At 38.1% G+C, this 72089-nt stretch overlaps 1 protein-coding gene across 1 annotated transcript; it reads right to left on the reverse strand.

Annotated features, from left to right (window-relative positions):
* Positions 1-12235: 12235 nt before the first annotated feature.
* LOC145978722 (uncharacterized) lies at positions 12236-42432 on the reverse strand. Its single transcript, XM_083111529.1, has 3 exons — positions 42367-42432; positions 16296-27959; positions 12236-13388 (listed from the first exon to the last, which is right to left on the reverse strand). Exons 1-3 carry the CDS (start codon positions 42379-42381, stop codon positions 13083-13085), a joined length of 11985 nt encoding a protein of 3994 aa, XP_082967655.1. The 5' UTR covers positions 42382-42432; the 3' UTR covers positions 12236-13082.
* Positions 42433-72089: the final 29657 nt, after the last annotated feature.

The raw sequence follows: 72089 nt of genomic DNA on the forward strand, positions 1-72089 counted from the left end.
GCCCTCTCCTCCAGATAAAAGGTAGTATCCTAAATGGGTACTGGCGTTGCTCCGATGTATTGGAATCCTGGACTTTCTCGTTATTAACATCAAACATTTTACAATACGTCAAGAATGCACAATTTCCGAGAAACCTGACATCCATTATCAATAATAATTTATAGCAAACTATTCAGCAAAGCTAAAAATAAATTATCATTGTCGCGTCCGTCCATAGTCTTTGGCAAGTACCAATATTTCAGAAATTGCTGTAATTTTAGAAGCAACATTTAGAAGACTAGTTACTATAATTGAAGACCTAAGAAATATTAATTTAATGCAACTCGAATCATCTCCACTGTCTCGTCCACATGTCTACCAGGGGCGTACTAACACCAGAAACTGGGTCCTGCCTAATGATTATATTGTGGGCTCTCTCAAACTCAAACTATTAAGAAAATACGAGAAAAATCATATGGAGCAGTGGTTATGAAATTTGTAGAAATGTATCATTAGAGAATATCAACCAGAAATCGGCAACGAATGTGCATAAGCAACTTAACTAAACGCTTGGATACTTACGAATAACATCAGATCCCGTTCCGAGCACACCACTGATCACTTCGTAGCATAACATCTATTAGAATTTTATTATTTTAACTTCCCCTATAAAATCTACTTTTATTCTACTTAAGTTTACAATACAATAGCTGGTTGCTTGTCTCAGATGTTTAAAAATAGATGAAAATAGGAAAAAGTATGAGCATTCATCCCCTCCATAGCGCAGAATCTGGGAATCAAGATGCATTGGAAATTATTCGAAGACATGTAGTTAATTCTTCATTCTATGCTGCCAGAAGCCAATGGTTAGGACAGCACGCATCTCTTGTCTAAGGATATGGAGGAAATACACTCTCGGAGGCAATGACTACACTGTATCAGAAGATCTGGAGAGAAGAGAAATTACTAGTAGAATGGAAAAGAACATTATTATACCACTGTATGAGAACGGAGACTCAACTAACTGTGAGAACTATTGTGCAATATGTCTGTCCACCGTGGCACTTAAGGTGTACTCAAGAATATTGGAAGTAAGGCTAATAAAAGATATAGAAAAGGATATTGAAGAAGAACAGGCTGCTTTTCGTTCTGGGAGACAAACACAAGTTTACGTATATCCTATCCGAACAATATGTGATAAATACTTAGAAAAAGGAGAAAATATGAACTTAACATTTTTAGATCTAAAGGCTGCTTTTGACTCTGTACACAGAGAAGAAATATGGACAATATTAGAGAAAAGAAAAATCCCTGGAAAACTCATTCGAGTAATAAAATCAATATATAAAAGGGTAGAAGTAATAGTAAGATTGGATGGAAAAATGTCAGACACATTTAAGATGGAGAAAGGAGTGAAACAGGAGATAGCTTGAGCCCGCTACTCTTTATAGTATAAAGATATGCAAAAGAAGAACAGCAAGAACAAAAGTGGGTAATTGGAATATGAGACCGATACATTGCCAAGCATTAGTATATGCAGATGACATAATTCTAATAGCAGATACAGAGAACAAACTACAGGAGGCGGTTACACATTGGGCAGAAGTGCTAAAGGCTAAAATAATGCCCGTAAATGCAAATAAGAGCAAGGCGATGCAAATAGGAAGAACGGAAGAGGTACTAGAAAGAATACACATAATATGCGATGGAATAGAACTGAAGCAGACAGAAAGATACGAGTACCTAGGAACAATCATAAACTAGACAGGAAGAATAGAAGAGGAAGTGATGAATAGAGTAAGGCAATCCAACAATGCATACTACCAAATAAGGCAGACCATTTTTGGAAAAAGGGAAATTAACACCAAAACTAAACTATAAGTGTATAAATCAGTAGTGGAACCAATTCTACTACCTAGGTATACGGAAGTGAAAGCTGGCCTGTAAGAGATAAAGAAGTAAGACAAATAACGACAGTTGAGATGAAATGCTTCCGTAGAATAGTAAAACGAGAAAAGATAGAGTATGTAATGAAAGAATCAGAGAAGAATTAAATCAGAAGCCAATAGAAGAAGAACCGACACAAAGACAATTAAAATGGCGGACATGTGGTAAGAATGGACGAAGATAGAAAAGCAAAAGAATTTATGGAAGCTACAACAGAGGGAAGGAGAACAAGAGGTAGACCCCGGAAGACATTCAAAAAAGGAATGGAAGAAATAGGACAAAATAAAGGAAAGTTAATAAGAGAATTGAAGAGGATAGCAAAGGAACGGGAGAGATGGAAGGAGTGAATAGAGGGCAACCCCGATGCTATGAGGCAAAATGGGAAAGAGGAAGAAGAGGAAGAAGGAAGTTATTCGAAGTCATGTAGTTAATTCTTCATTCTATGCTGCCAGAAGCCAATGGTTAGGGCAGCATGCACCTGTTGTCTAAGAGAATGAATAGATCGCTTTAACATACCGATATCTAAAAAAATATCGACATGTTGAAATAATGATACATCTATAATAGCTGTTTACATATCTGTATATATTTAAAGATAAGTGCCTTAGATCCCTGTCATAATTAGGCTACATTTAACATAGTTATAAAATAAAAATTCTTCTTTCTTATCATCAGGTTGAACTCCTTCTTTCTTCATGGTGTATTTGAAGTTAAATTATGTTTAGGTTAAGAGAGCTGTATTTTCCTTATTTTTCATGTCTTTCTTGCCAGTTTTGGCTAATCGTAACCATGAGATGAATAATGATTAGATGAAATTGATGAAAGGACATTCACAAAGAAACACGAATGCCCAGCCCAGGACTTAAACCGGGAATGACAAGACGAAGAGACGAATGCACAACACACTCGGTCACTGAGATTGCTTAACGTTAGATAGAGGCTATAGATAGATATCACATTTCAAAATCTAAAAGGTTGCAAAAGATCATGCGAAAAATATTTGACCCATGGCCTCGCGCAGAGAATTTTTCAGGTGGGGGAGTCAAAATCGGAAAGTTGTGTCCTTAACTTAGATACATTGACATCATGTTATCAGAAGAAGGAAGGAGAATTTTAGAAGAAAGAGATATGAAAGAAGCGATAGAAAATGAGAGAAAAAGAGAAAGAGACAGAGAGAATAGGAAAGACAAGAGAAACATAGGTCAGAGACAGTTAAAGAAAGAGAAATAAAAAAGCGACGCACACAAGCACACACACATACATACATAACACCACATAAAGAGAGGGGGAGTGAGAGAAAAGTGAAATACAGGAGCGAGGAAAGCCTACAGAGAAAGGAAAGAGAAATAGAGACGCAGCAGAGAGAGAGAGAGAGAGAGAGGTATGAAAGCTAAGGAAAGGGAAATAAATAAAAAAGAGAGAAAAAGAAAGAAGAGGAATAAGAGAAGATCGATAGAGAGAAAGAATAAAAAAGAAACAAGGAAAATGGGAGGAAAAAACATATGCAAATAAATAATCAAGAAGGGAGGAAGTAAACACGATCGAAGAGGTACTAAAGCTGAGGAAAGCAGATCGAAAACTGTAAAGAAGATACTAGGAAAGAAGCAGACAAGGAGTTACACATGAAAGGGATGGAGGAAGAAGAACTAGGCAATTTTCCTTACCCAAGGGGGTTAAGTGACCCGCCCTTGCCCTCCCTCCCCCCCTTAATTTGACCACATGAAGCCTCAAAAGGAATTATATCTGCATGCTACAGCAATCGAAATCAGTAGATTGCTCAGTAAGTACCACACAAACTGCAGTTCTCTCAGTAGTTGCAGCTTCAACCATTTTTCTGCTTGCCCTTTGCGAGAAATCTCTACATGCACTGTACCGTATTGTGAGAGTTTATGCGTGCTTGGATGCAGAAGACACGGGGGAGATGGCTGTAATGAAATTCGCATATCTTTCTACTTAACACAATCCTTATCCTTCAATTAAAATTCCCCTGCGTTGGCTTCATGAGTAATTAAAAGTTCTTCTTTTCGCACCTTGGCGTTCCCTTACTAATTAATGCATATCTTTACAAGCCTGGTCTGTTTGCTATAACCTCGAAGCCTTTGCACCTGTCTGCACTCCTTTGCGATTCTCACAGGAATGCAATGTTGAAAATCTTCGCAAAGATTCCTGATGAACAAGGTGTAGGAATGCATTATTACATAGTTTACATGCCAAACGAGTTGGGTGCTCACACAATTAAGGTGGCGGTCTCGTATTCTGGTTCACATCTGACAGGATTTCCTCTGTTTAACTGAGGGAGCTTTCAGATCAAAGCTATAAGCTATAAGAGGCGACAAGTGTCGCTTGGAAACGAACGAACCTATGTACTAAGTGCAATCTTCCGAATTCAAGCCGCACGGTAAGCTGCATGTGTCGCTCGGTCTAAGCCGTTTTCTTAATATCAGCCCCGTATGGTTCGCTGCACTATTTGACACTCGGTGTTGTGCAGGTGTATTCTAATCGGGACTGGACCTACAGTTTAAAGTGGGATCCGAACCACTATGTGCTTCCACCGGGAATCGAACCCGGGACACCTTGATTACACGGCGACGACGATACCACTGCGCCATCGGGGAAGCCCCTGGCTGGTGCAAGGAAATGATGTTCAATCAAGTAGGCGATAAGCGGTGTTCAAGTTCAAAATATTCAACAAATGCCTATCTGCTGCTTTAAACGTTCATTTGATTGGTTAGCACGCACCACGTGACCATACACCACACACTAGAACGTAGTTCAAACGGTGCAGACACCAAATACACTACTTGACACCAAATGAACGAAGTAGAAAAGTCGGTGTTGTACCGTGTACCCAAATAGACGCGTGAATGCAAAACGTCCAGCGATCTAGACGGGGCTATCGTGTCGCCTCGGTCTGTTGAGAGCGCATGTTCTGTGCTCATAGATTGAAAATGCTCGTGTTGCCTACTGCTTGTCGTTTCGATTCGAAACCACGTGTCGCTTGTAGCTGTCTAAGTCAACTCAGGCAAATACTGGAATGGCACCCTTAACGAAGGGTACCATCTTTCCCTCTCCTGTAAGAATATACTGTGTAAAATTATCAACTAAGGATTACTAATATATATAAACAAATTACAGTGACTCCCCATCTCTTCTGTCTGCCATGTAATCAGAGAATCTTAACTTTAATTTCTAGATAAAAAGAACTTGGACTCACCGCCGTGGATGAATTGTCAAGCCTGTCGAACCTTCGCTAAGATAAGAATTATATCAGATTATTCCAAGCCCAGTACTACGCATACTAGGGCCTCCCAGAGAGTGTGGTGTCATTTTGTATTCAAAATCTCCAAGTTAGATTCCCAATGGAGTCCGCCCCAGTGAAAGATGTCTGTTCCATCAACCATTTATCCTCATCGTCACGATTAGCCCAACGGATAGAAAAGCCACGAAAAGTAACCGACATAGAAAGATTTCCAGTGAAAGTATGTAGTAATTAGAGTCCTGATTAGCCTATCTGTGCACAAACTGGCCTTTAAACAAACATCGAAACGTTTTGATTAAACGGGCTATTACAGATTTTACACGAAATACGTTAGTGGCTATTTTGCGATTTGCATGGTAGAATTCACAAAGAATATTGTATAGCTAAATGTAATATGCGTTATATACGTTCGCACTCAAAGTTTGAGAATTTTTTTCTCATAATTTATTGAACTTGTCAAAGTAATGAATACATACATACATTTGTTAACTATATCTTAAAATACACAAAAAATAATTATTTTACTTCGCTTTTGTACCACTTTTGGCTAATTTGCGAAGATGGAAATGAGTGATGATATGATGAAATTGATGAATGGACACACACAAACATCCATGCCCAGGCCGGAATTCGAACCCGGGACCCCTGGCGTCGTAGCGCGATGTGCTAACTACTCCGCCACGGGGACCGGTTGATTTCAATAGAAGCAGACAACAGACGTTCTGTAGCCGCATTTCTGCACGTCTCAGTGGGCCATGTGCTTAAAAGGTATTGTTGACAAACTCACACCGAGGACTGTAACAGTGGCACTGCTCTAAACTTAACATAAACTCGTTCTTGAAGGCCAAACCAATCCCTACGGGCAAGCTTGCCAACACATCCAGATGCAAGCCTTATTAGCTTATTTTTAAAGTATGAGTGCGTGGACTTTTCGAACGCACTGTATAATTTGTGAACGTTGAAAGATATTGAGTTATTCCAGAATGTCATAAATGTATGGGAATCATTTTTAATCGTGCGTAATAGTCCGGTGACCTTTTCTTCCTAAATGCACATTTTCCGTCCCATCTTGAACAGAAAACCAGCTACTTTTCACGTTCGAAAGAAAGCATGTGACATTTGGAAGCTTTAATTTCAGATATATATGTATATTTGCCATTTTGAAAGTGGTTTCCATATTTACCTATAATTTCAATTCGGTTCGTTCTTTATTATATGGAAAGTAGTGTATTTTTCACTTTGATTCATTCATAACAATATTAATACTATTAAATGAAAAAAAATATGAGTAGGTATATATGAATAACTATTATGTACAATGAATTTATCTGCATTTTTAAATTATTTAAGATGCATTCTTAACGGCATTAATTAATATTAAATGAAAAACTCTTGTTAATAGATAAATAGGATTAATTATTACGTACAATAAATATAAATTCATCTAAATTAAGTAACATCTGTCAGTAGCTTAAGTATCTTTTGCTCCAAAAATACAGTTACTGTATTTGCCGGCGTATAAGACTCATTTTTTCCCTTTCAAAATAGGTCTGAAAAACAGGGTGCGTCTTATACGCCGATGCTCAGTTTTTAATTTCCGGTACTTTCAATTCTGATTTAGATGAGGTTTCAAGCGACTCTTAATTTAACTCTGGAGAGGAATATGTGGGTTTGACGAAAAAGATTTTTTTTTCCTAGTTAGATTAGGTAAGTTATTTGTTGAAAGTACACCTACGTATTCCTTTATATTTGAAATACTGAAAAAATAATTATAATATTCAGTGATGAAGCTTTTCCCTCAAACACGGCTAATCCGAAGTAATGAAAGCGTTGAAAAAAATAGGTATACTCACATACAATTTTAAGACCTAACCATCGCAATTGTGTCATAGAAATGTATTTATTATTACTATAATTACTATTATTATTATTTTACTTAAGGGTTTTGCTTTGTACCGAAGGTGTATGTATATCTTTGATATGATAAAAAAAACTGTAATACAATTGAATTGAAAATGTCCAATATCTCGTCAGTAATATATGATGTGCACATCCTTACAATAACAAGTGCCACCTCGGTGGCCGAACGCGTTGAATTGTAGATAGACTTTCGATCTCGCCACCGAAGTTCCCGGGTTTAAATCCCGACATGGGTATGGGTGTTATTTGTGAGTGTGCCTTCATCAACTTCATCTAATCGTGGCATTTTTTTTTTTTTAGCAAAACGTGAAGTCGTGTATGAATATACGTACCTGGACAATGCAAAGGTATCAAATATGATAGTTAAGAATAGATGGGATGGTGGTCATGCATAATTTGAAAGAATGACGAGAACACCGACTTGAAGCATGAAACTGTGATGCGATGTTGCAATATACGAAAGCCGGTATTTGTAGGGTTCATAGTTTTTAATGAGATCCTAACGAATAGCACGTAATTGATAGAAGTTGTTCGGATAACTTGGGAAAAACGGTATGAGATCAGAAGGGAAACCAAGATATGGAACTCCAATATTAAGATGATTGATTTGAAAGAAATTGGTGAGGATGGTCAAGGGTGTGAAGCTATGGGTAGTTCAATATAAAAGTTTCCATATGCTGTAAAAAAAATATTTTTAAGATACATTAGAAAACTATACATACATGTGTAGGAGGATCCTTCCTCACTTCTCCACATAATCCCCATAGAGATGCAGGCATTTGTCCCACCGTTGCACCAATTTGTCCATTCCCTTTGCAAGAAAATCAGGACTCTGGCTATTGAGCACTATTCTCACATTCCGCTTCACTTCTTCATCTGTTTCGAAACGGTAACCTTGCAATTCAGACTTTAACACCGGAAAAAGATGGAAATCACTCGGCGCAAAATCGGGGCTGTATGGAGGGTGGGGCAGCCAGCCGTTCCCAGCCCAATTCTTCAATTTTGTGTAGTGTTTGCACTGCTGAGTGGGGGCGAGCGTTATCGTCAAGAAGAATGACACCAGCGGACAGGAGACCTGGTCGCTTATGTCGAATTGCGTTTTTCAGTTTATCCAATGTTTGACAATAACGGTCAGCATTAATTGTTCTTCCTCGTTTCAAAAAGTCCATAAGCAGAACACCCTTAGCATCCATGCTTCTGAACTCCTTATGACGCGAGCTCGCGTTTTCCGAACAAGCATTTACTTCTCGCCCTTGAGCGCATGCGCCTTCACGTCTGATAACGAATCGATTGTTGTTCCTTGTAGACGAAGGATGGCGCTTGTCAACTATGTGCTTCTTTTTAATGGCATTGGTTTATACAACATTTTATAGCACAGGGAAACGTATATATTGAACTTCCCTAGTACTATCAGGAATTCAAGAGTTAGTTTGTGTCCCGTGCACACTGACACCCTCCGAGTTTATGTTAAGAAAGCACAGGTTTGTAAACATGTAGTTAAGACATATGGGTAGGAGGGAGTGTGGACACACACACATTCACAATCTCTGCCATTTGTGGAAGTTTTGTGATCAGCACCACCTTCCGACCTCTTTTATCCCACAGGTTTGCTCCAGGTACCATTTATTTAGAGGTCTAGTGAACCCCAGAGACATTGATGAAAAAAATTTCACCTCAGACGACTCATGGACTGCACCACAGCAACCTTTCTTATATTCAATACATTTATCTGTTTCAACAATTATTTTCTTACATCCCCCCGTCAAAGCAAATAGTTTGGTTCAAACACTGATGCTTAGTTCAAATGATGTGTGAGGCCGACCTTCGTGGCGGAATGGTTACCACAGCGACCTACGACGCCAAGGGACCCGGCTTCAAATCCGATATGAGTGGTCCTTGTGAATGTCCCTTCATTAATTTCATCACATCATCTCTCATCTTCAGATTAGCCGAAAGATTAAAGTCAAGACGCACACTGGTTCAAGACTGGTTCGAATTCCACTTTGAACTGAAGGTTCAGTCACGATTACCCTATTAGTGCATAAAGTGGACCTCGTACAACAACAATTCAAACATAAAAGATCAAACATAAAGGAAGGCCCATATCCTTACTGGGACTCGCACCCACAACCTTCGAGATTGTGACCATTCAGCTGGAAACATGCAAGTGAATGTCTCATTGTTGACATAAATGAAGCAAGGGTTGTGCAGAATGTTGCTTCAAGCGCGGTTCAGCTGCGAATCTGTCCCTGAAAGTTTAACGAGGTCCCATCTCCAGAATGGCTGCCGTGCAAGCACTCGATGCGAAAGATCGGAATCTATGAAGCCCACTGTTGAGAGATCAAAGCCAATTCGAAGAGCATTAAGCTCTCCATGCGGCTGAGGCACTAAAACTCAAACGCACACAGGGCACTTCCGCCCCTGGTTCGGTTCGCTTTGTAGTGACTCCTCGGCGTCTTCTACTATTCACGTTTCGCTGCCTTTCCCAAGATCTCGGCTTCTTCCGGCTGACAGCCACTTCCTCTGTTCTCTCTGTCCCTGTCTTGCTGTCTCTCGCTCCCATTCGCACACTCTCCCTCTCCCTCTCCCGCTCCTTCTCTCTCTCTCTCCCAACAGTTCTCTCCTTTTCTCTATCGCTCACATATTGTTCTCTCTTCCACTATTTCTCCATCTTACACATACACACATTTTCTCTTTCTTACTCTCTCTGTCTATATCTCACACACACGCTATTCTCCTTCACTAATCACAAACATGAGATTTCTGTCTCCTACTATTTCACTTTCTCTCTCTCTCTCTCCTTTCATCTCTCTTCGTCCATCACCTTCTCTCTCTCTCTCTCTGTCTCTTACACTTTCTCTCCCACTCTCTGTTACACACACACATACACACTGTATACCTCCCCCTCTCTTTCGCATGCACATTACTTCTCTTTCCCTCTCCCTACTCTCTCTGTCTCTCTCTTTCTCCCTCAAACATACACAGTGGTGCAGAAACTGGAGATACAGGATTACATTGTAACGTTACGAAACCGTTACGAAATTTTCTCATTACCTTTTCCATCATTTTAACCTCGTCGTACATGATTTTTTATATTTTTTTAAAATTTTACGCCGATTTTCTGGCATTTTTTGTTAATCGTGACGATGTTGATGGGACATTCACGAAGAAGAACGATGCCCAGACAGGGACTAGAATCATTGATCTTTGGTGGCAAGATCAAAGTGAGAAACCGAGCCCCACGGAGCCATTTGTTAGATGACTAATGAAAGTGTGAATTTTCTTGAAAGAATTTAAGTTGAAATTCCGTCACCCACAATGAAAATAAAATAGCATCACTAAATATTATTATCCTATTACACAATCAACATTCAAAGAATGTAATGCTATGGGTATAATACAATACATAGCTACATTCCTAGGACCTTTCTTTAGGGGGGGGGGAGTATGGCAACATTTTTAGCATTAAGTCATATTTTAGTATTTCTATCTGCATTCGTCGTTCTTCCTTTTCGCGATACCTAGGTTAAAGGGTATGTGGTTATCCTCATCAAACTCCCTGAGCACACAACTGTATGGTTTTCTCTGATTATGATGATGTCCCTATTGTACTGATAAGCTTGTAGTTCTCAGATTTAGCAAAGGCACAGATATTTTGGCGCCTGAGTATCTAGTTCTACATGATCTGACCAATATTTATGTTTTCTGATTTAATATCATGGTGAAATGTCTAATGATATTTTCCTTTCTTTTAGTACACAGCTGGTACGTACATTAACCACACGGAATCTTTTAATACGAAATAGGCTTGTTACTCTGAGAACATTCCTGGAGGTACTTGTAAGTATACTATTTATAAATAAAGTGTAGCATTCATATTGCATGCTGCATTTATATTAGGTTCTGAAGGAACGGCATATTGTAGAGTTTCTTTTTCTTTAAATATATGTTTCAAATTAGTTAATTTAAGTAGCTTTAGTTGTAAAGCAAATTCGCATGGTCTTTTAAAGCAGTAACAGGGTAACATCTTAAGGCAATACGTTGTATATTTTGAGACACAATTTTCAAAAGTCTGCACAGAAAAAAAAAAATTTGTTTGAATTAACCAAAGATAATGCTGGGCACAAAAATGCATCGTAGATTTTACTAAAGTTGTTGAATTATTATTATTATTATATCTAAATTATTTAGTAATTCTAAACGGATGAGCCTGATTGGGTCAGAATTACTAAACAAATTGGTATTGGTGATTGAACAATCATTTATTTGTTGCTTGTTTTAAGAAAAATTGTCTGTTTATTTCAAACATTTTCTTCAGTGTAGCGATCTGTACCTTGATCCAGAAATGAATTGAGTAATTTAAATATAGAAAATCTTTGTTTGGAATAACCAATAGGTATATAAAAAAAATAATTGCTCAACAGAACCAAATCCGTTTAGTAACCGTGCACATTTGTTTATTATGTAAACAATTTGAGTAAAATAACCAAGTTTAGTTAAGGCTACCAAATTATTTGTTTATGATTACCAAAACGCTTAACCAAACTTGTTTTGTTAATTCAAACAAATCAGTTTTTTTGTGCAATATTTCTAAAATTTAAGTGGCTGACACAACATCCTTTTCAAAGGTAAGGAATGTTTTGTGTTTTGTGGGGATAGCGTACCCCTTCCCGGTTGTTATCTAGCTTTCTAGACCTAGTCCGTTACTTACTTTCACATAAATTGCCTTCCCGCTTGTCCTTACAACACTGAGGCAATGCTGAAATATTGGCTTCCTGATAGGGGTTCGGACCTGGAACCATTTGCACCAAAGTCAGGAGCGCTTACCATCTGACAATGCGGGAGCCAGTTAAATTTTACCTTTCAGTTAAAATGATATCACCAGTGCGCTTGTTACGGTGTTCTAAATATAACCGTTTTATTACTTGGCCAGTCGGTGTATTATTACTCGAATTTTTCAATCGTTTTAATGTTCGTATTTATTAATAAACACAAACTGTACAAAGATGTCATCAGTTTTTACCTGTGTTATTAATTACCTGAACATTTAGAAATTGTCAATGACGTTCAAAATATAAATGTTATTAATAAATAATTTGAACAAGCAAGAAAAGAAAAATGTGGGTTTAATTTAGAAAAATAAATACACACATACATCCATGTATCTGCAGAGGAACATACACTCGTATACAGAGGAAACAATGTGACAATATATTGTGTTTATACATACTTGGCTACAATCTTGTGAACATTTATTAATTCCTTTTTTGATTAGCGTAAATATAATCATTTGTAGCACTCATTTGCGAAATATCTTTCTCGAATATTTGGTCTTCAATTGTCAGCATTTTTGTGAAATTGTCTCTCTTAACTCACGTTAAAATAGTAGCCTTAAATTAAATATGCGTGTCCTGCACAGATATTGTTAATTTGTCAATTAATGTTTTCGTCGAAAACAAAACCATGCCTTACTTTGTAACTTACACTTTTAGTGATGTATATTGAACACATGAAAAGTCTCGATACAGTCTTGTAATATAAGTTAATGGAATCTCAACATTCTAAGTCATTATTGCGATTCAACAACAAAACGTTGACTCAAATCTAGTGATTATATTTGCGTGTGTAATCAGTAGATTTCTATGAATGTTTTATTAACATTTCAAGTGAAAATTTCTTCCGTTATTACAAAGTTTGTTATAAATACACTTGTTTTCTCTTCAGACTGGATGAGTACAACTAAAATGTAACCTCATCAGTTTGGTTTGTGTGTTTTCAGTTCTTAAAAGCAACAGTCTAGTTATACTTTTTGAACTCTTGCCTAAATTATAACGGACTAGTTCGTGGTACTGAACATAATTGTTCTCTCTCTACATCAACAGCAATTGTTAATACTCTCAACCTACACAGCCAAATCGCTGTTGACATTCACACGTTGCTTCAGTCTCTTAGAAACTCTGTGGCACAGAGTAGCGCTTCAACTCTTTCCTGGAGGCTTCTTTCGCACCCTGACAATCCTCATCTCCCCATGCGAGAGATCCTTGTAGGTGACAGTTGCGTTGTAACCGTGCTTCCCGTCGGCTTTGTAACGCACGATCTGGAGCCTGGAGTCTGGAAGAACGACTCTGTACTCTCCAGTGATGACTCCGCCATTGCTGGCCACGTCATGAGAATAGTCAGTCCCTGATAGGTCATCTCTTACTGAATAGGTGCTCCGAAATGGCCCTGGGGTGATCTCGTCTTCGCTTTCTGTACTGTCGACCGTGGAACTGTCGACGCGACGCTGAAAAAGATTAAATATTCGTATTCAAAATATAGTGCATAATCAACTACTGAAAAGTTATGAAAATATTTTACACAAATGTTTGGAAATTGCAACGTACTATCAGAACAGTTAATAAAATTGTAGAGTTTTTAATATTATTGAATACTTTCAATGAAAATATATTTGGTATACAATTAATATATCAATCCAATTCACTTGTTCAATTATATTAGAAAATTATACTCTCAGGGTTCATGTTTCGCGTAATAATTATATATTTGTTCAGTTGATAATTTCAAATATATTTATTTTAATTTATGAACAGCATATTCGTGGCTGTTACATTATATCTGATAAAGAATCATTGAAGACATATTTGTGACGCCTCCGAACGATCTGACTTCAAATGCCAATCACAGCATATGTGCTTCATGTTCCATTGTGTTAGTTCTCTCATTTATTTCATTTATTCATCAAGATTCACCAAACAGATCCTAATGTTTTGTATTGTTATGAGTTTTCCATTAAAGAATGGTTACATGATGATTGCTATGAAGTGTTAAAAAAAAGCATTCTATCTGACTTAAAGTTATACTACACACGGACAAGCACAGTTTTTTCAGTTAGGCGGTTTAATTTGTAAACATTTAAATGCCAGGGAGGTTCCTCAGTATGGAGATCTCCAGTCAAATATCAAGTATACCAGCCGACTTCTGTGGTGGAGTGGTTAGCACGTCACTCTACGATGCCAGGGGTCTCCGGTTCGAATCCCGGCCTGGGCATGGATGTTTGTGAGATCCCATTCATCATATCATCACCATCTTAGCAAATTAGCCAAAAGTGGCACAGAAAGCGAAGTAAAATAAAGCAAATCAATCAAGTAAGTATCCCACAGACAGAAGGTTAAAGAGAGTGGAAGCGTTAAAAGGAAAGATAGAGATTAGACATAAATAAAGCAATAAAACAGAAGAAGAAAGAAAGGAGCAAAGGAAGCAAGAGAAGAAAAGAAAGGAACAGAGAAGAGAGAAATAAATTATGAAATAGATAAATACCTAAGTGTAGATGGAGAAACAGCTCAAGGAAGAGAGAGAAACAGATACACATAAGAAGAAAAAAGGAAAACAGAAAGAAAAAGAGAAGGAAAGGAAAAGAAAGATGGATGGAAGAAAGAGAAACATAGAAACACAAAGAGAAAGAAAGAAATTCGAAATTCTCTAGTGGCGTCACTGTTTTGGAGCAAAACTTACAGTTACTGTGCATCTACGAAAATTATACATTATGGGAAAATATTATAAAGTTTTCAGTTTCAGTTAATGTGAACCTCATCATAATCTCACCAAATACTTAATTTACGTCACAATACTCTCTAATTACTACTTATATGTAAGATACATGTACAGTATATGTATCTGTTCATACACACGCAGTATATTCATATCCTTCATATTCGTGGTAATTATTCATAAAAGGATATTGAAGTGGACTATGCATACAAACTGGACTTGTAACTATGATCATAATTCTTAGAATTTCTTAACGACAATCCAATATTTTAGTTACACTATTTAATAAATTAACATAATGGAGAAATCCACATAGTGAATATGGGCCTCCCCCATGGCGCAGTAGCAGCGTCATTGCCTTGTAATCAAGGGGTCCCGGGTTCGATAACCAGTGGAGGCACAAGTGGTTCGGATCCCACTTTAAGAACTATAGGTCCAGTCCCGATTAGCCTTACTGTGCATAAAGTGGACTTAAAACACCAACTGAACACATAGTAAATGTGTCCTTCTTGTTATGTCTGGAAGTAAATAACGAACTGAAAAACAGGATATTAGTTGTACCCATGACAACAAAATATAAATATTTTCTCAAGTTGTCTCAAGTATAAATTAGATGTAGTAGCTGTCCAGGAAGTTAGGTGGCCAGGAGAAGGGAATTGTAAAACTAAAAATTAAAATATACAAAACAGTAATTTTGCCTGTAGTATTATATGGATGTGAAACTTGGTCCCTTACATTGAAAGAGGAACATAAATTGAGAGTATTTGAAAATAAGATCCTTAGGAAAATATTTGGACCTAAAAGGGATGAGGAGACAGGTGAGTGGAGAAGGTTACATAATTTAGAACTACATAATTTGTATTCATGTCCAGATATTATTAGAATAATTAAATCAAGAAGACTTAGGTGGGCAGGTCATGTGGCACGAATGGGAGAGGAAAGAGGAGTTTACAGGATTCTTGTTGGGAAACCTGATGGTAAGAGACCTGTAGGAAGGCCAAGACGAAGATGGAGGGACAACGTTGAGATGGACCTAAGGGAAATCGGTAGGGATGGAAAAGAGTATATAGAACTTGCTCAAGATAGGGAAAGATGGAAGGCCTGTGTTGGTGCAGCCATGAACCTTCGGGTTTAAGAAGGCTAGAGAGTTAGTTAGTTAGTTAGTTAGTTAGTTAGTTAGTTAGTTAGTTGTCTCCTTTAATATTGCTTAAACAATCAAAGAACCTAAATTTGAAATTTTACCATGTTTTGTTGGAAGAAGCATTCAGAAAACATTGCCAAGCTCAAATGACGCTCTTATTATGAACAATTATTTACCAAACTGTAATGACATGTAATTTTCTGCCCTTACGTTAAATCACTTTGTCACTGATTAGATTTGCAAATTAGTTATGGCTAAGTTACTTACAAAAGTATGAATAAAACAGAAAAATCCAAATACTGTGGGTCCCGGGTTCGATACTCAGTGGAGGCACATAGTGGTTCGGATCACACTTTAAACTGTAGGTCCAGTCCCGATTAGCCTTACTGTGCATAAAGTGGACCTAAAACTCCAACTCAATCAATCAATCCAAATACTGTAAATTGAATTAGCTATTAAATTATGGTAAATCCATAATATATTAATAGTAAACCTACTTACGGCATCCCTGCCAGTCTTATCCACACTCCTCTTGGTTGAAGTTGACACAGGCGGTATGTTGGCTGATTCGACTTGTTCTGTTCTGTTGGCTTTTGTTCCATTTACACTACTTTCTACAGTTGCAGAAACTCTCGACGAAATATTCGATGGCTTCTGCCCATTTCCACTGTTTGCTGTCGTTGATGGTGCAAATGTAGTTTTTAAGATTCTTTCCGTCGTAAAAAGTCCAATGTTCTTTGGCCTATCAGTAGCAACACTAATTGTTCTTGAGGGAATATGAACAACACGCGATGAACCTTCTCTTGAGATTACTTTTGAATTTGGAGTAGGATAGACATTTTCTTTTCTCTTGGATACTTCTTTCGAAGCAGCACTTTCCCCTCTAGGAATTTCACTTCTGGGGCTTGTGGATGATAATGATCTTTCTGTAGATTGTCTGTATGAACGCGATTCGTCCTTAACATTAACTACAAATTTGTAATTTGTTCCGTTTGATGAACTTTGCGTCCCGTTAGTAATTACAAGGGCCTGTTTTGGATTATCACTTTTTTTAGTGATCGTGACTTGGGAGTTTTCTGGTGTTGAAATACTCCTTATTGAGCTGCTTGAACTTGTTTTTATAGAAAGTTTGTATATCGGACTGTTTTTCGTTTCTGCTGGAATGTAGAGCTGGGAAATATCATCAGATTTTCTATTTGAATCTGAACTTGAAACCGTTTGAGAAAAACTACTGCCCACTTTTCTTTCACTTGTTCCTGCTAGACTCAAATTACTGTCAGTTGTTGAAACGTAGCCATTCCCAATATTTGAACCTTCTTGCTGTCTACTACTTGAATATCTGGATATCGAAGTGCCTCTGTTGTAGTTATCGAAGTTAGTTGGTTGTTTAGGAGAAATGTAGCTGTTTTGCAAGCCAGCAGAAGAAACATTCGCTGTATTGAAGTTTTGACTCTGCTCACTGCTTGAACCACTAGATATAGACACATCCTTATTATAACCATTGACATTTGTTATTTGTGTATTCAGGCTACCGCTTGAAGAAACCGATCCCTTTGTAATATCTTTGGTATATGAACTACTTGCACTTCCTTGAGTTGGAGGGAGATATTCTGCAGTTGAGGAGTTACCAACAACACTTTGATTACTGGACGAACTTGCACTGCTTCCTTGAACTTGTCTGTGAATACCTTCAGCCTTGTCCTGAGAGATTTGTGTGGAATACCCAGGAATGCTTGAGGAAGGACCGGTACTGGATGTTACTGGTGGAAGATAGGAACTGCCCGCTCCAAATGATGATGTTTTCAAGTTCCCTTGAACCTGGCTGTCAACATATTCTGCCTTGTGTCCGTCAGCAAAAGATGAGTGTGGTCGTGTGAAATGTTCTTGACCTCGGTTTATAAATTTAACATTTTCATTCTGGTTCCTGGGGCTGTAGGCCTGTTGTGAAAATTCAGAAGAAGCGAACGACGTAGTTTGTTTCGTGTTTCCACTTTCTGACACAGACACTTCTCTGTGTGTGCTTACTGATACCCTTGGAGGCAAAAATGGTTGCTGTAATTGTTGTACGTGACTTTTAAATTGTGTGTTGTATTGAGGTGGAAGGTACAATGGTCCGTGGCTATCTCCTGTTACTGAGGTTCGGTTTTCTTGAGAATTTGTGTTTGAAACTGAAGATTGAATATTATTTCGCTGGTTTTCTAAATTAGATTCTGATTGTCTTGATACTTCTTGTGAGTAACTTTCGAATTTAGAAGAATGTTGAGGACCTCCACTTCCAAAAGAAGTGCTTCCTTGTTGATTAACTGTGTATGACTTTGAAAGATCAGCTGGTGAAGGTTTACTTGTTTCACCCGGCGAGCGATACAAGCCCGAAACTGACTGTTGTGTTGTTGTATACGTATTGTATTCTCCATTTCCTAAGGCCAGTCCACCTGTGTTTTTACCAGTATTTCTGGATTGAAATTGGTTATAATTTTGTCTTTGTCCATCTCTCAAATTCAATGTCCCAGAGAGACTTCCGCCTTGTGCATTGCCTCTGGCACTTTGTGGTGGAAGGTATTGACCGTTTTGGTGCTCAAATGTATTAGTAACTCCAGTTAAGATTCCAGGACCATTGCCATTAGCAGAGTTTGGAGGAAGGTAGGGTTCATTCTGTTTTCCAGTAACTTCTCTTCCAAATGACGTTGAATTCTTATGAAAAGAGTCAACGGTGCCTGGTTTTTGCACATGCTGATGGGATTCAGTTACGCCCTCTCTATAGTTTGAACTACCAGATGGATAATTATTTTGTGTATAGATGTTAACATGTTGAACACTTTCAAACGAATTCTCTAATCGAGTTGCTCCTGGTGGTAAATACTTCCTGTTATTGTTTTCCAAAGATCCTTTGTTACCTGAATTTCCCACTGAACCTCCTGCTTTTATATTACTCGCAGAGTATTGTGTATTATGTATCTCAAACCTTTTACCACTATCAATCCCTGAGGGTCCATTACTGTTTGCCGAATACGGAGGAAGATGAGAAGATCCGTCATTCTGCGAATTGCTTGAGCCAAATGATGAACTTTTTACAAATTGAATATTGTTTTGATGTACTGTTGCAGGAGTTGATTGTGTAGTTCCTCTATAATTCGATACTAACTGTTCAGGAGTAGGGGTCGGCACAAAGGGGATATTTCGTTGCTGAGATATGCTGTCCGGAGGTAGATAAGGTTTATTCGGAAACCTAACTCCGCCAAAACCTTCCGAATTTCCAAATAAAACTGAACTCTCCTCGTAGGTATTGCCAGATTCGTGAGATGAATTATTAATCTGTGGAAGACCAGTTGTTGAGAATAGTTGTTGATAATATCCAGATTCTCTAAAATTTTCGGTCGATTGTGTTTGAAGAATTCCTGCTCCTGATGAAACTTCGCCAGTTGTTGGTGCAAGATATGCCTGATTGTTCTTGGTTTGAGAATTTCTGTGACCATCAGATCTATCTTTGGTTTCATATTGAATTTGCGATTGGTCGACATGTTGAGGAATGTTGAATGGTTGTGGATAACTTACAGCTCCTTCAAAAATTTCTCCATTTTGTACAGTACTTTGTATTGGTGGAATATAGGATTGCTGTTTTAGCTTAGAATTTTCAGCAACTGACTTAGAGGCATCGTGCTGATTGTACTGGCTATAAGAGTGGAATGATTGCCCATTAACATTGGCCGTCGGTTGTAACGTAGATGATGGAAATCCTGAATATCCTGTAAACTGAACATTATCATCCGATCTGTGTCTAAATGTAGAATCTAAATTAATGTGCCTTGATTGTGCAGAAGAAAATTGATTACTATGTGGGTTCAAAACGCCTTGGTTCTCACTAGACACATCTGTGTGCTGTGCTTTCACACCGGAATCTGAAGAACTCCCCGTGGAATAAGATCCAAATGTTGGTGGAAGGTAAGACTGGTTATACACTTGAACTCCTCCACGTTCTCCAGGAAGAGATATGTCTGAGGGAACATGTTGATCTTGTGCTCCAGAAAATACTGAACCTGTCCCAGTATTTAGACGGTTTTCATTTGTTTGTGGAGGAAGATACGGCTGGGTTGTAGATGCTATGTTATTGTTGCCATTCAATGTTGCTCCTTGAACTGAGTTGTCAACACCATGATTTGTTGTAGTATACGATCCACCTTCTTGGTAATAGTTGGATTGCCCAAAATTTGCATTTGTTGACCCTGTGCCAATATTTTTATTTCTTTCATCGTTTATTACTGGTGGAATATAAACCAAATTTTGGCTTCCACCTGTAGAATGAATTTCCGATGAGGTCTGTGTATTTATCCTGTCTTGATTTAGTAAGCCACTTTCACCCAAAACGGCAACATGGGGTCTTGCTGGACGAACAGGGTTAGGTATAAATTGAACATTCTTTGACGAAAATTGAATGTTGGTTGCGTGTACGTTTGGGTTTGGAGAACTGTTTATGTTTCGTATTGGATTTATTCCCAATACCACATTATTATTAGGCTGCGGAGGTAAGTACCCTTGACCTTGCACCGTTACATTTTTCTCGATTGCTTGAGTAAAGGTATTCTGATCATTCTCCCGGTATACAGGCTGAACTTGATGTAAAGAATTCTGTTGGTTCAGTGATACATTTTGCTGGTTCCCGACTCTCTCATCTTGAGAAGTTGTTGCTGTGGAAGAAGTTGGCGGCAGATAATTTCCTGTCGAGGTATAACCTTTATTTTCTTGCCTGGATGTTGTAAAGGTCACATGTGATACTCGTCCATTGAAATTAGGGCCGTCGTGTCTTTGAGTGTTGATTGGTAATTGATGATTTATACCTGTATTCTGCTGTAGACTTACATCTCTCTGTATCCCAAAGTTTGATTGTACTTGCGGTTTCGGGTTCGAATATTGTTGATTGTTTAATTGGATCACTTCTCTTTGTTGTTCCACAGTTGATGAATGAGGTCTTTTGACGTTCGTATTGCTTGCAAGATTTACATGACGTAATGGAGGCTGCAAAGTTCTTTGTGGAAAGAGGTTTTCTACTTGAAAATTTTTATTAGATATATTTTGATCTAATTTTGGAAGGAATTGTTCTTCTATGTTTACATTACTTGAGATTTGGTGATGTTCCTTTCTGTTTGCCGTGTTCGTCGCTAAGTTTATGTTTGGAGAAGATGGTGGAATATAATTCCTGTTAACTTGTTGTGAATGGTAATTTTGAAGCTGTTGGAACGATCTGTTATCTGAAGTAATTCGGTTCTGTTGGGAATATCCAACATTCCTCGAATCACTTTTGTATACATTCACACCACCATTTGTTGAATGATAATCCAGGTTTTGACCTTGTTGATTTGCCGGTTGCCTGTGAGTTGATTGTGAATAATCGAATGCATGGTGATTGTAAACTTGACCAGATTGTGTATTGGTACCTCCTTGCTGCTCGTATTTCTGCGTAGACTTCGGTACAAATTGCTGTGGATGGTTTACAGTCGTAGTCTCAAAAGCTGTATTTCTCCCTTGAAAGTGATTTCCACTTGCCTGTGGTGGGATATAAGATTCACTATTATCTGGTACAAAATTGGACTTGTTCTCTTCTTGAAACTGACTGAAATTTTTGCTGGTTGAGTATTGCTGATGTTGTAATCCTGTTGGAAATTGTATTTGTTTATTGTGTTCCGAAATTGGTGGGAGATATGATCTCACTGGTTGGTTATTACTTAGTTTACCACTCTGATTTATTTCAATTGAATCAAAATTGCTTCTAGGGTAAGATTCACTTTGTGATACTAATCCAGATTTTGCAAGCTGTTCAGGATTATTATTTTGTACTCTAGATTTTTCAATGTTTACAAAACCAGACGAAACTCCTGCGTCTATTGGTTTGTTTTGATGTATGCCAGGTGCTGGTAAATAACTTTGATTTACATTGACATCTCCAGTTCTGCTGCCTTGAGAGTTTGTGAAATGCTGTGAATTAATAGTTTGTCCCTTTGATATCGAAATAGTTTTCCTCGACACATCATCAAAGTGTTGTCTTCCCACTGATGGTGCTTCGGTAAATCCTGGAACAACATATTGGTTTTTTAACTCCACGTTCCTATCTGGCTGTTCGTTATCAACATTATTAAAAAATGAAGGTGCTGAAGTGACACCATGAATTTCTTGATTATGAATATCAACGCGGTCTGACTTGTGCATGACGGTTTTCAAAACAGGATTGATATGTTCTTCAGAGTCAAATGTCGAAGGAGAAATGTTCGATTCAATTTGTTTTCCTGCTATATTGATGTGGTTGTTTCCAATCGATGGTGCTTCACTCCTTTGGTCAGTATGATCCCTGGCTATTTCAAAGCTTTGTCCAGACAAAATATGTTCGGTCGTAGGTGGAGGAAGATACGGTTGAACTTGTTGTGGAGTTGGGCCATTGAAATTTGTACTAATTGATTGCTGTTGAGAGAAATTTATACCTTGGTTGTTATTCGATCCTTGCGAATAGTCTTCATTGATTTGGACATTTACAGAAGTATAGGGATTGCTTGCTGGTCTTTGTGGCGGAAGATATTGTGTATTTTCCAGCTTAAAAATCTCCTTTTGTGCTTCCTGGGTATCATGTGGCTGCAGCGAAAATGTACCTGCCCCTTTGGTATGATTATTTCTTTCAAATCCACTTCCAGTAACAGTACCAGTCAAAGAATGTGTTCCAGTTGGTGGACGGTACAATTGATCTTCACTTATACGGTGTATTTGGTTGCTGTTGCCTGATTGATGGTGTGCACTTGAAACAGAAGAGTGTGTTTTGTTGCAATCATGATTTGCGTGTGTATTTGTACTGTGCACTGCATTGTTTACCCTTTGATTGGTGGCAACTTGAGGTGGTACATATGTTGGATGTTGCACGCCGAATTGTGTTTGACCAATATTATTTGATTGCTTAGATGTTATCCTCTGATCAGAATATGTTTGCGATATCACTCCTTGGTTGCTTTGCACTTGTTTGCCGTTTATTTCCCTACCGAATCCATTACTTTCTGTCCTATAGCCTGACGCGTTTGGAGGAAGGTTCAGAAGATTTTGAGAATATGATTGTAAAACGTTACTAACTGGTGTTTGGAAAATGGCAGAATCTGTTCTCGACCGTTGATTCCCTTGCTCTTGTTCTCTGTTTATTGTCTTATATTGATTACTTAAGGGAGTAGTGTTACTATGCGATGCAGGTGGAAGATAAGATTGACTTCCTTGCATTTGTTTTTGGTCTCTGCCTGAGTTTGTGTTATATCCTTCTTGAAGAAACGAAATTTGTCGATTTTGATGGGACTCCACTGATGATCGTGGAACGCCTGGAGTTCCTTTTACTCTTTCTGTATTAGTTTCTACTTCGAACCTTGTGTTGGCAAAATTTTGGAATTGTTGATGTGGTTTATGTGCATCTGCTACTTCTTGTCCTGAAATTGGTCTACTACTTTCCTGAAGAAAATTATTTGCCTTGTGACCTGTGCTGGTCTCTGATCTGTGTCTGTATGTTTCACCGTCTATTACTGCAATAATAAACCTATTATTTTCAGATCTATTGTTAGATGATGAGTTTGGAGGGAGGTAAGTTACATTGTGGTTTTGGAATGTTACATTTTGACCTGAATTTGCTGTGACTGTGTTCTTGAAAAAGGTACTTTGTTGGTTACTAGTTTCATATCCTTGATTGTTACTTTTTACATCTGTCGTTCCGAATGACTCAAATCTCTGCTGTGTGTTATTATGACTTTGTGGTGGGAGATATTTATTTTCTTTCGATAATGTTCTCTCTCCAGAATTTATATTACTTGATTCTTGGAATGTCTGTTGTGGCGTGAGATTTATTTTTTTAATATTTTGAGAGTATTGAGACGAAGTGAACGTGCGTCCAAAGGAATTGATTTCTGGTGTAAAACCACTGCTTGGTTGTAGTTGTAAATTTTCTTGATTAAATGTATTCTTACCACTTGAGTTAAAACTGCTTGATTGTTCTAGAAAGGTAACTTTGCCTGTGCTAAATTCTTCAAACTGCCTTTGATTTACTTGTGCTTGTCTTTCATTATTAAGATTGTTTTCCCGTCTGATATTTCCACTAGATTCTGGAGGAAGATATTTTGGATCATCCACTGCCAAGGTCCCTGTATTAAATCCTTCAAACTGTCTTTGATTGAATTGTATTTGTTCTTCTTTATTAAAATTGTTTCCATGTGTGACATTACCATTTGATTCTGGTGGAATATATTGTGGACCATTCTCTGCTCCGCTTCCTGTGCTAAATCCTTCAAATTGTCTTTGATTTTCTTGTGCTTGTTCATTATTAAAATTGTTTCCATATCTGATGTTGTCACTTGATTCTGGTGGAAGATATTGTGGACCATTCTCTGCTCCGTTTTCTGTGCTAAATCCTTCAAACTGTCTTTGATTTTCTTGTGCTTGTTCATTATTAAAATTGTTTCCATATCTGATGTTGTCACTTGATTCTGGTGGAAGATATTGTGGACCATTCTCTGCCCCGTTTTCTGTGCTAAATCCTTCAAACTGTATTTGATATTCTTGCGTTTGTTGCTCATTACTAAAATTGTTTCCATGTCTGATGTTGTTACTTGATTCTGGTGGACGATTTTGTGCACCATTCGCTGCCCCATTTCCTGTGCTAAATCCTTCAAATTGTCTTTGATATTCTTGCGTTTGTTGCTCATTACTAAAATTGTTTCCATGTCTGATGTTGCCACTTGATTCTGGTGGAAGATATTGGGAACCATTCTCTGCCCCATTTCCTGTGCTAAATCCTTCAAACTGTCTTTGATATTCTTGCGTTTGTTGCTCATTACTAAAATTGTTTCCATATCTGATGTTGCCACTTGATTCTGGTGGACCATTCGTTGCCCCGTTTCCTGTGCTAAATCCTTCAAATTGTCTTTGATATTCTTGCGTTTGTTGCTCATTACTAAAATTGTTTCCATGTCTGATGTTGCCACTTGATTCTGGTGGAAGGTATTGGGAACCATTTTCTGCCGCATTTCCTGTGCTAAATCTTTCAAACTGTCTTTGATTTTCTTTTGCTTGTTGTTTATTATTAAAATTGTTTTCTTGTCTGATGTTGCCACTTGATTCTGGTGGACGATTTTGTGCACCATTCGCTACCCCGTTCCCTGTGCTAAATCCTTCAAATTGTCTTTGATATTGTTGTGCTTGTTGTTTATTATTAAAATTGTTTCCATGTCTGATGTTACCACTTGATTCTGGTGGAAGGTACTGTGGACCATTCATTACCGCATTTCCCGTATCTGACTGTGTGGAATAGGATTTGTTCGAATAGGATGAAGAAAACGTTTCTTGGGTGTATCCTACTCCCCCCGCTCCTATTTCGTCACTTTTAACCTCAGGTGGAAGATTATGTTGGTTGGAGTTGTTGTAAAACGTTTGTGAAGTTGTTCCTGTTGTGTAATTGTAACCAGATAAAACGTTCCCTGTATGGACTGGAATGTTTTCAGCTTTTGACGGAACATTTTCATTTAAAGTACCGATTGGTGGTCTATTCGTGGTTAAAAGAGTCCTATCAGGTACATGCTGGTAATTGTTACCACTGTCATGAAAAGCTGTATTCTGTCCTCTATTTATTAGTGATGCTTGGAATTCATTGCTGTATCCTTTCTGTGATGTGTGCCTGGTGTGGCCACTATTAATGTTTTCTCTGTTGTTTTTGATATCCTCAGGTGGAAGATACTGCCCATTTTCTCTAGTATTAAATCCTTGTTCGAATGTTTCCGTTGTAGACTGATAAGAAATATTATTATTCAATCCTTTGTTCTGAAAATTTATTCTTGGAGGCCTTGGAGTAATGCTAATTTCTATGGAATGCCCTCGTACTGCATTCTGACTGTCCAGTGATGGTGGTAGATACGGTTGATTAGTTAGTGATTGTCCTGTTTGAGAGTTTTCATTGTATGAGCTGCTGCTTTGATACTGGTTTATGTTTTGTGATCTCGAGGGATTATCTGTTACTACTTTTCGTGTGTTTGAAGTTTGGTCAAAATTATGGTGCGAATAAGATTGACTCTGTGGCTGAGAACTATCACTGGATTCAACAAAGGTACCATTGTTAATTGTTGCATGTGTTGAAGTCTGTATTGTATTTCTGTTTTCTTCACTGCTGGTTTCTTTTGGTGGCAGATAATTTCTATCGTGTACTTCTGTTATTGCTGAAGTTACAGCGTCATTTCTGGTTTTACTTGTTGAACTTCTTCCTACATTGTTGTAATTTGATGGATACCCATCGCTGACTTGTGTTGGAGGGATGGAACTTGTGTGGCTTTCTTTGGAATCTTGTACATTAGAAATACTTTTGGAGAATGAATTTTCATATTCGCTTTGTAGAATACTCTTCATTGTACTAGAATAGGGTGCTAGAGTTGGTGAGCTGTTGTCAAACGGAATTAGTCTTGGAGGTGAATAAAGTTCAGAATCTACTGTAAAATGTTCTTCTTCACTGCTAGATATTCCACCTTTCACATCGGATCCAGTTTGTCGAGTGTTTGTTTCTTCTGTTTTGGGTGATGGTGGAAGGTAACCATTTTGAGATTGTTTACCAGATTCTTGCGTAAACGCGTGACTTTCTTTTTCATATGAACCTCGTGACTGTTCACTCGATTCCCTTGATTGCGATGGCCTGTTTCTTCTTCTATCTGGTCTGAATGTTCTTCGGTGGGGTCCAGAGAGTTTGTTTAAAAGTTGTTTGTTTGGTCTGGATCCCCGATACACTGCATTTGGAAGTTGTGAATTGGGGGGATCGGGTGTGAATGTTTGCAACTGTGCACTATCTTCACGTGAAACTGGAAGATATGAATTATCTGGTGGTGAAGGAGAGCTGCGATCAACATTTTCACGACGATGATCTTGATTGAAGGTGGAAAACTGTGATGATTGATCGTAACCAGACTCTTGTGGAGTGTATGGAGTCGAAGATGGGGCAAGTAGATAAGTTTCTGGAGTAACTACTTGGTGGAAAGCATCTGACGATTTATAGGAAGCTGCCGTGTGTGCTATGTCTCCACTATAATCTGAAGACTTTGGATAGTTTCCTGATGCTACTTGTAAATCATGTGCATCGGCTCTGTTTATTGATGCGGGTGTTATAACAATAGGAACTTCATTACCGACATTGCTCGCGGTATTAATTTGATTTCTTCTTCCTTGTCCAATATGCACAACTCTCTCTGTTGATGTTCGGGTGTTTGGTCGTAAGGTTATGAAGCGACCTCTTATCGCATTCTTCCTGGTTGACGGAGTACTCTCACTGGACTCTGATGGAGGGAGATATGTTGAAGACGCAATGTCTTCAAGCTTATGTGAATTGGTTCTGTTCTGATAGGACCTGGAAAAGTACCTTGTGAAATTGCTTTGGAGAGGAGGATTGGGACTTGGTAGGAAGGGAATGCTCTCGTACTCAGGAAGAGATTCTTCGGGGCCATCTGATTTATCCTGCAGTTCTTTATACGCGGTACCGTTTCTTCTAGTCTCGTAATTACTCTTCCCTGGAGGAAGATATTCGTTCCCTCCCAACTTTGAGCTGCTTTCATGCTGTCCCCGAAAACTGTTCCCTACTGCTCCTGGAGGTAGCCCGTGACTGTTAGTTACCGCTATATTGAAGCTAGAGTACTTCCCAAAAGAATTTCTCTGATCGGAATTTGAGAGTGGTTTGTCACGTTCAATGTTCTGTTCGCTTTGTTTGTACTCATTACTCGCACCGTTGACTCTTGTATTTTCATTCTGAAAATAGTCACTGGCGCCTGACTGTAACGTGTGTTCGCGAAGTGTGTCTTGGTGGACAAATATTGAAATTTTCTTTCCTATAATACTATCTTCTCCGGAGAATGCGTTTCCGGATCCATTAGAGGAGTATTCAGGATCTGGTGGAAGATATGAGTCACTGGAAGATTTCGATACCGGGTTATCAGAAAATGAATTCGATTCAAAAAAGCTGGATATTCCAGATGATGATTGGTCTCCTGGCACTGTTTTCCTTGATTGGTGAGACTGAGAGCTGAATGCAGTTGAGGTTATCAATGGTCTCTCGGTGTGAGGCGGAAGATATCCTGTTGTTTGTCCTCTTGTATTGTGTAAGGTGATTGTTACCAGTATCAATAATACCGTCACCTACAAGAGAAAAGTTGTTTTAAAAATTCAATACCTCAAATATTAACAGTGAAACATTTAACTGAAATATGCAGAAAATGAATTTTTAGGGACATCAACAAAGGAGACAAAAACAACCTGCAGGGATTATTTGAACCAATTGTATGATAACAGTTAACTTACGCAGACACAGGTAAAATAACCAGAGAACATAAATGGAATCAAATTTGTTCCAAAAAATACACAGAGAACACAAACATTACATAAAGTATGACAAAAGTAAATCATATAATTTAAGAGTGCATAAACGAGAACGTAGAAAACAGAATCAATGAAGGAAATAGAAACCGGTTACAATATCAGGGTGGCTACTCGCCAGGAATTCCTTGAATTCCGGGAATTATGCGTGAATTATTGGCTCCGGGAATTATACGTTAATTCTACGTGAATTTTTCTTCGTAGACGTGCAAATTTTATTTATTCAAAATGCCATTGAATTTATTCATATTTATAAATCCCTGAGGGAAGCTTTTCACAGTTCAGCTTTTATTTTTATGGAAGAAGGAATGGAAAGTTGTGTGGAAAATGAAACAGAATTTTCTCAATCCGTTTACTTTGCTAAATTGAGTTTGAAATTCTTATACAATTAATAATCTTTGGTAGGTTAGTATATCCCGTAACATTTGTGACTTGTGTTTGTAGATATATTTCGATTCTGAGTAAATTGAAATGGCAAATGCAATGTCCGCACCTAAAATTAAATATTTTAAGTATCTGTACCGTTTAATTGAATTGAATTAGAATTTAGGGATGCATGGAAATCACACAGTCCCTTTATATGGAAAATATATTTCTGGATGTTGAAGAGAAGTTGAAATAGAGAGAACATCTGGTTGTACCCTTGAATTTTTGGAAAGTTCGCCTTGAAAACCGGGAATTATATTTGAATTTTTTCATGGCCCTAGAGTGGCCACTCTGAATATGGATATCAATTAACTTAATACATGAACGAAAATGAAATAGAAGGTATTTGAAAGAATTCGTACAGGAAATGTAGAATACAGTGCAGGTAATTGTTGAAGAGCATATATAGGTTCATGGATGCAAAAAGAGGAACAAGATAAACACATGCAAAGTTCCCCTACAGCGAAAAACAAACACCGCTTCATATGAGCTGGTGGTGACTTCAACATTAAGTAAAAGAGAGGGAAGTTAACTTTTAAAAGGAAAGTTGTGATCAAAAAGGAGAGTGAAGCTGCATTGGAAACAACAATCGAAACTTTCCAAAAATGAGGATAGGAACTATCCGAGAATTTTAATGGGGAAGGAAGCCACCGATATAGTTCTTTCAGACGTCCTTGGATCAGTTGTCTAATGCTGTACGGTGGGAATGTTTGTGTGCAGTGCATGTTTTCCTCATATCTATAAATCGAGACTATTTGAGCGTGCGAAAACATGCAAAAGTGAGACGGAGTTTAGAATCAATATAGTTTTAGATGAAGTAAAGGTAAACGTTCCCCGTCCATATTAGCCCTTGCCATGAAGACACACATTGGAGGGTGCTCAGATAGTCTCCTACATTCTCGACCTTGGCCTTTTTTTTTTTTTGTGACATGATCAGCACCACTCTCCGACAGACTTTACCCTCCAGGGATGCTCCCAGTTACCAATTTATTTGAGGCTGGATGAACCCAAGATCACATTTATGCAGGTACAAGGCCGGCACATTCCGATCTTAAATGGCTCTGCCCGGGAATCGAATCCTGTTGTTTCGCGTGCCAGTCAGACACCTTAGCACCTTTAAAAAAATTAAGAAGTAATCGGTAATTTTTCCTTTCATTCTCTTTCTTATATATCAGTTTTACTCATATCTCTAGTTTCTCATTCAGGAGAAACACAAACATCCATGTCTTACCGGGACAAAAAAGGACATTTACAAAGCAGTTATAATTTGCATTCAGTAATGTAATTGTTTTAATCGATAAAATAGAACGGAAAGATAATTATGTGGAAACCTAATTGCAGACAATATGAGGAAACAAATATCTTGAAATGTGTGGAGGCAAAAATATAATAAGAACACTGAAAAAATATATGATTCAACTCAATATAATACATGCAAGATACAAGTTAAAAAGAGGTAATTTACGCCGGAAGCAAAAATGAAAAGAATATAACATAAAGTAAAATAAAATGTTACTTTAACTTAATCCAAACAAGAGACATCTGTATGTGACAAAATAAAGCACTATACATAAATACATATAATACATATAATAAAGCGATCAGAGATGACGCACACTATATTACAAAATTAAAATTGATTGAGTAGGAATAAGCAAAGTGCTAAAGGTACGTTAAATATTTATCCTTAACTCGACATAACATTTAAATACAGAATGATTCAAAAGTCGTCACACATAGCATACAAAACAGTTTTGTGGGTACACAACATGTGAATGCACATGTCAATATTAGTTACCTAAAACTAAGCTTTCGTCAATGACATTGTGTCACTTTATCTGAAAGAAAAGAACAATGAGTGTGCTATATATGTATGGCGACTTTTGAATCACCCTGTAGAACAAAAGATTATGCCATAAGAAACGAACATAGACATTAAGTCTTCCATTCATGGTGTTTTCAATCACATAAGATTTAGATGAGTCATAAACCCAACTCCCTTCACTTTTAGCATCCTACCTGCAAACAGAATTCCGAGAATTACGGAACCACGTCCTGTAGCCACCCTGTAGCCCATAAACAAATCACACCTGTTCGTAGACGGTGTGAAATTTATAGCTAACGTCTGGGAGTCATTGTGATGACACCATGATAAACAGCACGCGAATGAGACAAAAATACCATTGCAAGAAGTGACGGGATTTGCTACATTAAAAGAAATGACATTTGACGAAAGGAAGTGGGATTTGGCAACAGCGCCTCTAACGGCGCTTGGAAACATTAATGTATCAGTGATTGCAAGATATAAGAAACTCTCCCACAATTTAGTTCTGCTTTATTGCAACAACGTTTCTGATTCGTCACGTAGATTTGAGTGGAGATAACACCACTCCGAGGATAAGTTCTCTTGTAGGTTTCGCTCATAGCGGAGGAAGCCTTCCATTTCCTTCCTCTTGCCGTTAGGAGTGACAAAGGAAGACTTTCTGTTGAAGATAGAAGTGTTTTAATTACAGCTAATTATATTACAGTTTGGTACACGATTACAGCATGTACCAAAGTAATACAGTACAGTTCCAGGAATATTGAGAGTAAATCCATTTTACAATGTACAAATAAAAGGAAGAAGGGCTGAGATGAATAGGTGTTAGTGAGGACATCGGGATGGAATGGAGTTGAAGACTGTTAGTGCATGATCGGTTTTGCGATTGGAATTTTCCAGAAAATAATATTTAGACAGTCAAGTCACGATGCAATTAATGAATAAGAAGCGAATTCGCCTGACACGGCATCATTTATCTTTGTCCGAAAAGTCATCGAATTACTGGGGCTACACCATAGAATACATTTTTTTTTAATTAACATAAATAGCTGTATGAACATATTCATTTTAATTTCAATACATTTGTTTTAACAGCTAAAATATTTAAGTCTTTTTAATGCAATTTCGCCAAGAAATGGTAGGTACTGTGAACATACTACACCTAATTGTCTTGTTGTAAGTACGTATAAAACCAGTAGTCAATTAGGTCTGTGGTAACAATTGTTTAGTACACGTTTGATTACTCAAGGATAATCTCACAGAACATGTAATGAATAAAGTGGAAGTGTTATGAAGAGAATGATAATATATTAAAACTCTTTTACACAATGTTATTTCCATCTCATATTTTTCGCACTGAGTGGTGTGCTTCGCAGTGAGCTTCTTTCAGTACCGACAAGTAGGCCTACATATATACGGTGTGCTTTATAGTGTTCGTACGAATTTTGTACCACGTACTACCCACTGGCGTACTCAGGGCAGGGATGGGGCTACAAAATTTTGAGAAAATTAAAGACTTCAAAAGAAAATAATAAAAATTGTGGAAAACCAAAGTGGTAAATGCACCCCCCCCCCCTTAAAACAACCCCCGATAACAATTTTTGTCGTTGAACAAATTTCAAAACGAAGATTAAAATTGTAATTACGAAATATATCATTGTGTATCCTGCCCCGTCAACCTTTTTCAATTCCAGTCCCACCCGAAAATAATTCTGCGTACGTACGGTAGCCAAATATATTCTTCTTACACATTCACTTACCAATAATTTTGACAGTAATCTCTTCCGCCCATCTCCATCCAAAAAGAAGATTTTTGGAACTTTGATTTATAAAGTCTCAAGCACTTAAGTCGAATCAGAAAAAAAAGAAACCAATCATTATAAATCAGTCGCTGATCACAACCTTATTCGTATTGTTGTGACATCATCAATGTTGTACGGTAACAGCAATAACCTCAGAGGAAATTATTTGATTCCTTGCTTTGATTTTCTGTTTTAAGTCCACTTTATGCACAGATAGGCTAATTGGGACTGGACCTACAGTTTAAAATAGGATCCGAATCACTGTGTGCCTTCACCGGAAATCTAACACAGGACCCCTCGATTACAAGGTGACGACGTTAGCACTACGCCATCGGGAGTCTACCAGAAGAAATGAGTGGGAGGAATCAGATTTAATGTACCCATGAATACTATTCAAAAAATGCGAACACATTTATTTATCTAAATTCAAACGCCCAACCCGCCCCCCCCCCCTTCCCCTGCTCCATTCTGACGTCACTGGCCCAGTCCAAAGGAATTACTCCTCATACTGAGTACATGTGCCATGAATGTAGTACACGCTCAACGACATATACCACTAATGATAACCCCATTTACAGTTATTGCACTATGATGACAATCAAGTCCCTGGGCACGAACACCACCTCGCATCCCCTTGATGACCAACACACGGTAGAACATTAATAAGGTCGGCATAACGATCTGTAGGGACTAGGAATATTTGTAGCTACAAATTTGTTTTTAATGTTTACGTCTGCCAACTCCATTAAATTTAATTTTGCCTCGTGTAAATTTGCTTCTCGAAATTACTCCGCTGGATCGCTGATCGATGTTCTAAGAGGACAGAAAGGTTGTTGGCCTATGTTCTCGTACAATGGTAAAAGTTTGTCCAATGAGAGGTCGTATTGAGTGATGTCGTCAAAGGTTTTGATTGGTTGGGTCCATGAGTAAGGGAAATATTTGCACGTGGGTTCTGATCTGATCAGGGTTGTTGGTCTAAAAACCCATAAATTCTAATGGATTATATTGGGTCCCGCAACAAGACCGGACCCTTTTTTCTCGCACAATTTAAATTCGGTCAGAGTTACGTATTGTATGTAACTGGACATACAGTTTAAAGTGGCGTGCGAACCACTGTCCAATGCGCCTTCGTCCAACGTGGGACAAGATGGGCCAGAAGGAAATGGTATTGATGGTCAGGAGAGGCTTGATCTTGCGAAATATAGGGGCAGATGGAAGATTTATGTTGCTGCGGCAATAAACCTTCAGGTTTAGGAACGCCAGAGTGGGGCAAAAGAGTGGACAACTTCATGGAGATTGGATGCCTCTGACTGCAGTGCTTGTAGCATAAGAAAGGCACGCTTAAATACGCTTCTTCAATACATGAGATGGAAGACACAATGGAGAGAAATTCACTTCTACCGGTATATAGGTTTATATTATTTTAACGTTTTCTTTTAGTTGTTGATAGTAATATGTTCCTGTGTAGGCACACCTAAATCCAGTAATGGAAAAAAACGTTTAATTCACACATTGGCTATATCCTCCTAAAAAAACGAAAAATTGTGGACGAACCCTTATGATAGAAATGTGCCTTAAAATACATCATATTAACCATCTTCGATAGAAAATGAAAGCATGTTGTCAGCCATGAACGCTAACAAGCGACTGCCCAAGATTGTATGTTCTTTCAAACGGAAATCTCGTTTGTTTTTCTTTAGTTACATCATAATTAACCGTGTTTCCTTTGTTGAAGCAAATGAACCCGGTGAGAAAAAACAAAGGACATGCAAGAAGGTTGTTAGCGACCTTGGACTAATCTTCAGAAGCAGCTGAAATGTAAAGGTTTCTCAAGTTCAAAGGCACAAGCTTCATTTACTTGCTGGTGTACCATGTGCTCGACGACAGGGTTTTTTTTTCCTTCCTGAATGTAGTGATTATGTTAAAAGGAAATGAGCCATTATAATTAAAAGGTTTCAAGTCGTTCCAGTTCAAATGTTCTTACTTCGGTGGCAGAACCCATGTTGATCGACCATTAGACAGCCTGATGACCCATTTTCTTGCATTCCACCAATATGTGACATACGTTGTGGGCCAAATTACATGCTGTCTATTGTGTAACACTTGACTGAAGACACACCTTGTGTTTATCTCTGTTTCAATTGGCCAAGTCAAATTAAAGGTGAAACTAAAAGTGAGTGGAAAGGAATTTCTCTTGAAAATGCCACGACAGAAATAGGTAATGTCAATTTCGAATGATTACATAGGGTTTGAGGTTTGTTCTATGCCCACTTTATGAACAAATAGGCTACAGTTTAAAGAGGGATGCGAGACACTATGCGTTTCCACCGGGTATCGAACCCAAGGCTTCTTGACAACAAGGGGAATTGTCTGTAGTGCAGTAAAAGAATCGCACGAAATAGGAGGTCGCGGTAATGCTGAAGCAACTAGAATCTATAATGAGGCATTCAAGGTTTACGTTGCCACTAAACCAAACAATCGTGGAGGCCCAAATGAATTTCTTAAGAGTTGGTCTGTGTAATATGTGACCACTGATCACACTTAGTCCATACACGTATCCTGATGTCATTATTTTGAAAATCAGAAAACGTAAATTCATTTGAAGTCGTTCCTTAATTCAGAAGGCTCGGCTCATAGTGATGACGTCGTCACCTTGTTATAAAGGGGTCGTGGGTTCGATCCGCAATGGAGTCAAATTGCACAGTGGTTAGGATCCCACTTTAATCTGTAGGCGCAATCCCGATTAGCCTATTTTAGCATAAAGGGGGCAAACAAAATGTTGTCTCCAAGAAGATACGGAGAGTAAAATGAGCTACATAAATTTGAAATTGAAATATCCAGGGAAACATTCAAGAAGTTGCCATATTGAAGCATGAAATACAGGTAGCCAACACCAAAGATTCTACTATCATTTTAAAGACTTTAAAATGGGATCTGAACTTTAAAAGAAATGTGCCATAGCGCTACTACAATTCTATTAGTAACAAATAATTTTTTCAGTAATGAAACAACTAAGTCAGTGAGATGGTTGGCTTTGTTTTGAAGCTGTGAGGTTAATAGTAATTCCATTCCAACATTCGTTTTTTCTTGTGGAAGAGAACTGAAAAAGTAGACTTCATCAGAAGCATGGTTTCGTCAAGTTGTATTGTATTGTCCTGGTAGAAACATCACGATACTAGAGTAATCTCACTGAATAAAACATAACGTCCCAAGAAGAACCACATAGAAGTTCAATCTTATTTACCAGTCGACAATTCATCTTCTTCTGAAGGAGGGAAAGTAATCCTTTTAATGAATCCCTGGTGTCCTTAACTAAACTGAACAAAATTTCCCTTAAATTTTTACTCATTGACTTCTTTGACTTCTTATAAAATTATTCTTTTTGAGCAACGTCAAATTAACTTCTTAATTATTGCCTATATTTCGTCCTGCGCAAAAAACTTTTATGACTAGCCTTAGTTTGAAGATGCATGTTAAGTCAACACAAACTGGCTGCCCTAAGGTGTCAGTTACATGGCTGTAGGTGGGGAAATGATACCCTAGAGGAGATATACGAGGATATAATTGCATGTATAAAGGTAGTACAGCTTTGAAGTCCAAGAAAGCATTGTCCACTTTTCATCTTATGCACGTTGAAGTGGCGTTACTAAGAAAAGCACTAACCTAACTGGGAATCAAACCAAGAACCATCCACGTCAAACGTTATGGTCTTGAGACAGTCGGTCAAGGTCAAGGTAAAGAAAGACATAAGAAGAAGATTGAAAAATCCTGCAAAATTCCAGCTGCCTTCCATTTTCATTGAGGGTGAAGATGACAAGATTTAAGGTCGTTAAGATTTGCACATCTGTAGAAATAGAAAGTGGTATGTACACTGAGAGAAGGACAAATCAGTATATGCAGCGTGCTTTGGGCAACTTTCATAGCCTATTCACTTCCAACTGGACAATCACCTTGTCCTCTTTTCCTTCAAGCGACTATTGTCCACGAGCTGGAGGAAACTAACCCTCATACACGCTCTAACCACTCTGCCAATGTGGTCTGAAGTAACTACATGATACGAACGCCATTCAAGGACCGAGTATTACGATTCCGAAAGAATGGCATCTGTACTACCAGTACAGCCAAAACAAGTGGTGAACAAAGGTTCATTAATGACTGTGGTACGTACAAAGCCAACCCATCTTCCGCGCCGCGGGGTCTGTAGGGCCTGAACAGCTTAGAGTTATTGAATATACATAGGAACATGCACTTCACAGTAGAAGAGTTGCTTCATTTCTTTTTTGTAAAAAAAATTAAATTAAATTAAACCTGAAGCAGCATTAACATACACCCTTAAAAAAAATACACGTAGGTAGTGCAATATGCTGAGAACCATCGATATCCGTCGTAGTTTATTTTAAATACATGAATATTACTTGCTGTCGTAGATATCCAGTAGTGAAAGAGAGCACTGCTTGAATTTCATTTACGAAACATCCAGAATAACTTACAGTTACTTTAAAAACAACATTAACCGTAACCGAGTTACTTTTAAAGCAAATAAACTTTAACTCGGCTACTTCTGAAAACTTACTTTCTGAAGACTGTTTTAAACGTTCTAAATTACAACTGTAAAGTAATCGTTGAATTTGTGGATTAAAGATACATAACTTTACTTTCTGAAGACTGTTTTAAACGTTCTAAATTACAACTGTAAAGTAATCGTTGAATTTGTGGATTAAAGATACATAACTTTACTTTCTGAAGACTGTTTTAAACGTTCTAAATTACAACTGTAAAGTAATCGTTGAATTTGTGGATTATTAAAGATACATAAATTTACTTTCTGAAGACTGTTTTAAACGTTCTAAAATACAACTGTAAAGTAATCGTTCAATTTGTGGATTAAAGAAACATAAATTTACTTTCTGAAGACTGTTTTAAACGTTCAAAATTACAACTGTAAAGTAATTGTTGAATTTGTGGATTAAAGATACATAAATTTACTTTCTGAAGACTGTTTTAAACGTTCTAAATTACAACTGTAAAGTAATCGTTGAATGTGTGGATTAAAGATACATAAATTTACTTTCTTAAGACTGTTTTAAACGTTCTAAATTACAACTGTAAAGTAATCGTTCAATTTGTGGATTAAAGATACATAAATTTACTTTCTGAAGACTGTTTTAAACGTTCTAAATTACAACTGTAAAGTAATCGTTGAATTTGTGGATTAAAGATACATAAATTTACTTTCTGAAGACTCTTTTAAACGTTCTAAATTACAACTGTAAAGTAATCGTTGAATTTGTGGATTAAAGATACATAAATTTGCACCGCCCACCAAAATGAAAACCTTTATTTATCTCTACCTATACCACCGAAGTAAAAAATCATAAACACGCCACTGAAGAAATACAAACAAATGTAACATGTCAATGTGACATAATGCATCTCGATTTGTCTCCGCGATAGTCAATAATCGATGTATGAAACTTGATATTTCAGCTACATAAATAAAGTTAATTAGCTCCATTGCCTCAACAAAAGAAAAAATATTAAGCGGATTTTGATGTCCATTGTTGTTGTGTCATTTCAACAAAAAAATTGATTATTATTCTCCAATACATATATAATTGTTCTCCGGGACACTACCTGTTGTTAAAGAAACTGTCATTCATGCTATCACGAAAAATCATAGAAATGAAGTTGGGGAATCGTAGCGCTGTTTTTGTTCTCATTTTCGTCTGTACAGAGCAACTCCCTTGTGTTTCAACAGTTCACGCCTCAGTAGCTGCTCTGAGTTCATTTGCATGGAACACGTGGTACAAATTGCTTCCGTCTCTATACTAGGCTGTGGTCTACTGGAAATATACTGGAAGTGTGGTCTCCATTAAATGCAGAAGTAAATTCAGATTATACAGCACACGTACGGGAGAACACAAGACTGTTTTTTTTTTTGTTTTTTTTTTAAATTGCATCTGTGGTCAATAAGAACAATAGAATCTTCCAATCTTATTTGTTGAATGGTTAATTTTCATGTGAAAACTTATCTTCCTACCATAATATGGTTTGATTTTTCCCTCCGTGTGTGTGTATGTGTGTTTGTAATGGCTGTCGCTATATTCTTCTCTTTCTCTCTCTATCTCTGTCCGTGTGTGTCCGCCATAATATTCTCTTTCTTGCCCCGTCTTTCTTTCCCTCGTTCTTTCTCTATCTGTTCTAGCATTACTTACGTACATCAAAGGCTGCCAGTCACTCTAATATCAACCCTTCTTTTAAAGGAAAGTAGTACATATGTAATCGACAACAATAAGCTCAGGTTCTGCAGCGATAACAACTAGTCTTGCATTGCTGAGGATACGGGTTTCAATCCCGGATGTACACATTACTGGTTCTGGTTCTACTTTAAGCTGTATGCCCGGTTTTAATTATTATTTCTGTACATAGACTTTAAAAAAAAGTTTTCCAACTTTTACAAGAACAAAGACAAATTTACATATTCGCAATGCCGGATATGCATCCTTATGGGACGATAAAAGATATATACGGCGATAAGGTGAGATCCTGGAAAGAATGTTGCTATGAAGCTTCGAAAGTTTCAAAAATGAATATTGCATTCTTTCCCAGCCATCTGTATATTGTTTCTTGATTGATTTGATTTATTTTACTTTACTTTTCTGCGACTTTTGACTAATTGCGAAGACGGGGCTGAATGCTGATAATATGAAATGAATGAAAAGACAATCACAAACTTAGTCCGGCCAAGGAAGACTAAACTACCTGGAGAGGACGATTCCAAACGCGAGAGGGGAAGCAGGGAGAAGCACTAGCCAAACTAGCCTGTGATATTTCGCTTGTACCTGTATGTGTTCGCTTCTTGTGTTCATTACCGCATGCTGTGTTGTGTCTGTGAGTTGTGATGGCTCTTACAATTCGCAAGAAACCGTTTTGAAGTGGAATAAAGAAAATTAAGACGTTTTGGCCCCTGTTGCACATTTACAAAACACCCTCGTTATACGTACTAGAAAATGTCACAAACCATTCAGTCACTACATTTATATTTATAATAATACATACAATCAGTGGCGTACGCAAGGGGGGTTACGAGGTTTAACCCCCCCTTGAGCTTTTGAAATATTATGAAAAATGCTGTGGAAAAAATAAAAATGACCAATTTATCACTGTCAAGGACCTGCGACAGTACTACTACTAATAATAATAATAATAATAATAATAATAATAAAAACAATAATTTGAATTATTATTCTCATGCAGCACGGAGAAAAGCACAGCATTCCAAACACGCATCTTTAAGAGTGAATGTCTTGATAATAAACACGAATTCTTGAAAATAATAAATATATAAGAGCAACTATGATTTTAAAGAGCAAGAAAGTTGTTTTGTATCTCAGCTGCAACAATGTTCAATGATCATGTATTTTCTTGTGTGAACAATGAGCATTAACTAAAGAAAGTTAAAGGCTAGGCCGACAAGAATAAATCAGTCACCAGTCCGCCTTCCCGTGGCACGTTTGTAATTTCTGAATTCAAACGACAATAAGCTTAATTATTGTAAAATGTTTTGTTGGTAACAACAGTTAGACAATCCAGATGTGAATTATCGGGGACATTTATGCGGCGACAAAGCCGGAAAAATTCCAATCAATTCCGGGAAACGAATCCGGATCTCTCGCAGCTTCTTGGATGAGTTCCGTACTTTGATTATTTCAATTTATTTTAATATATTTTCTTGTTTTTATGGATTTTCTTCACACTTAAAATGTCTCATCTCGTTGAGTAGACAATTATTTCGTAAGAAAGAAAAAAATGCTCTAGAATTTGTTAAAATTTGAATTACTAGAAATTAATTTCGTTTTATTGCTTTCATAAATACTATATTTATGTAGATCTCTACTACTTAATAGTAGTAGTGGTGTTAGTAGTATTATTAGTAGTAATTCAACTAATTAATTAATTATAAGTATTATTAATTAATTACGAGTATTATTTAATTAAAGTATAATAAAACAATGGTAATGTGAATTTAGAGAAAGTTTTATATATATATAACCCCCCTCTTGATGAAATCCTGCGTACGCTACTGCATACAATAATACTATTATTAGTGAACACTGTCCTGATTAATGCTGTGTACATTTATGCTAATTATAATATTTACTAAGGAGATCAATTTAATTGAATGATCTAAAATAAAGCTACTGGTTTACAAACTAGTTTATCTACTAATGATCTACTAATGTGACGTGTCTATATATTTTCGAGGCGATATTACTACGTTGAAACTTCATTGGTGTTTCCACAGTAGACGATTTTGAAGGAATCTGCTTCCGCCCAAAGTGCCGTCACCCTTATTTAGCCACTGAACACGTCCGGTTGGCGCATGCGCACTTTCGTCCATGGGCGACACAACACGAGCCCCATGGAAGATTATACTGGCCTTGAGTTCAGGCACCAGACCCTTGCTAGTCTGCAAAATGCAGTCCAGGATGCACTACGTGGAAATGAGGTTCATATTTGGGTGTTCTCAGAAAGGATCGGCCCTTACACCCCATTAAGTGTTTCTGCCCAACACATCACACATTGCTGTCGGCAAGGGTGCTCATCCCCCCCAAAATCATATCATGCGTCCCCCTCAAATCATATAATTTGCGCCCTCAAACCATATCCTAATCCCCACAACGTATTTAATTACGACAGCGTGTCTACCGAAAGTAACTTTTTTCTTAGCTTTACTGAACACTATACTTAATCTGCCCCTTCTCCCTAAACAGGGGTGCTCATCACTCAAGACCACTCCCAAAATCGTTCATCGTAATCGAGAATTTTGCTTGTCTTGTAATGCAGCTGTAGTATATAAATTTTACATTCACCTCATTAAAGCGCCAAACACGCATCCTAGTAACACATAATTGCGAGCGAAGCGAGCAAGAAAATTTTTACATCCATTTCTTTGCAGGCTTTGAAGAATATTAATTTAATGGGATGTTAATACTTTCTTAAGATCCCGAGATATTTAGTCTTTTCCAGCTTCCCCTTTGGCACGTTCGGGGTCGAAAACGTGTGGATATGATATCGCTAAATACAGTCTCCAAAATTTAATGTTCGAACTCTCTCTCCACTACAGAAATCTCTTCACAATCTAAGATTTAATACTTTATCAAGAGCTTCATATCCGCCCCCCTTTAAATTTAATACTCAATCCTACCACCAAAATTTCCAGGCCAATTTTAGACTTATATTGATATTAAAGAGTGGATATTGGCTCCTCCAAAAAAATAATTCTCAGTCTCCACACCAGAATTTCCGCAACAGTCTAAGACAATAGTAATACACAAGAATTGGATACCCCTCCCCCAATTTAATTCTCAATCCCCCTCTAACTAAAATACCCGCCATAATCTTAAGACCTAGAGTTGGATACTGTTACCCCCAAAGTTTAATTCAGAATCCCCCGAGAACCCAGGTGTCAATTAAGGCCTAATATGTAAGAGTTGGATATTTCTCCCCTTCCCCTTCGATAATACCCTTAAACGCTTTCTTTTCTTCATCTAATGGATTAAATATGGAGCATTTAAGGTGCAAATTTTTACGTATATTTTTGGAAAAAGATATATGATGTTGAATTTTATATTATTTGAAGGAAAAAAAATCCCTCCCATAAATCTCGATGGCGCAACCTGCTCCATAACCCCCCTCCCCTTGTGGGGGGCACCCCTGGCTGTCGGCACTCAAATGTCAACACCTCTTCCATGCACTTAGCCTGCATTGTGGCAGACTAATGAGGCTCTGGCGCCTGAATCCACAGCCAGGACAATCCTCTGTGGAGTTTGCACTGTCATCTTACTCTCATCCTTCATCCTCATTTAGCGATTAGCCAAAAGTGGCAGAACAAGTGACGTGCAATAAACTAAATCAACCCAAAAATAGCAACAGTAACGCAGTAAGAATGAATGCATTTCCGGACACGAGCGTACAGGAAATATTTTTTCCATATTCGTTTTGTGCACTGCTTCACTACGTAGCACGTAAACAATCCACTCCAACACTACACTAGCAACTGCAAGAACACTTATCTGCTACAGGTACACACGGACACACAATACAGGATACAATTACACACCTTCGCCACACTCATATCTGCTCCCTTCCTTCTCCGGTTTCACTATCACTACAGCCGCCATTCCTGTCCCACGGCACGCTTTTATACGTCCATGCATATTACGAGTTTTAGGTGGGAGAAAACTTCGCTGCACAGGTCGGGGGAAACCTCGTAAATCGAATAAAATTATTTCAGAGTCCGGATCCGTGAGAACCAGATAATGATGCAATGTTTTCTGCCACTGTGACTTCTCGCACCAGTTCGCGACAAACAGTTCACCCTCCAGTGACACGTTCTGTTTCATAAGAATCGTAAATATTGATAAATGTACACACGCATGTTCAGCTTCTCAAGATGTAATGAAGATTTTAACCGTGCGGCACCTCCAAGTAGGATTTAATGATATGCTGCTGATTTGTAAACAGGGCTGGGAAAGTAAACAACTCTTTTCCGGGTAATAAGCGCCTATGCGACTGTTACATGGGTGGCTGGCTCTTAATGCCTTACTTATGCACACTCTTACTTTCAATGTTATTTGTAGAAAGTGCGCGATCTTCTAACTAAACGCAGCTCCTGGTGTCGTTACTCTGTGGATTTCAAGTTTACTGTTCAGAAGTAACTGAGTTATAGCCCTTAGGAGGCACCGAGGGGAAGGGATAGAGTGCAAGACTGTTGACGCATCCTCTTCCGCAACCCTTAATTTTCATCCATTAATTATAATTACAGCACAATATAAAAACGCGTAGTTCAATATAGCAAGTATCATCATCCAGCAACTAGATAGAGAGCATCCCCGCTGGGGTAGTGGTAACGTCGTCACCTTGTAAGCAAGATGTCCCGGGTTCGATATATGGAGGCACATGGTGGTTGGGATCCCACTTCAAACTGTAGATCCAGTCCCGATTAGCGGACCTTCCCGATGGCACAGTGGTAGCGTCGTGGCCTTGTAATCAAGGGGTCCCGGGTTCGATACCCGGTGGAGGCACAAGTGAATCGTATCCCACTTTAAGCTGTAGGTCCAGTCTCGATTAGCCTTAACGTGCATTAAGTGGACTTAAAACACCAACTCAATCAATCAGTCCCGATTAGCCTATCTGTGCATACATTGTAGCTGCCACGTTTGGCTAATTGCAAAAATGAGTATGAATGGTGATCAGTTGAGATGGGCGAGAGGACAATCACAAACATTTACGGACGACACAACACGATCCCCACAGAGGATTACATACTCGCTGTGAGTCCAGACGCCAGCGCCTCACTACTCTGCAAAATGTAGTTCAGGTTTTACTACGTGAAAGGAAAGTTAATACTCTTGGGTGTTTTCAGAAAAGATCAACCCAATGACGACATACCATAAATATACAGTGTAATAATGTAAGCCAACTCACAATCAACCTGGTGCGAGCGATCCCAGGTTCTGCGTTGACCCAGCGCCATGAGGACAATTGGGGACTTATTAAAAAGAAGAAGTAATGGGCTCCGGTCTTGAAAGACAAGAAACAGCGGCGATGGGACTCGATGCGCTGACCACGCGTCACCAAATGAAAATGTCGCTCTGGCAGTCCCTGGCTCTTAAAGGGTTGTTGCGCCATAGAGTTTAGTTTTTAGATTTTACTCACAATCAACCTCCATGCATGAAGTTGCTGTTAATACGAACTACTGTTCCTTAACGATTTCATTCATCTCTCTCTCTCTCTCTCTCTCTCTCTCTCTCTCTCTCTCTCTCTCTCTCTCTCTCTCTCTCTCTCTCTCTCTCTCTCTCTCGCTCTCTCTCTCTTGCCCCCTCTCTCCTCCTCTCTCTAACACACACGCGCGCGCACAGAGAGAGAGAGAGAGATGAATGAAATCGTTAAAGAACAGTAATTCTAATTGTATCTCTCTCTCTCTCTCTTTCCATTTCTATCCGCGTTTTTCTCTATCCTTTCTTCTTTCACTCTGTTGCCTGTCTTTTGCTCTCTTTGTCCCACACCGTTGCCTTTTCTCTCTCTCTCTCTCTCTCTCTCTCTCTCTTTATTTCTCTCTCTCTCTCTTTATTTCTCTCTCTCTCTCCTCTCTTTATTTCTCTCTCTCTTTATTTCTCTCTCTCTTTATCTCTCTCTCTTTATTTCTCTTTCTCTTTATTTATCTCTCTCTTTATTTCTCTTTCTCTTTATTTATCTCTCTCTTTATTTCTCTCTCTCTTTATTTATCTTTATCTTTATTTCTCTCCCTCTTTATCTCTCTCTCTCTCTATCATTATTGCCTTGTAATTAATGGGTCCCGTGATCGATGCCCGGTGGAGGCACATTGTGGTTCGGATCCCACTTTAAACTGTAGGTCCAGTCCCGATTAGCATTCCTGTGCATAAAGTGGACTTAATACACCAAACTCATTCAATCAATCAATCTCTCTCTCTTTCTCTCTCTCTCTCTCTCTCTCTCTCTCTCTCTCTCTCTCTCTATCTGTGTGTGTGTGTGTGTGTGTGTGTGTGTGTGTGTGTGTGTGTGTGTGTGTGTGTGTGTTAGAGAGAGGAGTAGAGAGGGGGTGAGAGTGAGAGAGAGAGAAAGACAACGGAGTGAGCGAAGAAAGGATAGAGAAAAGGCGGATAGGAATAGAAATGGAGAGAGAGAGAGATACAATTAGAATTATTAATAACATTAACAAAATTTCTTTTAAAATTTTCAGTAGTGTTCTGGCGCCGCTTATGGTTATAACTTATAGTTCAGCAGGACTTAGCCTCTGTAACAGCGGTGAATATGTAGAAATTATCCCTCCTTTCGAAATTCCACAATATGGAAATTTGACAAGAATTCTAACACTGAAACGTCAAAATTTTAACTCACAGGTAAAATAAAGAGCTTATAAGGAAAGTTCCCTTTTCCTTGTTCAAAAATGTGTATTATTGTTTACTGTGAAATATTTAACTACAGGCTTTATGAATCTATTTGTTTCAACTGATGTGTTTACTTTTCTGTGTATGCACCACCCCCAACTGTCCAGTCAGATGAGGCTTGACAACTCAGGAGCTGTCCTGCTTTGTCTGTGGTTCTTTTCTGGGGTGGAAGGGACAAAGGCGTCATGCTCTGCCATGGAGAATAATAATACCTCACACTTCTCTGTCTCGGTCAATCAAAATGTATAACTCAACCACGTTAATTACAGTAACTTACAAAGAGATGATGATTGAGCTACCACCCATTCCCTGGACTGGATTCGAAGCCAGAACCTTCTATTAAGTTGCTATGACCTGTGTCATCCCATGAAATCTGTCATCGGAACCACACTGTTCATTTATCCCACAATCTAAATCTTCCAATCTAACTCTCTACCCTTGATATACTAATTATTCTTAATTTAATTTTGAGTAAATATTTTTCTGTAAACTGACTTAGCGTATAACAGGATTAGGGCTGAGACGATACTGATATCGGCATCGGTGTCGGAAAGTATCGATTGGAACTTATTTATCGATACCTTTCCGGCATTTTACACTCGGTCCACACGGGCGGAAAGAATGCTTAAAAAGTGCTTAACGTCTAAGCATTCTTTCCTCATTGTGTCCGTGCAGAGAAAATGCTGACACTCAGCGGAAACTACAAATACTTCAAGTGACAGCAAATTATATTTTGGTGAGGAATGTAAACATATAAAAATGATATTTTCACCAAAACAAAAAAGTTGAGCCCCTTCCCTTTTCGGGAGATATTTATTAGTAACATTTTTTTAATTACTCAGCCAGATTAATGTGTTTGCATGCCGCGTGTTATGAATAAGCTCTCGTACATGAGTCATGACTTACCAACAGATTTCCTCTCTGCATCTGAAAGCTGAAAAATCCCTGCACCATATTAAAATTGATGCGGCGAAAAAGGTTCCTGGACCGAAACTGGTTGCTACCTTATTGAGCTGCACTATACCTATAGAATTGGCAAATCTACGGCCAGTGAGGTTGTCAGAAAAATTTGTCGTGCAATATGGGACACTCCTCATCTCAACCAATGGAAGAGATGTGGAAGAATATTGCAAACGGCTTCGAAAATCATACTAATTTTCCACCCTGCATAGGAGCAATAGGCGGGAAGCATGTACGTGTGAATAAACCAAAGATGAGTAGTTCGTTGTACTACAACTACTGAAAGCTCTGCGAAGTTTGGTAACAAAGTACAGCAAATTTCATTCCACGCCTAATCTTTTCTGTTTCTGTCTTTATATTTTTCACACCAAATATCCCAAATACATAAGACTTCTGTGTCTTATTTATCTATATCTAGATCACCCATCTTCACTTGCAAAAACAATGTTTATCAGAAACACAACGCTAGAACTCAGCACCACGTGGTGTGAAACAATGCACAAAGCGCGTCACGTGATCATTCAGCCCAGCAGACGTGTGGGCGATAACATAAGACGCAATAGAAATAGCAGTCAGTCCAGTCTTCGTTCCGCACTTTGTCCGCTATGAGCGATGCTTACGGAATGTGGCAGACGTTCAGCATCCTCAGGCTAGTCAGTCCGTGTGGCCGATCCTATTACTTCCTTCAGCCATAACAACCAATGCTTAAAGAGTGCTGAAACGCTAAGCACTTTTTAAGCATTCTTTCCACTCGTGTGGACCGGGGCTACACGGACTCTGCAAAAATGCCGTGAGACACTTTCGAGGAGTGTAATTGTCCTGGAAATTATGCAAAAGTCTAAGTTTCTGTTTATTTTGCACCAGTTTTGTGTAGAAAAGATTAATTTTGAGATAAGGTAACATGTAATTTGGTATTCTGATGTAATTCTTATATATTTAAAGCAAAATACATGGTAAATTGATGCATATGATTGTAGTGAAATACTTAAAAGTAATATTAATCTATATTTGGAACGCCTTGTAATTTTTACAATTTTCAAGTATCGGTATCTGTGGGAATCGGTGATAGTATCGTTTCAAAGTGGTATCGGCTCAGTCGTAATCAAAATATTACCGGTAAAATTAGTACATCGATTTTGTAGTGTTTTATTGTCCTAAATTCAGAAATGTTACAAAGTATAAGTGCAATTCACTAGATACAAAATAAAGAAGGAAGAGAGAACGGGTGAACCATAATTCAGAGGTAATGACGTCCTGGATTAAATTGAAGCCACCAGGACATATGCCCATACTTCCGAATGTATACGGGAGGAGGAAGGACATCATGTCCGACAATCGCGAAAGAACAACCGGTGCCGTAACCAACGCTCCAACTTGCACTGCACGGAGAAGAGGAAAGTGCATTAAATCACACGAATCCAACATTTCCCACAATGAAATTGTTACGTAAATGCTCCCGGAGCGACCGACGTCTTCACTCTGATCCTACGAGAACAACCAGAGCAAGACGACATAAAATATTCTCGCAGCAGCATTTTGTTCTGCAGAAGGAAGAAAAAATGCTAATTAATGACTAGGTATCGTGCAACAAGCGTGAGATCCCAGGGATCGCCCCGCCACCTGGCAGTTTGTAAAAGCCAAGTTTTTTTCAGGTTCCCTGGGCTCGTGACCCAAACACAAAACGTGAGATTGTTTACGAGGCAATTTGGTGTTTGTACAAATGGCGCTCTGGCAACAATTTCCGCCTGGTTGCGCATGGGGCGAGGAGACAAAACGTTTGGAGTTTGGGCGCTCATGCAGACACCCGAGTGAAGCGAGTCTCGCCCTGATGAAAGGCTCTGCGGAGAGCCACCGAGGGAGATGTGAAGCAACGTGAGTTTAGTTCCCATGCTACCCCCACAAGTAAGGGAGAGGGTAAACCTTCACGGTTTTGTTTTCAAGAAGAATCCTTGCGTATATAACCGCATTATTACTGCTTTTGGGCAATTCCGTAGTTACGGACGTAATATTTTGAAACATTGGCCTTGCGTATTCTTTAACTATTCACATGAAAGCTTTGATATTGCTTTACACAGTTAGTATTGACATGAATGTTACGCAGTTCTGGCTGTAATTGTTATTTATATATTGATAAAAAATGTTGGATACTGTTGCAGACGTAAACATGTGGCAGCATATTTACTGCATACGCGTGCGCAGACTCATTTGGGGTTATCAAGGGGTCCCGGGTTCGATACCCGGTGGAGGCACATAGTGGTTCGGATCCCACTTTAAACTGTAGGTCCAGTCCCGATTAGCCTTTCTGTGCATAAAGTGGACTTAAAACACCAAATCAATCAATCGATCAATTCGGGGTTGCCTTAGGGGGGAGTTTCAATTGCTTTTCTGGACAGCATTCGCATAACTTCATGTTTCTATTTCACGGAAACATTGTCACTTTAACATAATGTTTCTCTATCATAGTGACGATATTATATTATTTAAACAAACGAAATAAACAGTTGAAAATCAATATTTGTACACAATAACGAACTCGAACAAATGTAATGCAATACAATGCGTAGTCAATTACTTCATAAAATGGTCACTTGATAGATAACACTCTGTGCGATTTATAAAGTGACAAACGTCTTCTCTACAACGTCATAACTGATTGTTATAGTAAACAATGCCACATTGTTTTGGGAGAGGGGAGGGCTATCTTAATTGAAACGAAATAATTAACATGGATATTACGATATTAGTTTATTAATTAAAGATTATTCATTATTTTAATGGTAGTTTCTACATTTTATATTTTTTAGGGCGCGTTAGGGGTGCTCAGGAAGCCCTCTGGCACGCCTGTGCGCACGCCTATGACTTTAGTGTAGCAATGCTCTGAATACCGGGAAAATTCATGAATCTGCTAAAGATGACACTTGCACACGCCAGGAGTCAAGACATGAAAAAACATGCAAGTGCATTTGCTTTGCTAGTTCACAACCATGACATAAACCAAGGTTTATCATTTCCTGCGATCTTTCTTAGAATAAGTATCGGGCAATCTATCTTTGTGATTATGTGGACGCACCCACATATTGAAAAGAATTCCTTTTATTCTCAAGACTCATTTCCACTAACATCAATTTTTGCCCGTTATAAGTGATAGGACGAAATGTAAGAAGAATACACGGTTAACAGAGGAGTATGTCACTATCAATCATACTGTTTAATACGAGCTAAGCTAATTCGGCAGATTAAAAAAAATCCAGAATGAACAATACTAGAACAGCATACGCTGATGATATGAACCTCATTATCAGAGTCAAGAGAGACTTAATACAAGGTTTTAGACAAATGCAATCAGCAGATAGGAAAATTGATCTCGAAATAAATGAGGAAGGACAAAATACATATGGAGATCGGACTGAGGACTCTTCACTATAAAAACAAGAGCGGTAGAATTTCGGTTAAGTTGAATCCATGTTATTATTATTTATCTGATTTCGTTTCTTGTCTTTATATGTTAGCGTTCCCAGCGATAAGGATGAATAATAAATGCCGAAATGATATGACGGAACAATCACAAAGGAACATGAATGCTTTACTCATAAATCGAAACCAAGGTCCTTCGCTTCAAAATGTGCTTCAAAAGGCCCTTCGCTTCAATCACTCACCATTTTGTTACGACCTTACTTATTTTGTAACTTTGCAATTACATGTTAAAAGAAAAATTGATACAGTGTTACCTCGAGTTCTTGTTAATGTCTATGATACTACATGTTACATGGCTCAGGTTGTGACGCAAATATGAACGCGCCAATCAAGGCGTTGTTGAACTAATGTATTAATCTTTCTGTAGCAATCTAATGTAGTTAGCTCGCTTAAGACAACGGGCATTTATTATGATGTAAATATGGATTCGCCAATCAAAGATTATCAATGTTTGATGAACTAAGCTAATTGTAATTAAATAATGGCGGAACATTTAAATTTATATATTTCCAGAATGTAAGAAGATTTTATCAACGTTAAAGAAATAATTGTTAACTCAAATGAATATGTAAACTTTCTTTGTAAATTATTCATAGCCAAACTATGTATTTTTCAAATATCCTTCTGTTATAATTTGGAATATTGTAATAAGAAATTACCTAAAGACAGGGGTTCGAGGCTGGAACTTTAAGTATAAATACGAAGAAGTTTGTTCTGTGAGGAGGTCTGTTCTGGTGTCAGTCTAGGAAGAAGTGAATAGGTGTAAACCGCTCTTCTGTAAAACTTAGACTGGCCAAATAGGAACGGTCTAATCTAGGAAGAAGTGAACAGGTGTATGCCGCTCTTCTGTAAAACCTAGATTAACCGAATGGGATGTAAGTTCCAATTTAGGAAGAAGTGAATAGGTGTTAGCCGCTCTTCTGTAAAAGCCTAAATTGGCCATCTCGGGTGATAATTCCAAGTCTACGAAGAAGTGAACAGGGGTATGCCTTTCTTCTGTAAAACCTAGGCTTGGGCCACTCTAGTTTGACCTTTCTAGTAAGTTTTAAATTATCTATTAACAATTGATCTCCAAGTTCCAGTTACGAGTTACCTAGCCACTGGCTGTAAGTACTCAAGCAGTAAATAAACATTTGATTAAAACTTCACGACTTTAGTTGGATATGTTCTACACCTACCCTGAAGATAGGTTTCAGTGTAGACCCTTAGAGCCTCAATGCTCCCGGCTATAGGAGTAAAGGGTGAGGAAAGTTACTAGGAACTAACAATTTTCAATGCAACAGTTAAAACGTGTAATGTTTCATTCTAAACACGAACGCAAATGTTAACTTTTTCGCTCTAGGTGAATGTTGGAGTTGCACCTTTATTAAAGGCCACGGATTCTTTCTCTTACTTTAAAACCTATCTTTGTTAAGTCTACTAAGCGTAAAACAATCTGGATTAAAATTTTAACACACTAAATCTGTACTTTTGTGTTTTGTTAAATTACATAACAATTGCCTCTTATAGAATGTAGTTAGGAATATTTTTATGTTTTGCTACTGGCACGAAAGATGACTCCTTCTACCTAGTAGGTGAATATTGTCCTAATTGCAAATTTGCAGTCTGCTTCCGTGTTGCAAATTTGAGGAGGCCTTCACAATATACAACCGACCTCTTGCTCACTAATTAGAAACGCAACTACCACAAACAAGCATTAATTTGCTCCACATGACACGTATCAAATTCTCCCTGCACGCGGCTCTTAATTCAACAAGTGCGTCATTCTCATTATTCTGTCAGTTTTCGCTACCAACATTAAAGTTTGACGAATGTGTAGCAGTGTGTCACTAGAGAATTTCGTTCGGATGGGTCAAGGGTGGGCAAAATATTTCAGTTGGACTCTGCTTGTGGTGTCGTGTCTACCAACATTCTCTCTATCTCTCTCTCTCTCTCTCTCTCTCTTTTCTTCATTATCTCTTGTCTTTCTTTCTAAAAACTCTCTCTCTCTCTCTCTCTCTCTCTCTCTCTCTCTTTTCTTCATTATCTCTTGTCTTTCTTTCTAAAAACTCTCTCTTTCTTTTCTTCTCTTTTATTATCTTTCTGCATTTATGCATCTGCTATCTCTCTCTATGTTCCTATATGTTTCCCCCACTCTATCTTTCTAATTCTGCCTCTCTCTCTCTCTCTCTCTTTCTTTGTCTGTCTTTATTCATACCTCTTTCTCTCTCTCTTTCTTTATCTTTCTTTTATCCCCTCTCTTTTTATACCTCCGCTTTCTTTATCTCTTTCTCTCCACATCTTGCCATACTCTTTCTTTCTAAATATCTCTCTCTCTCTCTCTCTCTCTCTCTCTCTCTCTCTCTCTCTCTCTCTGTCTATCTTTCTTTTATCCTCTCTCTGTTTATACCTCTACTATCTTTATCTCTTTCTTTCCACATCTTTCAATACTCTATCTTTCTAAATCTCTTTCTCACTTTGTCTATCTTTGATTTATCCTCTCTGTATGCCTCTGGTATCTTTTTATTTCTTTGTCTCTCTTTTCCCTCTCTCTTTCTTTTTTTGTCTGCCTTTCTTTGCTCTCTTTATTCATACCATGGACTCTGACTCAGAATTGTTTGCCTTAGGTCTGGATTCTTATTTATGATTTCTTCATTCCTTCCTGCAACTGTGGCAGATTGGAGTGTTTTCAGTGTCCCTTTCATGACGGTTAGTGTGTCATTTCAAGTCGTTCACGTTGCTTAACTTCTGGTCACCCATTCGTTAGCTGATCAGGCACGAGCCTGCCTGCATGCCTTTACAACTTTTCACTGATTGTACGAAGCATGCATGGAGTTGGCTTCGTCATTTTCCGTCCATCCTGCGGAGTTACAGGCGTGGATCCCTCCGAGGGCAACTGCAGGAATTTTTCTCAGGGGGGGGCAGTCACAGAAACTTTCGTTTTTGTTGTTATCATTATATCTGCTTTATTGATTTGATTTTCGTTATTATTAATTATTACATTACTATTATTACTACCACTACTGCTACTACTGTTCCTTTTCAATTACATTTGCAATTTCCATATTCTGTATATCTTTATACAATTTGCATAACTGTATACTTACCATTAATTCATGTAGGACAAAATACTGTTTTTTTATTGTTAGATAATCAGTGTAAAATAGACTGTGGGATTAAATGTAACCCTATTTCAAATAATAATAAAAATAGTTGCTGTAACTTACAGAAAGTCAGTCACAGAAAATAATCCCATTTGTTATAAAATACCACCATTCGAATTACATTAACTCTTTCCAGAAATCTCAATGGATACCTCTGTCCTATTTAGCTGATCGCCGGGTTGAAATGATATGATATGAGGGCCCAAAACTTCATTCTGCATTTCCTCATGAATTCATCAAGAGTTTCCTCATCCAAGACATCATGTATTTTCACGTTTGGCGTGAATCTGTCCTCTGCTGTTATAATTATGAGCACTTTGCTCTACACTGCCTGTAGCAGTGTAGCCGGGGCCAACATATCACCGTGAGTTTATGTAAGGGAAAATTGCTCGCTACAAAAACCGAGAAAATCAACAATAGAAGATTAAATTTATCTTGTCATGCTGTGAGCAACACTATATTCCTAACGGTTGTATTGTTGTTGCCTTGACTACAGCCAAGTAACATACGTGTGTAACAACAAGTTTCTCAGAGATTAAATGTATATGGACGAAATAACAATTGAAGTGACACAAAATGAATGTGCATGAAGATTTCTGCAAACAAATATTGGGTGCTCATGTAAGTTGTTGGTTACAGTATTACGCAATAATCAAATGAATAAAGGGAAATTACTAACTTAATCAAGAGTTAGAGCTGCATTTTATCTACATACTCGCGTTATGATCCATGGATACTAATAATTTTGTATAAATTCGTTACTAACACATGCATGCTCTGGCTGCCATTGGGTTCCAAAACCGGGGTGTCGAGGTGCCAAAACTGAGGGGGCAAAGACAGTTTATTTCCTTTTGTAGATAAGGTTTAACATAGTGCGGGGGCAAAAGTGGCGAGAAGTGGGGGGGGGGACAACTGCCCCCCTAATCGCCGTAACAGCATGCATGCAATGTAACTAACTAACTAACTCTCTAGCCTTCTTAAACCCGAAGGTTCATGGCTGCTGCAACACAAGCCTTCCATCTTTCCCTATCTTGAGCAAGTTCTATATACTCTTTTCCATCTCTACCGATTTCCTTTAGGTCTATCTCAACGTTGTCCCTCCATCTTCGTCTTGGCCTTCCTACAGGTCTCTTACCATCAGGTTTCCCAACAAGAAGCCTGTAAACTCCTCTTTCCTCTCCCATTCGTGCCACATGGCCTGCCCACCTAAGTCTTCTTGATTTAATTATTCTAATAATATCTGGACATGAATACAAATTATGTAGTTCTAAATTATGTAACCTTCTCCACTCACCTGTCTCCTCATCCCTTTTAGCTCCAAATATTTTCCTAAGAATCTTATTTTCAAATACTCTCAATTTATGTTCTTCTTTCAATGTAAGGGACCAAGTTTCACATCCATTTAATACTACAGGCAAAATTACGGTTTTGTATATTTTAACTTTTAATTTCTTAGATATTAAATGAGAAGACAAAAGTTTATGAAGAGAGAAGTAACATGCATTTTCTGAATTAAGCCTACTTTTTATTTCCTCTTTAATATAATTTTCATTTGTTAATATTACTCCTAAGTGGACCTCCCCCATGGCGCAGTGGTAGCGTCATTGCCTTGTAATCAAGGGGTCCCGGGTTCGATACCCGGTGGAGGCACAAGTGGTTCGGATCCCACTTTAAACTGTAGGTCCAGTCCCGATTAGCCTTACTGTGCATAAAGTGGACTTAAAACACCAACTCAACTACTCCTAAGTATTTGAATTTGGAAACTGGTTCAAACGAGTTGTTATCAATAATTAGATTTTGATTATTACCTAACACTTGGTTTCGGCCTGTAAGCATATATTTAGTTTTCTCTTTGTTAACTTCCAAACCTATCTCTTTAGCAGTTTTGAAAAATATTTTAGCATTATTCTTAATTGTATTCACATCATCCCCCAGTAAGTCTACATCATCTGCATATGCTAACAACTCAGTCACACCATTTAATTTTAGTCCTTCTTTAGTTTCTCTTACCTTCCTAACAGCATATTCTAAGGCAAAATTAAATAGCAATGGAGATAATGCATCTCCTTGTTTTAACCCATCATGAATTGTAAATTTGTCAGACATATTAATACCCACACGAATTTTACTTTCTGTTTCACTGATGCATATTTTTATCATACTAATAAGCTTCTTAGGTATTCCAAACTCGACTAATATATTATATAATTTATCTCTTTTGACCGAATCATATGCTTTTTTGAAATCAATGAATAGCTGATGGACATTTTGATTATATTCCCACTTTTTTTCAAGTGTCTGTCTGATGTGAAAAATTTGATCCGTAGTTGATCTGTTACGTTTAAATCCACATTGATAATCACCTATAATTTCATTAGCATATGGAGTTAGTCTTGTTAAAAGAAGGTTAGACAATATTTTGTATGTTGTTGAGAGTAGAGAAATTCCACGGTAATTACTGCAGTTCATTTTATCACCTTTTTTAAACACAGGAACAATTATGGATTCTTTCCACTGTTGAGGGATTTCTTCTTTATTCCATATTAAACAAATTAATTTATGAATTTGACATATTAATGAATTTCCATCATATTTAATTAACTCAGCTGGTATTAAATCAATGCCAGGTGCTTTGTTATTCTTTAGCCTTTTAATAGCATCTTTAACTTCAGTCAAGTTAGGTTCGGGAACTAAAGGTTCTACTGTGTGGACTTCATTTACTTCTGATTTATCTCCTACATGGACATTTAAAAGGTCATTAAAGTAGTCCTTCCATCTATTTAGAATATCGCTTGGGTCAGCTAGAAAATCACCGTCTTTATCTTTTATCAAGTTTACTTTAGGTTGCCACACCTTTCTAAACTCATTTAAACCTTTATATAAATCTCTGATATTGTTATTTTTGCTGTTTGTTTCAATTTCGTTAATTTTGCTTTTCAAGTAATCTCTTTTTTTACTTCTAAACGTGCGGTTAACTTCTCGCTTTATTCTATTATAATTGTTTAGATTTGTATCATCAGAGTTATTTAACCACCTAAGTCTAGCCTGATTTCTTAATTCTATTATATTATGACATTCATTATCAAACCATGGCTTACTTTTTCTCGGTTTATGGTATCCTATACTTTCTTTAGCTGCTGATTCTATTGCATTACGTATGTGCTCCCAATTCTTATTTACGTCTGTTTCATTTATATTTTCATCATCATTTAAATCCTGCAAAACATCAAATCTATTTGACAGTTTAATTTGGTAATCTTTCTTAATTCTTTCATCAGTAAACTTTCCTGTATCAAATGCATGCAATGTACACGACACTTTTAGTTGTAGTCACTTCCATGTTCACTTTATTACTTCTTAATCCTTAGTTAACTTTTTGCTTATAAGTAACTAAGCAGCAAAAGTTTAAAGAAGTATCCTCATACGAGGGTCGTTCCCTTTGTCTGTCTGTGTCCTGTATGTAACGTTAAGTGTTCGGCATTTGTGCCGATTTTACATTTCTCAGACAATCTTTTAACTTTCCCAACTCCTTATCATCCATGTTGGGAGATGGTGACAATCTTTTAACAAATGTTTTAGCTCTTTTAGAAGAACATGCCTCTTACATTGTCTCTGAGGAATTTGTTTGTGTCTCCCTACCTTTTAAATGTGTTATGTTTGCCCGGAAGAGGTCCCTTTACAAACGTGTGCTTTTAATAATTCTCAAAGGGCTTTTAAAACGTTTTACCTTAAGATAAGGGTTTTAGATAAGGTGATTTTTTCTCCTATATACTGAAGGGTGCAAAATGGCTATATGTGCCTATGCACCATTCAGTGTCAACTCTCAGTATCTTAGAAATTACCACAATTTAAACCAAAGTTTTGATGGAGCGATAAATCTAGCAAATAATAGCTCAAAACAACTAGAACCAACTCGATTGAACAGTCTATTTATATCGATTGTTGCCTTTCGATATGAAAAGCGACATCTATGTCCATGCCGTGAATCGAACCTAGGAACTTCGGTGGCAATCTTGTTGCGTCGATCGTGAACATTTAAGGTCTTGTTTGCATCGTGTTCAAGCGATAAGCAGATCCAGCAACACCACAATTCTCTGTGGCAGGACAATTAGGGGCGGCTATATGTACAAAGAGGACAGAGACTTGACAGAGTTGCTTCTTCCCCATCGATTATTTAACTCGCGCGTGGACTCGACAGATCACTCGATCAATGTAAACGCTTTCTGAGGACAGTAGAGTCTGTGTTCTGGTAGAGTAGAGGTAACCTTGTTGTATAAGTTCCCTTATTAATGTTTTTTTCTTCTTTAAATCAATCAATCATGAATGGGAGGTATTCCGAGTCCGACACCATAAAGTTTGTGGAACTGTACCGGCAAACATGAATATGGAGTTTATGCAGTGTCGATTATAGGTTCAAACAGGGGCATATTAAAACCTAGAGCAGTAGATGTCTTGATGGATTTGGTGTAGGAGATGAAAAATTAAGAATAAAGAATTTACGTTATACGTCAAACCAAGAATTAATGATTTTTTTAAAAAAAATCAAGGAAGACAGGTTTCTTTCTGGACATGTGCTCGTTCATAAGCCCCACTTTCTGCCCCCCCCCCCGAAATTCCAAAAGAATTGAATTATACATTAAAAAAATATTCTAGTCAATCTTGCTCCCCATATTTATATGAATCGGGCACTTATATATACTATGAGTACATACTCATTTCTCGTAAATAAAAAAAATGTATAAACCATTTCAGACCTTTTTACTCGCCAACGACGGAGATCACGGATTGCGAATAGATTCATTCTGCCAAAAGAGCACCAAACAGCTGCAGCCACTATTCCACTTTGCTAGTATCGAGTAGAAAGATTGTAAACAGCTAATCAACATAGAAAGATTGACTCGAGAAGGCAGATTAGTCCCGTATTAATGCATAGATCGCCGCAGCGTCTTGTGGATAAATCGACGCCACGTATTAATGCATAGATCGCCGCAGCGTCTTCTGGATAAATCGACGCCACGTATTAATGCATACATCGCCGCAGCGTCTTCTCGATAAATCGACGCCACGTATTAATGCATAGATCGCCGCAGCGCCTTCTGGATAAATCGACGCCACGTATTAATGCATAGATCGCCGCAGCGTCTTCTGGATAAATCGACGCCACGAATTAATGCATAGATCGCCGCAGCGTCTTCTGGATAAATCGACGCCACGTATTAATGCATAGATCGCCGCAGCGTCTTCTAGATAAATCGACGCCACGAATTAATGCATACATCGCCGCAGCGTCTTCTCGATAAATCGACGCCACGTATTAATGCATAGATCGCCGCAGCGTCTTCTGGATAAATCGACGCCACGAATTAATGCATACATCGCCGCAGCGTCTTCTGGATAAATCGACGCCACGTATTAATGCATAGATCGCCGCAGCGTCTTCTGGATAAATCGACGCCACGAATTAATGCATAGATCGCCGCAGCGTCTTCTGGATAAATCGACGCCACGTATTAATGCATTGATCGCCGCAGCGTCTTCTGGATAAATCGACGCCACGAATTAATGCATAGATCGTCGCAGCGTCTTCTGGATAAATCGACGCCACGAATTAATGCATAGATCGCCGCAGCGTCTTCTGGATAAATCGACGCCACGTATTAATGCATAGATCGCCGCAGCGTCTTCTGGATAAATCGACGCCACGAATTAATGCATAGATCGCCGCAGCGTCTTCTGGATAAATCGACGCCACGTATTAATGCATTGATCGCCGCAGCGTCTTCTGGATAAATCGACGTCACGAATTAATGCATAGATCGCCGCAGCGTCTTCTGGATAAATCGACGCCACGTATTAATGCATAGATCGCCGCAGCGTCTTCTGGATAAATCGACGCCACGAATTAATGCATACATCGCCGCAGCGTCTTCTGGATAAATCGACGCCACGAATTAATGCATAGATCGCCGCAGCGTCTTCTGGATAAATCGACGCCACGTATTAATGCATAGGTCGCCGCAGCGTCTTCTGGATAAATCGACGCCACGAATTAATGCATAGATCGCCGCAGCGTCTTCTGGATAAATCGACGCCACGTATTAATGCATAGATCGCCGCAGCGTCTTCTGGATAAATCGACGCCACGAATTAATGCATAGATCGCCGCAGCGTCTTCTGGATAAATCGACGCAACGTATTAATGCATTGATCGCCGCAGCGTCTTCTGGATAAATCGACGCCACGTATTAATGCATAGATCGCCACATATATTAAAGTATAGATCGTTCCACGTTCCTTTGGAAAACTGAAATCTCAGATCAATGTATAGATTGCTTGAACAACTGAAATCAAAATTTTCATGAAGAATGTATTTTTTGAAGAATCAAGGTGTATATGTATCTCACAAGAAGTGTTTCTTTTATAAAAGAAAATTGTCTGAAATTTCAATAAAGAAATCAATTTGTAAAATTGTTGCACGAATTAATGCATTGATCGTCGAGATTGGTCTAATGATTTTCTTGGTTTGGTCTTCTCTTGTGATGATTTTCTGCAGTATCCTTTCTGCACATGGCGATTTGCTGTTATTCATTGTTAAGCTCGTTTCAGTTCGTTAATACAATCCTAACTAAAGTTTATTTCTTTTATTTAAATCCGTGAATTTTGTTTGTTGCTTCTATTCTTTCTGTTAAGTGAAGCAGTTGTACTTACATGAAGTATTTTTCTTTATTCATTACCATCTAGTAGGTAATTTTGCATATATTTATTATTGCTTTGTTGAAATACTACTGTAAATGTACGTGTCACTTTCACATGCACAGCGAATTTCACTGGAAAAATTACAATAAAACCATACTATATGATTCCACTTATTTGATATATTACCACAACGTACATAAAGATAGTACATACTTCATACACTGCACTTTATGTACCAAAACTCAGAGCACGACTTTTCTCGTGTCTAACGTCTGGAAGTCATCTTAACTCGGATAAATTCCGAGTTCAAAAGCTGAGCAAAATGTCGGTTATTCTCAGATAACTTATTTTTAAAGTATGTTCTATAGCTGAACTTTCTTTTAAAGTATTATTATTATCGTTATTATTGGCAGTGAACTATGGAGCTCTACAGCTATATGCCTACGGAAAAAAAATAGAATCAGTTCATAAATTAGGTATTTATCAGATTATTATGTATGAAAACCCAAAATAGTTATGTATCATTTAAATATGAGGAGTTCTTGAAATCACTTATATTACGCAGTATTCATAAGAAGGAGAAACATATGCGCATATTTTCCTTTCATCAAAGATCGATAGCGGCCATTTCAAGAGAGTTAATTATTGCATACAAGGTTCCCAAATATAACACTAGCCCAGGCCGGATTTCGATACCTGGGACCCCTGTCGTCGTAACACGATGTGCTAACCACTCAGCCACCTAAATTTCAGTTGTTAACCTAATTGTTGCAACTTCATGTTCCTTTCTCACAGACACTACTAGGTAATTAGGCTATATGAAGATGGAATTTTAATATTATGAGCAGGCCCATTCCCATGATTTTTTTTGAGGGAGAGGCCAGATCCATATATATGTATATATATATATACGTGATGAGAGATAGAGAGAGAGAATATGTCTAAATGTGAATTAACAGAAAAAAGATACATTTTCGCATATCAACTGCAGTTCAAAAAGAGTTCAGACAGGGATTAAAAGTAATGAACATTCCTGAATAAATCGGCAAATCGGACGTCTGGCAGCCTTGTATTAATGATTATAAAACTAAAATTACCAGACTGCAGACTTCTGGTCTTCATCACAACAAACACATTAATTTATGCAAGAACAAGATTTAAATTTTTACAAATTTAAAAAATCGTCGATGTTTCATGGATTTTTATAGATTCACGTATAAATATTTCGTGGTTCGAGGGCGGGGGGGGGGGCATGGCCTCCATGGTCCCTCCCCTGGGTACGGGTCTGATTATGAGTATTCGTGTTTAGCATAAGGTGAACAGATTTTTAAAACAATGAAACGGGACAGTTTTCATATTTCCCTGGAGGAAAATTGAAATTGTTTAATCAAATGCGACGGCAAAATGTACACATTTTATATAAAAGCTGTTTCGTCAAACTTATGCTTGAAATAACCAAATACTGTGTAAATACGAGGGCTGCTGGAAAAGATTCTGCAATCAATATGAAAAAAGAAATTCTGAAAATGGCTTTATTGTTTTTCAAAGTATTCACCCTTAAGATCGATACACTTTGCATACGCTCAAACAAATTTTGAAAGCATTTTTTCCACTCTGAAGCTGATACCTCAGAAACCGCTGTTCGGGATGCGTCAACAGCTGCTTCAGGCGACACAAATCGCTCACCACGCATCTTATTTTTCATGTGTTGGAACAAAAAGAAGTCATTAGGTGATACATCAGGTGAGTACGGACAATGAGACATTTTTACTGGACAAAAAATCAACAGTTTGGTGCGCTGAGTGGGAACTGGCGTTGTCGTGGTGAAGAATAATGCGACGATTTGGGTTTGTTTTACGCAATTCATTGATGACCTCTGGCAAACAAATTGTTGTATACCACTCAGCATTTACAGTCCTTTGATCTTCAAAAGCTATTGTTGCCACATGTCCGGTATAACCGAAGAAACAAGCAATCGTTTGCTTGGCAGCACTCCTCGAACGAACAACTTTTGTTGGTTTCTGCTCACTGTGAAACACCCAAACAGTGGATTGCTGTTTAGTTTCGGGTTCGTATGAATAGATCCAAGTTTCGTCCCCTCTAACGATGTAGTACACCAAATTTGACTTGCCTCGGTTGAATTTTTTGAGTATTTCTTTACACCAATTTACACGAGCCTGTTTTTGAGCTTCGGTCAAGTTGTGTGGGATCCAACGGCTTGAAAGTTTTCGTACGTTCAGATGACCATACAAAATCGTATGCATTGCTTTCATGTCAATGTTCAAAGATGTTTGAATCTCACAGTACGTCACATGCCGATCTCTCTCAATCATTTCACACACAGCATCAACATTACTGGCAACAACAGACGTGGATGGACGACCTTCACGACATTCATCACTGAGAAATGTGCGACCACGCTGGAATTCGGAAAACCAATTGTACACAGTCCTATTGGATGGTGCTTCATCCCCAAAAGCCAAATGAAGTCGCTCGATGCTTTGTTTCGGTGTTAAACTACATTTGAAATCATAAAAAATCATTGCCCGAAAGTGTTCACGAGAAATTTCCATTTCTCACACGAAACTACTTCTTCAAACTGCTGTGAAAAATATACGAAAACGTTTAAACAAACAATCAAAGATAATTTAAACATAAAAAAGGTCTATTCTTCCGATTTTTATAATAGCGGAACACTAGCGCCACTGTTGGTGGTAGTTTGCAGAAACTTTTCCAGCAGCCCTCGTAACTTTCATAATATGGTGATATGCAGTGCACTCGAACCAATCAGTCCTTTAGAAGTAGAAGTTATTCGTTGATATTTTGCCGATGAATGGATCTTCTTAAGTACATCCTTCTTTTCAAATAACATTTTGTCAAAGTTTACGCACGTATGATTAAAATTCACCCTATTAGTCAACATTGCTTTCAAAGTATGTACTGAGAGAGCGTTCCTGTCACTTGTCCACGAACCATTCATGTGCAAAAACACTCGTTCAGTGGGGGTATTAGTTCCAAATAGTGAGAGAAGAAACTCCGATATTTTAAGAAAATTGTAATATGGCACATCGTTGACATTACAATGTGAAATAATTTCTACCCAACAATCGCTAGGTGACAGTGGCGCAGGAATGGTGGCGTTGGGGGTGGCCCTCTAAATTTTTGAAGTCTTTGAATTTAAGACTCCCCTTCAGAGATTTGCTTTACCTGATAATTTACAATAATCTGAAGTAGCAAACATAGGGCTATTAATGATGACAGTGGTTAAAATATATTTTAAAATATCAGCTTTCAGATTGTATTATTATCCACTTGGGACCTTAGTGGATCGTCAAAACAATTTTACTCGACAAGAACAACTTCCTACTATTTGCCGTTATTCTCAGTTTATAAACTGCACAGGGCTCCTCCGTAAATCGGTTTGCATTTATTTTCAGGGTGGCTAGCCACCGGGAATTCCTTGAATTCCGGGAATTCTGCGTGAATTCTTCTCCGTAGACGTGAAAAATTTCAATTTTTATTATTCCAAGTTCCAATGCATTTATACATATTTATTAATGCCCTGAAGTTTTCACAGTTTAGCCATTATTTTTATCGAGGAAGAAAAAGAAGAAATGTGTGGAAAATAAAACAGAATTCCCTAAATTCCTTTCCTTTGTTAGTGTCCTTTGCAGAACAATCTATCTAACAGACTCAAAATTATTGAAAACTAAGATATCTGAAGTTGATTTGGTACATTTGAGTTTGAAATCCTTATGCAATTTACAATTTCTTTTGTAAATTAATTTATCCTGTAGCATTTGTGACTTGTGTTTGTAGATGTATTTCGAAACCGAGTAGAATGCTGTGAAATGGCAGTGTAAACTCTGCATATTAAATTATAATTTTAAATATATGTGTTTGAATTTTTTGCCTTGAATTCTTGGAAAGTTAGCCTTGAAAACCGGGAATTATACTTGAATTTTATCATTTTTTCTTGTTGGTTCATTACTACCGCAATCTTCTTGCTATGTATAAATGTAAATGAACAAATAAGCCTTGTGAATTGAAGGTTGCATTAGCATTCGTCGTGCTCGGAGAAGAATAAGTGCGGGCCGATATGTGAAGGAGTTCTGTGTGATTTATAAAGTGAAAAGCACCTTCTTTACCACTGGCGTACGCATAGAGTTGGGTAATGGGGCAACAACCCCCTCCGAAATTTTGAGAAAATCAACATTTTCAAAAAAAACCGCTAAAATCTCGGGAAAAACGTCAGTGGTAAATGAAAACTTCCCTTGGAATGACCCCTGATTGCCATTTTTGAGAGTGGAATTTCTCAATGTACAAAATATTTTATTGTGTATTCCGTTCCCCTTAAATATAATAGGGCCGGGACTTGAACCCAGAATCGTTGGTGGCGTGACCGTGGCCAACAAGGTGGCGTAAAGAATCTAAGGATCCTAGGTTCAAATCCTGAACAAGGCAGTAGGTTCCATCATCGGAAAAACCCAAAGGTGTAGAAAAGAGGTAAAATAAACAAAAATGTACAATAATGGCATAATACCTTCATCTCAGAAAAGGAACGCAAGTGTAATCCAGATTCCATTCATATTAATGTGCAATTTTGGATGAACTGTCATGAAAGCTGCTGTAGTACTCAAAAACGAATTTGTTAGACGACCATGAAAACGTAAGTACATTCAGTGTTGAAATAGAGAACGAACATCATCACAGAATATCTGCGCAACGGCCATTCGTTGGTACAGAATCTCTCGTGTTGAAACACAGACTAATGACGAGCTCTTAATTTCCTTTGAGTGCGTGTAAAATATGATTCACTCTCCCACGCATAAAAAATAATGCTTCGTTATTAGGGAGATGCGTTCACCTGATTGCAAGCTCGGTATGTGTTTTTGCTGATGCTTAAGTACCTTCAACTCATAATGTATGAGGCGACCCCATTACCAGAGCATCTGGTGAACCCTCGTCGAGTGTCTATTGACACTTCATTTTTTACTTTTTGTGGCCCAAACAGCTCTCTGTTGCTAGAAGTTTCAGGCACTTCATATGAAACGCGAGAAAGATATTGAAAGTTCAAGTGCTGGCACAAGATGTCACTACGGAACATTAATTCATATACCATTAAGCTTCATGAAAAATTGAACAGCAATACCCATCGAAACTCTTGTAATATAACACGATCCTGCTATATCATTGACAACATGCTTCGAACCATGTGCATCACAAAAGATCGCAGATTAAATGAAGAACGTAATAAATAAACCAGGAATGTATAATTGATCATAATTTTCTTATCCTTGCTCATTATTCTTTAATTTTAATTTGTGTATATTTGAGACATAATCTTTATTATTATTATTATTATTATTAATATAGCTAAGCAGGTGGTCGAGGGGGACTCCAGCCCTCCGTGAAAAAGTTTTAAGCCCCCCGTCTCCTACAGAAGTCGAAAACCTTCTGGCCACTGGACTATAGACATCAAATTGTAACCCGGCTATAATTTTTGATTTCAAATGCCAAAACACAGGTTTGTGAGTATGCAGGCGTTTCTTTGCACAGCACATTTGCTAAAGATTGAATTCATCTCATATTTCCGAGTACAGAAATTACGATTGTCTTCAGTGGCGGCGATTGGGTTCCAATACTTGAGGGGTGGGGGGCAAGGACAGTTTACTTTATCTTGGTATATAAGGTTTAGCATATTGCGGGGGCAGAAGTGACGAAAAAGGGGGCAACTGTCATCCCCGCCCCTAATCGCCGCCACTGTATTCACGGCTCTTGAAATAAATCGTGTAATAAGTATTTTATGATTCTCGCGAAGCAAAATAAAGTAAATGGGACTACCACATACTGTCCTTTCGTTTAGATTCTACCAAGTTTATTTAACTAATTCGTTTTAAGGAATAATATTTATACATTGTTTTCTTATTAAAGCAGTGTACAAGAAATAAATACTGCCGTTGGGCCTTTCTTACAAGAAAATAGTTCTCTATCGTCAAAAAACAATAATATTTCTCTGATATTTCAAATGTCCACATACCAGTTCGTCCGTGAAATGGTAAATAGTCCAATTCAGGACAGGTAAAAGTTGTTCTGTATATAGGCCTACCAGGTCTGAGCAACCCGCCCTGTTCGTGAAAGAGTGTTCTCGTATGCACGTGTGGGCTGCAGAGCGAGCTGAGTTACTGTAGCGTTGTAAGAGCGACGGAAAGGAGAGAGTGGATGAGATTGAAAGCTTTGTCGGTTGCGTTCATGCATCTCTCGTCATCTGACGCGTAAATAATAGTACATTGTAATCATGGTAGAAGAAAAGGGAGCTGGTTCCATGACCAAACGCACACGGTTCCATTACGCCTTCCTTGCTGTTTACTAGCCTTGAGATGCAGTATACAGGCGGGAATCTCGCACCGCACGGAGCACTCGCTGGCTTCAACAAATGCAAGCTATTTGTTTCAGTCTCGTATATACTCTGCACAAACACGATTTTTTTCAGATCAGAGGACAATTCTTTTTCTGATTCGTTTGAAATTGATTTCCCCTCTCTCCAAATGTTACTGACAAAATACATTCTGTTTATGCATTCACTAATTATGCTGTATATACGCTACAGTGTGATTGAAGTGCGTTCTGACGGGCTGCTCCCACGAACCACGATGCCAGTGGCAAAAAAGAACACCTTGTAGTTGACAAATCCAGCCGGTATCTAGCCCGTTAGCTAGTCCAGCAAAAAGGAAATTTGCTCCGTGGGTTTTGGGCTTTAGCCATTAGCTGTAGTTACACGACAAATTTTCAAAATCAAATTATATTACTCTAGTATACAAATGTACTAAAGTAATATCCACACATACACTTAAGAATACAATACATAGAGAGACAAAGGGATACGAAGGAGACATAAATATAGAGGGAAATAGAAATAAAGAGAGAGCTAAAGAAACAGATAAATAAGAGATAGACAGAAGGAAAGATAGAAATACACAAGGAGATAGAGAGAAGGGAAGGAGGAAAGCCAGAAATATAGGCAGAAAAAGATGGACAGAGAAAGAAAGTAAAATGGAAGAGGGGAAAGAGAGAAGAAAGAAAACAAGGGTGATAAAAGAAGGAAAGAGAGAAAGAAGGAGTGCAAAGTGAGAATAAGATAACGTTATCAGTCATGGCCTGGCCACCAAAGTAGAGTAGCAGAGACCGGGGTGAGTTGAGCATGTTTTTTTGTTTAAATTTCTGCAGCTCTTAAAAATTACTATCTACTATTGATGAAATGCTACGAGCAATACCTGTAGTTTCCTTGACCACTGTGTATTTTTATTGCACCATGATGCTAATACTTGTAATGTTATTGCTTGTTTTTTCGAAGCGTGTCAGTATTGTCAATTCACCCCGTATATGGGGTCAGTTGACAATATATGTAATTCTACCCCTTACATGGTTTGGAATATTTCATTTCAAACAATATACTGCCTTAAAAATTACATATTACAAAAATGTTTTCAAATGAACCGTATAATATGAAACATAAATGATCCAAACTTTTAAAAAAAAAGTTTACAAAAGTCTTTAGGCCTACTGAATTTTTCTCCCGAAGTGATCATTTTTATTGTTATATCACAAATACAAATGTAATATACTGTCCTTCAATCTTAATGTAATATATATTATTACAAACAATGTGTCTATATGCTAAGATGTTTTTGATGAAACAATTAATTGAAGAACAATTTTCTCAATAGGTCTACAGTATTGTCAACTAGCCCCTTCCTTCCTATTGTCAACTCACCCCGATCGCGATATTGGACTTTCTGGTCATGCCTCTGCTGAACATTGCAGTTTAACAAAGTATCCGATCGATAAAATTCACCATAGTCTTCTGGATAGCCTTACCATAAACTATGTGCTTACTTTCTTTGAAAACGTATAAGAAAGAATATAGAGTTGAGCATAGGCGCCGACTCCATGGGGCTTGAGGGTGCTCGAGCCCCCCCAATGTTAATGATGTGGGGGCAGAGCCCCTCAAATAATTTTGCTCTGAATTATGCAACATGAACTTAACTTTAAATACACATTTTAAATGTTCTAGACCATCAAATTTGTGGGGCTGAGACCGTTAAACCATCAACTTTGGGGGGGAGGGCTATGAACGGAGACACATGACTTATTACTATAGGTATACCAAGTATATAATTATGAGTATTGTTAACATTTTTACTAAAAAGAGTTTCAAATTACGAGGTGATATGACAATTATACCAGTATGTTGTTTAGTGAATTCTGAACAATTTGAAGTCGTAAACACGATTTTCAGGCAATATTGATATGTACGATATTTAGTTATCCTCGAAATCTCTTCTCTAGTCCAAAGAATAAGGGGACAATAATTCTAAAGTCTTTGAGTTTATTTAACACTGGCTTCCAGTAAAGTACGCAAGGAAAGCTTATGAAAAGTCTGTATTGCAAAAGCGGGAACGGCTATGATCAAAGGCATTATTGCTAAAGCTATGTGTTTATTTATTATTGCAAAATTAAATTTAAAAAGTAAAATATTGTAGCAAGAACAAAAAAGTAAAACTATTTGCCTGCGATTTGTGTTAGCATTTATGTAAATAATTAAATAAAACTGTTAAATATTGTAAATATTCGCTATTTTTATGGGTACGTCAACACTAAGGTTCATTGCACCCGTCACATGTCCTTTCTTTACAAGTCTGTTGCGGTCATTAAAGCACACCCATGCCCTCGCCGGTACTCGAACCAGAGACCTCCGGATCAAAGCGAGTTGAGCCGACCACCCAACACGCTCGACTACCGAGGCCGGCATAAAACTGTTATGTTAGCCTCTTAATGTAAATACATAGCCTACTTTTAAATAAAAATGTTAATTGTTATCTAAAAAACAAATGAGCAGACACACGTTTTTCATGTTACATCTCATTTGCATGAGGAATATAATAGCTGCTTAAAAACTGCTATACGAAGACGTAATTTGTAATTTTAAAAAAGGGAGGGAGTGAGTTTTTCATGTTACATCTCATTTGCATGAGGAATATAATAGCTGCTTAAAAACTGCTATACGAAGACGTAATTTGTAATTTTAAAAAAGGGAGGGAGTGAGTCATTCATTCATTTATTTCAGTGATCAGAGCCCCCCCCCCCCCCAATAATTTTGACAAGTCGGCGCCCCTGGAGTTGAGAAAATGTATTTCGCAAGTAAGAATTGATGTTATTTGTCATGCACTAGAAACTTCGTGAACAAGACACTCAACTTCTTAGTTGTGAGTTGGTTCTAGAGATGACACACATTCACCGTAACCCTCAATGTTGTCAACTAGTAGGAATAAAAAACACTTTGTCAACTCTCCCCTATGGGCAACTCCCCTCGGTCTCCCCTACACCTGAAAATAGTTCTTCTGCTCCTGGCTCCACCGTAAAGAGTTTCTCTGACGACGCTGGTTAGAGAAGGGCCTGCAGTGAAACGACAGTATTGAGGAATATCCTGATGAATGTTATAGTTGACTTCAAAAGCTCTAATACCACAAATTTTATCCTGAAGAAGAATACTCGGTGGAGGTACATGGTGGTTCGGATCCCACTTTAAACTGTAGGTCCAGCCTCGATTAGCCTTACTGTGCATAAAGTGGACTTAAAATACCAACTCAATCAATCAATCCTGAAGAAGAATACTGCCAAAATTCTTATGTTTGCACTGAAGAAGAACTACCCTGGAAGCTCTCTCTTCATATTACATTGGGTGTGTGTTATATTTAAATCTACTGTATTAATATCAACATTGACCATGAAATGTGTCAGACAATCATTTGATTAACGCTGGTCCAATTTAATTGATTTTCAGTAACTACAAGAACTGTCTGTTGTTTATCACATGACGAAATTGATAATATAGTGGCAGTGATATGGCAAGGAATTTCACAACGAAGGTTATTGCTTCTTTTTTAGCTGTTGGTTTTATATTTTGCCATCTTTTCCTCCAACTGGCGTTCTCGGTTTTAAAGAAGTTGGCCAAAACTCCACCTCCTCCCTCTTGAATACCATTGTATGGCTGTCCACTTGCATGTCTAAACTCTACTTCTAAGATACAGTGAAGAAGTTTCTATCTTGCATGTGCCCAGCCGGGCAAATGCCAAAGAACCAATGAAAACCCATGTCTTGTCTTGCGATAGAAAATATAATAATAAACTAAGGAAATTTGAGTACAGGGAGGAGAGATTTGACAAAGATAAACTCCAGTTTACGTGATCAGGAAATGCAGTAATCGTGACTCGACGTCTACCACAATGACGTGTTCGCTTCCTTGTTAAAAACTCCAATCTCATTGGCACGCATGCGGTCTGGCATTTGGGGCCAAGGGGTAGCGCCTACGCGATGCGGCCCCATCGTCTGCGTCACATTGGTGGCAGTTCGTCTTTCCACATGGCGACCGCAACTCTTCTTCAGCGCACGAAATCTGCAATAGTTGCCAGGTCGTGTTCGCAAACAAAGGCGGTGGGTTTCTTGCGTGTTGCTTGTGGGCCACGTCATGTAATAACGCTTTATTATACTGCAGTAAATATGAACAGGGTTACCAAATCAAAAATATATTCTGCTTTGTTACGTGGACAGAAGATGGCAGTACTTTTACGTTTTTCATTTTTCAGATCAAACTTGTGGTAATGCGAAACATTCACGCCTCTGTTAATTGAACTATCTTTGTCATAAAACAGGACAATTACTATATTTATTTCAGATTTTGATAAATACCTGAACCAAATTGTAAAGCATTTCTTTCATTACTCCCTAAATATATTGAGAGCTATCTCGTAATAAGTTCCAGCAACCAATTTTCAGTTCTCGAAAAGTCTATGGACAAAGTAGGATAAATCCCCTCGAGTTACCCCTCAAATCCAAATTGTTTGCCACCTGGAAAATTATGTTAAGTAGGCAAAGGTGGCAGATTTTTTTAAGTTCAGGGTCTGTCTTATTATATCGAAAATGAATAACATTAGTATCCCAACCCCTGCATACTTAATACACAAATATCCAGTAGACAAACAATTTGGATAATGTTTCCTAGATGATAAGAAATAACCTTAATGAAACCAGTCTAGAATGAATTTATCCTGAGAAGCGGGGTGGGGAATTTTTCAAGGTTCAAGTGATATAATTGAAACGAATAGCAGGAGTCACCCCTTCCCTTTCCTCCTTGCTTACTTAAAATGCAACTTTCCAGCAGAAAACAATTTGGATAAGGTTTCCTGCATAGCCAGAGATAAAATAAGTACAGTGAGCGGAATATACAGTTATCCCGAAATGCAGGGTGGGAGTATTATCCGGTTCAAGGTCTATTTACTGATAATATTGAATTGCTTAGCTTAAGTTTCCCCACCCCTGCCTACGAGTATTAAACTGACAAACAATATGGAGAATGTTTACAGCATGGCAAGAGAAAACATGAAATATCAATATAAATTTATCCTTAGAGGCAGAGTGGGGATTTGCTTGGACCAATGTCTATAAAATGATATCATTGAAATGAATAGAATGAATGTCTTCATCTTTGTCTACTTAACATGAAACGTCCTATGTGGTGAGTCACTGTATTATGATTCTCACAGAGGAGAATAAATTTGTATTGGTCTACATTCTGTGTAGTTTGAAGCGCTCTGTTAGTTCCTTGTAGGACAGAATGGATTAGAATCGCCATCCTGGGGGCACTTCCCTTCCCTGCTGTCAAAGCCAGTCCGGGAAGTTTTCGAACCAACCACAGAATCCCATCTCCAATTTGACTCCTTTTTTTCCTCTCTAATTCATCCCCTTTCCTCAGCTTCTTTTCCTTCTATCTCCATAATTCTCATCGGTCTTTCCTTATCCATGGTTGGCCGCGCAAAGAAAACTTGACTAATGGAAAATACACATTTTTTCTTAGACCCTGTTCAAAGTTCATCGTTAAAACGTTCCTTTAATATCGAGGCACAGAGGAGGCAGAACATAATTACAGAAAGCACAAAGGAATGGCCTGGAGGCTGGAGTACATGAAACCAATTACCTGCTGCGAAGTCTTTTCATAGAGCTTACAAGACCTAAAACAACATCACGCAACTCTTATCTGCCCCATTTTCTGCTTAACCTTGCCCTCTTTCCTTCAACCCCACCCCCCCCTGGAGTACCGAATTCCGTGCTCCAAGGGAGGACTTTTTTGAAGTAAGCTCGCAATAGATAATCATCCGTGAATAAAAATACCTTCCAAAACATTCCAGCTATGTAATGAATAGGCCCCAGGGCTTCTTTCGCCTTTCTTTAAGAATGAGATGGTTTGGGGGGGGGGGGTGAGACTGTGTTCAAGGGACTGTGATGGAGTATGGGTGAGTGGTTATGGCAACAGGCTTGTAACCAGGACGGTTGTGTTCAAATCCTGTCGCACAAGAAGTACAAGCAAGTTGAAATTAGTATTAGTGCAGAGCAAAGTCAAGTACACACATCTGAGTTGAGAAGGCAATATCGCTAATCAGAAATCGACTTCTATTAATATAAGTTCATAATTGTAGGTATGCAATGTTATATTCATGTTCTGAAGTCTCTTAGACTTTCGATAGATGGCTCTCATTCTATAA

Source organism: Lepisma saccharinum, chromosome 25 (genome assembly GCF_977018435.1).
Source record: "Lepisma saccharinum chromosome 25, izLepSacc3.1, whole genome shotgun sequence".
Classification (NCBI taxonomy): Eukaryota; Metazoa; Arthropoda; class Insecta; order Zygentoma; family Lepismatidae; genus Lepisma; species Lepisma saccharinum.

Bases quoted from the DNA above. Each gene is read 5' to 3' on its own strand.
- LOC145978722 (XM_083111529.1), bottom strand. The intron at 13,389-16,295 runs GTAAGTAGGTTT...AATCTTTTTCAG, and splicing joins ATAAGACTGGCAGGGATGCC to CGTCGCGTCGACAGTTCCAC.